Consider the following 69882-nt stretch of genomic DNA (forward strand, 5'->3'; position numbering starts at 1 on the left):
CTGAAAAATATGTTCACTTGAACAATTGTCAAACTGAAAAATTGCACATAAACTGTGCAGCCGTAGATGTTATAAAACAAAAATCGGCTAAACAGGTTTTTTTTTTGCTTGTCTCTCTCCTTGTCCATCTAGTTCAACATGGTTCCGAATAATAAAAACTAGGCTAGGGAGGGGAAAAAACCCTGAGCATCGTTGAAAGAAGAAAACCTTCTCATACAGACCTAAAAAATCCCCGAACCTCATACCCCACCCATACACAGCGGCACCACAGACCACATGAGAATATGCCGGCCTTAGACCTGTGTTTTGGTGTGGAGCAGGACGAGGGGATTTTTTTAAACCTCTGGCCTGAAATTCGCTCCCAGCGGGAGTCGAACTCAGGACAAAAAGGTGCTACTAGATCTCTAACCACTAGAGGCTTAAAGAGAGAAAATTACGTAAAACCACCACATTTGGGACATGTCTAAGAAAACCACATTTTTTTATTTTTTTTAAAATTACCACTACTTTCTCCGTTAGTTGTACTCCCGCGCATTGATTTTGTCTCTGATCGCGTTTTGACACGGAAACTGACAAGTGGGCCCACATGTCAAGTCCACATAGGCTCCACGCTGGCCCATGCCGTCCACGTGTCCGGATCTGACCCCTCGGAGCCGGTTCTCGTAAAAATGATTAACATCCTTCATCTCATAAAAATCACAAGCAGAACCCCACGTCGCTCGCGTCATGCGACTCGGGCGGCGACCCCGTCGCCTCCACCCTCGGCTGGCCACCTCCCTTGTCCACTCCTTTGCCGCTGCCGGTGGTCGCCGCTGGGCAAAGCCCCGCGTGGCGACGGTGACGGCGGGGCCTTTGTTCGTGGCGTCTGCGTCTCCTTCGCAGGGCGGTCCTACGGGTGGCGCGGGCGCGGGTCGCCTGTGCGGGGCGGCATGCGCGGGCTCCGTCCCGCGGGTGTAGCGGCGCAAGGAGAACGCCGACGCGTGGCAGGGCACGGCCGCGTGGTGGCCCGCGAGTGAGCCGCCGCCGGCGATGTGGCTGGCCTGTTCGGGGCCTGGCAAGCCACGGCCATGCTGCCCTTTCCTGGTTCGGTATGGCCAGATCCGATGCGTGGGGCGGTTGCGGCGCCCTAGCCGGTGCCCGACGGTAGCGTTTGGCAGGCTTCGCCGGCGCTCGCTGTGGTGAGGTGGCCTCTGGTTAGACTCGGCTGTTGGCCGCTCCTGTCCACGGTGGGTTTGGTGGCTGTGGGTGAGAACCCAGCATTGACGGGGTCGATGCCGGCGACGACGGCGTCCTCGGACGTCGCTTACTTCTTGAAGGCGTCGTTATGCAGCTCTGCCACATCCCACCCTTCGCAAACGAGGAGCCTTCGAGCCAAAGCTCTGATCCGGTTTTCAGGTTGGGTAACGGCGACGTCCTCGGACGCCGTGTCCTCCTTGGAGGCATTGCCTTTGGAGACCTCGTTTGGCGACGGAGTGTGCGTGCTGTGGTCCTGGCCAGGGAGGGCGACTTCGTGCTACGCAGGCTTGCCGATGCGCGAGCCGCTCCCGTCGGGGCAACCTCTTCTGGCTCCGTTCGTCGAAGAAGGTCCGCTCTGCCTACCTTGTTCTAGCGCAAGGAGCCGATCCCTATTCGGCGTCGTTGGAGCGGAGGAGGTCTTCGTCTTTGCGGTAGCGGCTTTTTATTCGGTTCCTTTGTATGCTCTTTATCAGGATTTGTTCGCACGGCTTTCCTTAAATAAGCTGTGCATTTGTATCGATTTTCGAGTCGGTTTTTCTCATAAACTGGACCAACTCTATTCTTCTAATCGAATCGCGGAGATCTTGCGTCCTCGAGAAAAAGACCAAGACGATGGGACAAAAGAGGGTTCTCGCTATAGATGGGTGGCAAGTAGGGAGGTGGAGTATGCTCACCAGGGCAAAATCGACCAGGTGTCAAGGTGTTTGTAAGAACAAAAAAATTACATGTACACCCTCCGCTTTACAAGAGAATGTTAGCAGCAGTAGCAAAAGAATGGATAAAAAGACATTTGATCGATGGTTCATTCCTTGCGAGCTGACCTGCAACTGCAAACGATTGTGGCAAAGCTCACCTTGCACAGAGTAAAAACACACGGTATCCTAAAAGAAGAAACAATGGATGGCGAGCTTTATTTACCACTCGCCCTGTATAAATGAAAAGAGGTGACACTCCACTGACAGAAAATAAACCACACATTAACTCCTCGAAGAACACAAGGCGGCACCTTTGATAACACCCTGCCGACCTTCGCCGTCACACATTAACTATTCTGCTCACACAAATTCTGCCCTTTTGCTTTTGCCTTTTCCTTCTTCCCCATGCATATACTACTATCCATGTTTGCTTATCTACTTTATGCATTCTTTTTGACTTCTCACTCGATTTGTGTAGCTAGGATAAACACCCAAATTGCTCACAGAACGAGTGCACCGTTAGATGTGCATACGTGTCAGCTGCATCAACATCTAGATGACACCTATTTACATTTACTCTTAATTATACAATCACTCTACAAGGCTTGGGATGAAACAAAGCAAGCAAAGACAGTACTACTAGGAGTAGATGTTTCATGATGCCGAGAGAAGAGACTCCTTGTGAATGACTTGACTTTTTCAATCATTTCGACCTTGGTTCCGCAGGAGCAGTCAGAAAGGTTGAGAAATAGAAACAGTTGGTGCATGCTTCTGGCATTCAAAAATTGCCACAAAACTGCAGTCGCCTCACCTTACCTGGATCCAAATGCAAATATTTCGGGTTCCGACTCCAGGAGAAAGAAATCAAGAAATGGCCAAATCCACATAAAAATAGAATAGCGGATGGGGACAAGAGCGAGTGATTAGTTCCAATGCATGTTTCTGTCCGGACCGGGCCACCTGACCCGCACCGTCCTCTCGGGCCTCGGCTCGGCTCTCGCGGCGCGCTCTGGTATTTCCTTGCAGCCAACCAATAGTTACCTACAGGTACAGGCTACAGCCACCACTACCACTGTCCACTACTCCGAAGGGCGCAGCATCAAGTAACCAGAGCCACCAAAGGCGTGACCCAGTGGGTGAGGAAGGAAGAACTGAAGAACAGCAGGGCGAACGGAGCAGCTAGCGGCCATGGGCGAGGTACGTAACGGCCGGCACCGCGGCTTCATCATGGCCCTTCTTGGTAATATGGTGTCCTCTGCCCAAGAAAGCTGGGATCTTGATGTGGTTTTCTTCGTTGTGCGTGTGTGCAGGAGGAGAAGGGCAAGGAGGCGGCAGCCGAGAAGAGCGAGGAGGCGGAGGAGAAGAAGGAGGAAGGGGCGGGAGCGGAGGAGAAGGGTGAAGAGAAGAAGGAAGATGTGCCGCCGCCGCCGCCGGAGGAGGTGGTCATGCGGGTGTACATGCACTGCCAGGGCTGCGCTCGTAAAGTAAAGAAGATACTCAAAGGATTTGATGGTAATGGAGGGGGAATTTTTTCTCTTTAACTTACCTTATCTTCTCCATGATTTCTATAAGGCTCTGTTCTTGGTACTAGCATGTTTTTTTCCATCGGTGTTTCTCTTAGTTGCACTGCAGTTTCTAGTGTTCAGCGTATGTCTTTGAGACTTCGATGGTTATAGATTGTTTGGAGAGTATGTATTCTCTCCGTTCTTTTGGCCAGTTTGAGCTTTTTTTTTTTGGAGCCAGTTTGAGTTTGGCCCGGGCCATTTGGAATTCTGTTGCTCTATTTTGTTTTCTGGGGGAGGGCTAAATTTTATTGGTTGAGCTCTTGGCTGATCAAACTGTTTACTCATTTGATTTTTTTTTCGGTCCTTCTTTCTACTACTTTTTATTGTAAAGAGTTTGTTAGTGTTTACTAAGTGTATCCATAAAAGTCTTTGAGGTTCAGATTTTCTCTTCAATTTTCGTTTGGACTAGTCTATCTATTTTCCTTTTTGCAGAGTCTATCTTTTCTCCCTTTTGCAAAGTTAGGTACAGAGACCTATATTTCCAGTCAACTAAATGTATGTATTTAAAAGACTAATTTGGAATCCAGTTCACTTGATTAGACCTTCTTTGAGTACACGTTCCTCTCTGTGTTGATGATAGGACAAACACGACTATACATAACTTAAAACGCCAAATCAGATAGATTCATAGGAAATTACAACTTGTAGTATGTCACTCCATACAGCGCACCTTAAAAAAGGTTTTAGATTTCTTTTAAATTGTTGGGTATTAAAATGCTGAGCCATCCAAACCTCGCAGTTTTCAAAATTTGTACAGCTCACAAAGCCAAAGACTCCCTAGACCAATTACGTGCAGTTATTTTAGAGAATTATCTACAGTTTTACAGTTACTTTGTGCAGTCGGTTTTTAGAAATGAATTATTTTCTCATCATTGCTGATCTGATTCAAAACGTGAGAGTTGGCCAAATGAGCTCCAAGTCTAAAAGGTAGTATGATGGAATGCAGGAGTGGAAGATGTTAATGCAGACTCAAAAGCACACAAGGTAGTTGTGAAGGGCAAGAAGGCTGCTGCCGACCCAATGAAGGTGGTGGAGCGTGTGCAGAAGAAGACAGGCCGCAAAGTTGAGCTTCTGTCACCAATGCCGCCACCAAAGGAGGAAAAGAAGGAAGAGGAGAAGAAGGAAGAACCTGAGCCACCAAAACCTGAAGAGATAAAGGAGGTGAATTATTCTCCCCAATGAGTTCTTGATCATAATGTCATTGGCATTGTTATCACCAACCTGGATTGCCTTGCATCGATTTGGTTACATTGTGTATGATTTTTGCTGTATTTGTGATTTGGGGAGTGGGATATTGAATTATTATTTTTGTTCATTTCGGAAGCCCATGGTGATAGCCGTGGTGCTGAAGGTGCATATGCATTGCGAGGCCTGTGCGCAAGTGATCAAGAAGAGAATCCTGAAGATGAAAGGTATACAACTGTAAAATTTTGATCAGAACAAAACATTTTGTTTTCAAATGGTTAATTAATTGTTAGTTCATATCCTAAGGATCAATGTCCAATCAGAGCCCCCCTGAATATTTTGTTTTCTGCAGGAGTGCAATCAGCAGAGCCAGATCTGAAGGCATCACAAGTTACAGTGAAGGGTGTGTTTGAGGTGGCCAAGCTTGCTGATTATGTGCGTAAGCGCACTGGTAAGCATGCCGACATTGTCAAGTCTGAACCAGTTGAATCACCTGAGAATGCCGGTGACAGCAATGACAAGGATGAAGCGAAGGCAGCTGAAGGTGGTGAGGAGAAGAAGGATGAAAGCAAGGAGGAAAAGGATGCCGGTGATGCTGCAGGGGATGAGAAGGCAAAGGAGAAAGAGAAGGATGATACCAATGCCGGCGATGAAGAGAAGGACTATGAGAAAGATCACACAGCCATGTCTGCTGCTAACTTGTATATGCATCACCCAAGATACAGCTACCCCACTGGATACGGTGCTCCTGCTAACGCCTACCCATACGCACCGCAGCTCTTCAGCGACGAGAATCCAAATGCTTGTTCTGTGATGTAAAAAGTTTATAACCATGAGCGCAAAATGTGAGAGTAATAAGAGGAAAATGGTACATCCAAGGTCCCTAGTTTTGGAATAGTGCTGCAAGAACAGCCCTTGACGGGCAGCTTTAAGGAGGACCAAGCTCTTTTGGCTACAAGTTTTCATTTGGGTCTCTTAACTTCTCTCTGGTAATTAAAATGTAAACTCTGGGTTTTGTCTTAGTTCTTCTCTTCATGGACATCATCTTATGAAAGTTAAATGTAGGATTTTACATTGGCTGTCCTTTCTGTACAAATTATATTATATATACTGCTAGTTTTGATATAGCATGTTTCTGCTATGCCATTGTCTTGTATTATCCCTGGCAACAGACTTTGACTAATGCTGCTTTGACTTGTTCGTAGACATTAGTTTTGAGACCTATCGAACTTCAGGGAACAAATGTGAGGGTCATCTCTTCGTGTTTGCACGCTGGGATTGCCAGAACTTATCACACACTTGGTGTTTGTTTCTTCTGTCTCTGGTCTTTGAACCAAAGACGGTGTGCGCTATGCTTTGTTGCCTCCATTGTCTTTGCATAAAACGTGAACAATTATCAGGACAAGGACCAGATCCATGGGATGCGAAATGGAGAAGTTCAAAGAAGCTTGTTGGCTTCAGAGACTGGATAGAGTTTCAGCTAGTCTTTATCTTGTACTTGCTTTCTTTATGCTCTGATTTGTATAGTTGGTTGACCTTTTTTTATACATATATAGTACTTAGGTGATTCACCAACTGTTTTCCTGAAAAAAAAAGTTCAAGTTCAACTGGGTTGTTTAGGACAGCAAAAACACACGCACATCAATGGACATATATTTTTTGAAGGAAAATTTTCTCCAGCCTCTATCGTTCACGCCAAAAAACATTTAGAATCAAGTTTTGTTGTGCCTCACGTTGAATTGATTTTCATCAAAAGATGAGTGCTTCTCATGTGCCCCATGGCCCAGCCCATGGATTCCCTCCCTCTCGCGCGCGAGTTCGCGACAGCCCGGCCGGCGACGACAGCTCCAGCTATAGCTATTAGCTAGCTAGCTGCTCCTCGAGTCACATCTGTCTAGTGGCTACTAGCTGCTGTAAATGGCATCTGATCGAACACCAATCTGTGAGTCGTTGCTGTAAATAACCAGGTATGGGACGAATTTCCACCCAAGATATATGAGCAGGGAAGTAACTGCATACAGGGACTTGACTCTGCCGCGGCAATGCCAATCTTATGTGCCATCAAACTCTCGTGATTCCATTCCTACTCTGCGCTCAATGTGGCTATGGCTCGTCGGTGTTCACCGGCCCCGGCAGAGGACTTAACTCCACACGTTCAAGCATTTATATCTCCTGCCTCCCATTGCCGCCTCTGTAGGGATAACTACGGGCATGTTTCCGTCAGAGAGATCGTACATTTTGCAGCTGTGTGTATTTTGAGACGCACAAGACGGAGCAGTTATTGTATTTTACTCCCTCCGTCCCACATTAACTATCAAAATATTACATGTATCTAAACGCTTTGTAGGCATAGATATAAACATACTTGACAAATTTGAGAAACTTAATATAAGAGGGAAGGAGTATTTATTTTAAAAAATTATAAGTGTTATGCCCTTCATTTACACTCCCGATAACAAAAACCACCCATCCGGTGGAGATAGTATCATTAGTGATGTTATCTGAGATTATGACATATCTTAAAATATTTTCTCTCCCACTTATCGTGGGTTATAACCACCTTTCGGTGCAGAATTTGTGTAGTACTTCTTTTATATGATTGAGCTAAAATCGTATCGTGTTCTTTGGCTTCTTCCACATTACCCTCGGGACCGAGCCGTCCTTTTGTTGGTGAGCATTGAAGGTGTGGAATTGGTGATAGTGCAACTTATTTGTTTGATGCCGGGGGTGGGCTTGAGCGGTTTTTGGGGTTGCTACTCTTGAGTTCTGATGGTATAGCCCTTGTTCATGATCATGTCTTCTCCTGACATAAGTGAACCCATCGACAGCCCCCCTCCCTCTCTCTGCTAGTGGTACCTCGTTTATGGTTACGACACAACCGGTGTTGCAGTTTGCAACCACCTAGATTTAATTAATTTGTTGTTTAGGAGGTTGTTCTTTGTGTTGTGATCTTGTACTCCCTCCGTTCAACAAAAGATGTCTCAAGTTTGTCAAAATCTGAATGTATCTAGACATGACTTAGCGTATAGATGCATTCAAATTTAGTCGAAGTTGCGACATCCTTGGTTGGACAGAGGAAGTATTTGTTTTTTGTGTTTCTTAATGGTACTTGCTTCGGGAATCCCCCCAACCCCTCCCACCCTCGACTTCTAAAAAAAAAGTTGTGACTTCTACATGGACTGATCCTCTAAAACCAAACTCTATAACAAGCTATCCAAATAAGGACACAAACTTTGTTGTAATTCATTACTTTTTGCACCAAATTCTATCAAAGCTCAAAATTGCAACCAGCTGGTCCGAGAGCACCTTGATGCATGATTAAATCTTTTTTCCTGCCAAACACAATATTGTTACATCATAACCAAGTAGACCACAACACCGTTCGAGTCTCCGTCAAACTAAGTGAGGGCAAAAAATTATCAACCGTGAAAGCGAAGAAACCAAAACTCAAGCTACAATAGTCGGAGAAGTAATGTTAAATGCTAGACAAGTAGGATGTTGCTTATTATATATGAAAATTTGTGGGAAAGGTAACTATATTCAATAATCGACAAAGTTACCATGGCCTTTGATCACAACATCAATTTCCTAGGTCTGAAATCAGCATGAGACTGGTCAAGATAAAGCTAAGCTAGGACCGGCCCTATTTTGATATCGGTATCCTTTCATCGGACGACAACTGTCTGGTATCCTTGACTTGATGAGCATATATTGATAGGTTTGGAGAAAAATTCTTTGGCAAACTATGAACTTATTGGCAGTACGTCTCCAATAGAATGGGCATGGTTGTTCAGCATAAAGCAAGCTGTTGACCCTCCTCGCACGTTTCCAGCTTCGGCTCCAGTGGATCTAAGCATTGAAAGAGCATGTAACAAGCACCAAAAATGGCACTTTCTGTGTGGTAATGAGAATCATTTTGAGCTTGGTTGATCCATTTGGATGGGGTTCCCAATAGTGTCTGGATTAATTATGGGGCATGTTATACGCCGAGCATGTCATCACTCAGCAAATTCGTAGAGTAAGAGCAAGTCCAGCAGCTCTCCAATAGCCTCCTTGATAGCTTTTTTAAGGGAGAAAACGCAAAAACGAAGCTCCAGGAGATCCCCTTTCTTCTCCCCGATAAATCGGCACCCCCGATTCCAACCCCCCTTCTCCCTGATAAACGTGATAGAATATGAGAGATCTTTTAGGGGAACTTGTAGTTGGACAATTTTAGAAGAGAATATTTTTAGGGAAGTCCCCCATTTTTGAGATATAAGGGATATTTTAGGAGAACTGCTGGACTTGCCCTAACTCATCGTGTGTGTTCCTTTACTCAGGGTAGCATTCATATTATTTTTTTCTGTATATAAAGATCATCGTTCGGAAATTTATCTATGAGAAGGATGAAATCGACATAGCTGCAATATAAACCTATCCGAAACTTCCACTAGCACGGGAGGTTTTCGTGGATGATCTTATTTTAGACTTGCGAAATTCTCCATAAAAAGCATAAGGAGCATAATTTTTGACTTGTCTCTTTTTCACACCAGAACTTATTTTGCATGGCACTGTATATTTTTTTAACACCAGAAATCATCCTGCATGACATTGTTAAAAAGAAAACTGACATCCTATTCGTGCCCTAAGGCCTGCTCATTTAGCATGTGCAGAATAGAAGTGGATGAATGGGATGCAAGCTCGACCAGGACCAGATTACGATGACCAAATGAAAAACGTACAACTAGTAGACTGGCATATGCATGCACGCATTGTGGCTGTGGCCCTATAACCTGTGTTTGCGTCAACTGTGATGTGTTTGTGCATGGATCGGATGGAAAGAACAGAGACCACAGACCTTTGTGATTCGTGGCCTCGTGGGTGGTGGTGGCCAAAGGCGACAGGGATAGCGACCAATCCGTCCGAAAGTTTTATGTCTGTACAATGCTATTGTCCAGAAAAATTCCTGTAAATATACCGGCGCCTCAGAAAGTGGCTTTGCCGAAGAGTTGACGCACGAGTCACGACCAGGTTTGATTGGGGCAGAAACCGTGAAAGAAAGCCACGGGATCCGAGATCGACCGTGCCAGACTGCCACTCCAGCCCATCGGTCCATCCAATGGCAAAGGCAAGTGGCAATACGGTTCCACACTACGTCCTCTTGTGGAGACCGATGCAAACTGCTCGCCTAATCAGCACGACAGCGAGCAAGAAGAAACGTATGCCAAAAGGGCAGCAGATAGATAGGAGAACTATTGGGCCGGCCTGCTCGGCCCGTCGTGTATCATCTGATCCCCTCCAGATGCCGTAAAATTTCCAAAGATTTAGGGCTGTTTGGATGCTGACCTGGCCAACATGCCTGGCATAATCTCACGCTTGAAGGTGGCCTGAGAAAATGATAATCTAGGCCTGGTCAGGCATGAATAGAAAATCTTGTTTGGTTTGAAATGGTGTGAATTCAATGAATTGTACAGCAGGATCTCAGGCACGTTTGCTGAGAAACAAAGCCAGGCTCAGACGTTCAAATTCGGTGGCCTGAATCAGGCAGTTTCTCAGGTAGCTAAGCAAACGAGTCACGGACAATTCTGAGGTAGACTCCGGGCCAGGCATATTGGCTTCAGGGCAGCAACCAAACAGGCCCGCCCAGCCTGCACGGCTGCTCGAACTAGATTAAAGTCAAATTAAACGACCCGCCGTACAAGCTCATCACAATCTTAGGCACGTGAACCAGAGAGTTCATGGATGGTAAGTGCAAATGGCTCAGATCGATGCCCAAGCACTTAACAAGGTGCATCTGTCTAAGCTCCGTACGACCATGTGCTCATTGCCCCCCGCGTTCTCGAGCGCTCGGTGTTTTCGAAGTGTCACATGGTGAAGGGAACAAAGCAGCTAGCTACGTACGCCATGACAGGGGAGGGAGGGTTTTTACTGGCTCAGCAGTAGTCGGCACCAATGATCTCGGTGGCTGATGAGATAGATGGATGCTCCGAGGACCACGGAGGCACGTACGTATGATTCCGCGTCCGAACGAAATTCGCCTGCAAACTTTTGTCCAGAATTTCACATGTACATGCAGACTCCTCCCGCTACTACCACTACCATGCCGTCGTTCGGAAAAAAATAGTACTGCTAGATTCCTCCATAATCGTTTTGGACGACCTATGTGCTACACGGTTATTTACACGAGCGAGAACTGCAGGGAATATATTATGTTTCCTTGGACAACATACAGGGGTGTTTGGATTGCGTCCTGAGCGTGGTAGCCTGGCCTGAGGGGCAGCCGGACGTGCGCACGCACTTGTTTGCTTGGCGTCCGTCCATGCAGCGGCTGTTTAAGTCAGGCCTCCTAAATTGCTGGCCTGAGCTCACCCTTGTTACCTGCTTGACCAGGCAGCTGTTTTTATCAGGCATTTTAGGCCCATGATACTTGAGCGAACTAAGGTAGATCAGGTTCATGACGTGCGTTTGGTTTTTTGGTTTGGTTGATACGGTTTTTCGGTTAATACAGTTTTTATACTTCGGTTAATATGGTTACATTAAAAATACGGTTATGATATATATCTTCATATTATACTTATAGATATAAGTAGACTTTTTCATAAACTTCATCAAACTCAATTTTTTTGACATGCGACAAAGATAGAACATTTTGAAAATAGGAACGGAGAGGGTACTTATTTATCATTTTAAATATACTTCATTTGTCACCTAGTTCTTAATCTTTCTTCTTAGTTGCCATCGGGCATCGGCTCACCGCTTCCCGGTACCATGTGCCTGTATCCAAGCGCACGAGATCAAAGTAAAAAAAAAGCATTGAAGTACTCCTTCCGTCCCATATTAAATGACTCAAATCTGTATGTATCTATAAAAAAATATCTAAATACATGTAATACTAGCAGAGTGTCCATGCGTTGCTACGGAATAATTTTTCTCCTGCGGGAGATCCGTTTCGTTGTGGGACTGAGGAGGACGGGAGATTGCACTTGTGTCGTGCGGGAGATCGAGAGGATGGACGAAGACGGACGGCTTCAGGACCTGGGGTATTAGGTGGCATATTGTACGTAATTTCAGTGACGTGACGTACCGCGACGCCCGTGCCATCACGACCAACTCTAATTTAATATATTGGTATATATTTTAATTTTTCAATTGGTTCAGTTCAGCACATCGTTTTGGCGTTCTCCCTCCCGTATTCTCCCCGTTACCCAATTTCCCCATACCCGTGGCTTACCTGAAACTCCATGGCTCCCTCTGGCCGCTGGTTCCTCCTCAAGTATCCGCCTCCTCCTCCTCCTCTAGCGGACTCTGCCACCGCCAACTCCTTTCCCACAGACCCGCCTGTCACCGCCTCCTGCTGTGGCTCAGGGTGTGCGTTCGGTTTTTCGATTCGGTTAGTACGGTTTTTCGGTTATACGATTTGTATACTTCAATTAATACGGTTACGTATAAGAATACGGTTCGGTTTCAGTTATAACAATTTAATTTCGGTTCGGTTTCAATTATAACCAAATTAACCAAAGTTGACGCGAATTTTTGGGCAACACATAAATTTTATAGCCATGTTTCAACAGAAAAGCACTTTAATCAACGTACGTGTTCTCATTCTACTACTATACTCCCGAGAGTGCTCAAATCGGCCCAAAACTGATTCTTCCAAATCCATGTGTGCTCAAAATCGGCCCATATTGCCCTGAAGCCGAACCAATAGGCCTGAAAAAATAAAAAATAAAAAAAGCAGCAGAGGGGAATCAAACTCTGGACCTCAGTACACGCAGTTGGTACAAACCACCGAGCTAGTGCATGTTATATGATTCATACTGCACCTATATATTTATATTGTTTCGGTTTTGTTCGGTTTAACAGAAAACCGTTTGGTTTTAACCGAAAAGCCGAACTCCAAACGGTTCAGCATTTTGGAAACCGAAAACCGGGAAAACCGAAATTTCTTTCGGTTGCGGTTATTTTTCCGGTTTTCGGTTCGGTTTTGCACATGGTGAGCTGTGGCCCACGGCGCCGCCGCTTTCTGCAGTGGTCGCTGCCGCAGACTGCTGCTCTTCCCATGGACGCCATCGCCACCGCTGACTCCTCTTCTAGTAACGTTTGGTTTTGAGACGCATTGGTATTTTTTGGCAGGCTAGCTAGCAACGGCCTGCTCGTCGTGCTCGGGACGCGAGACTGGGGCGTAACGGGAGGGGCACCGGAAGGCTCGAATGCAGGAGGCCTTCTTTTTGCACGGATTGACAGCTAAGCGAAACGGGTTTTTTCTCATGCGGGAGTGGCATATCTCTCGTAATTTTGATGAAAAGACCTACCGCGACGTCCGTACAATCACCACAAACTCCAATTTAATATATTGGTATAGATTTGGACACTTAATATGAGACGGAGGAAGTATACGGTACTAAAATAATACGGAGTATCTCATAACGTACGTAACGATAGTTTATTTCAATTGACGAATCCAAGCAAATTTGATTAGTTGTTGAAGTTAGGAAAAAAAATTAATAGTTTGATCGATAATGATAAACCACTGCACATTCGCATTATTTCGGTTCAAGCATTGAGTTCAGATAGTTCAATTATTCCCCTAAAAAAAGAAGAAGTTCAGATCCAATTCCCATGAATTCGGCCGGTTGTCCTAAAAGCGCCGGCGATTTGCTCACCGATGATCAGTTAGGCGACAAACAAATTGTGTGAACGGGCGAATCGCCGGAGCACACGTAGTCGAATTGGTCAGCTAGCCGATAATTACCAGACTACGGGCACATACATGACCAGAGTCTGCTGCCGTGACGAAAGTTGACAATCCATGCATGGCCTAGATTAGACGGACATGCATTCAATTCAACCCTAAAAGATCGCGTGGATGAGCGGAGATGATCTAATCTAAAAGGCTAACAACGATCAAGAGTCCGGCGCCGCCGTGACACGTTTTAACTAGCACAATAACATACACGCAACAAAAAAAAACTACTCCAGCACGATGATACTATGGCCCCTGCCTTAACGGCGTCCCAGAAAGCTTTTCAATTCGTACAGCGTCCAAAACCTTAACGGCGTCCCAGAAAGCTTTTCAATTCGTACAGCGTCCAAAACCTTAACGGCGTTCCAGACAGCTTACCGTCCCGTCCGGCCAGCACCACCAGCATCTTCAGCCATGCATAATGTTGTCCCGCCAACACCATCAGCGGCAGCGGCAGCGCCCGAGCCTGCAGCGCCGTCGTGTGTTTGGACGCGGCAGCAGGACAAACTGCTGGAGCTGCTGGTCTGCCGCATGTACCCGCGATGGGATCTCATCGCCCCGCCCCTCGGCGACAAGACGCCTTGCCAGGCGTGCCAGCGGTACGAATCCATGGTGGCCGAGCTGAGGCGCGTGCTCCAGGCGCCACAGGTGGAGACACCGCCCGGCTGGGATCTGCAAGAAATTGCCCCGACGCTGGCGGCTGGTGGAGAGGCGGGAGTTACCGTGGGGGACGACGTCGGTGCGCCGCCGCCGGCAGATGGAGAGGCGGCCTCGATCCCGGCAACTGATTGTGTCGCGTCGAAGGAGGCAGTTAACCAGAAAACGACTGGAAAGAACCAGAAGAAGAAAGCCGTTCCTCAGAAAAGGAACAAGGCCGTGCCATGGTCTGAAGTCGAGCACAAGTACGTGATTTTTCGTGCTGTGAGATCAATAATTTCTTGTTTCTTCCTAGCTATAGGTCAATCAATTTCGTGGGGATTAACGTTTGACCATACCAGAATGCAGTAGGTCCGTGTTAATTTGCTAACTGTGCTGTCAAAAACAAAAGAAAAAACTGGGCAACACGAAAAAAGGTGCAAAAATCTGAATAAAAAGTACGGAGTACTTAGTACCATAGAAAAGTAAAGACCTCCCCTCCTGTGATTTGGTTGGGAAAAACACTAGTACTGTCAAATTTTATTGCACTGAACCATTACTTTGGTGTAACAAGTTACTCACGGTGCAAAAGACTGAAGTTAGACATTAAGTCAATTTCTGACAAGGTTGGTCCATCGGTCAGACAGCTTGCGCCGTGATGGGTGTTAGGTCCCGATCACGACCTGGACAAGCACGGGCCGGGAGCCGCCGTCACTATAGTTGCCAGTGTTGCTTCGGTATCACCAGCCGGTCAGCTTCCCGACGTCGCTCGGCATCACCATCCCGTCGAACAGGTGCTCCCGCTCCTGCTCACATCGGCGCCGGAACTGGAGACGACGACAACAAGTCGACCGGAGGTGACGAGAGCGAGCTTGTTGTGTCGGGCAAGCTCGTCGAGGTAGGTTTGCTACGGAGCATGTCGACAAACTCCAGAAAGCGGCCCGTGAAAGTGCCGAGTCACACACGGCTATGCCGTTCGTAGATCTTCACGCCCCCAACGCCCGTTCGGCTGTGGCACCACGCCCTTGTACCTCGACTGTGGCAGCTTGTTCCTTTCTTTGCCGGTGGCGACGGCGATGTGAGCTGGCGGCGGAGTCTTCCTCCTCCGAGTCGTGCTCCTCAGCCCCGTCATCCATGTCTGTGCTGGTTGCAGGTGTTGCTTCTTCCCACGCGGCATAGAGGATTCTTCGTCGTTGCTGGTGATGGGGACGGCGACGACAACGTCTTTTCCTTGACGCGTTGCCGCTGCTGGATTTGTCCGCGAGGCAGTTGTGTTGTCCAAGAGGATGAGAGAACAGCAACTGTTGTTGTTCATCGCCTAACGCTCATCACGTCACAATCCGTCTCACTAATGTGTCCGCCTTGTCCGAAAATTAGAATCTTTTGCTCCTTTAGCTCCATCATCGACGGAATTGACAACAATAGCCTCCTTGAAAACTTATTGTCAAAAATGAGCTGACGGAAAACCCAACGGCGCCCACGTGGATCCCCTTACGCCAATTGGGCTGGCGGAAAGGCCTTGTGGCCAAATGAAAAACCCTTTGCCTGTGATCTGCCGTCTCGTGGTTGTCCAACGAAGGTTCCGCCAATGCAGTTAGCCTTAAGGCTTTTCTGCCATTTTAGTTGGCGGAACGTCTTTGTAAGCTTTTCGCCGGGCTACTTTTGTCGTTGAGTTTTAGAGGAGGCCATTTCTATTAATTCTGTTCGGCAAAGGGCCAAAATAGCAACAAAAATTTTTTAGCAAAATTTCCAAAAATAGGCTTAACACCTAAATTCGATTATTTGGGCTGTGAGCAAAAGTGGTGTTTTTGTGCAATAAATTCTTACGGTAATGGATTTTCACAACCTGAGCCACAAAAGTGATGGTTTTGTGCAATTTAGTCAATAGTAAGACATTAGAAAACAAAATAAAATATGTTTATCTAGGAAAAATTCCGTCATGGCACATTTAGCTAAAGTTTCACATATTTAAATGACTTTTCATCATTGTACCCAGGTGTCAGTTTCGATACTGATGAGCTGATTAATGGCAGGTTGTTCTTGGAGGGTATCAGGAAACACGGCACGGGCGGGTGGAAGAGGCTGGCGCGGGAGTTCGTAGTGACGAGGAGCGCGGGCCAGATCGCGAGCCACTACCAGAAGTACAGCATCAGACAGGCGAAGCGCCGGCGGAACGAGTGCAAGCGGCCGAGCATACATGACATCGACCACGACGGCACAACGGGCGCTGCTGCAGATCACGGTAGCAACCAGCAACCTGTTGCTGCTGACGGCGAACCGGAGAGTGGGACGACCGATGATGTGTCTGCAGGGGAAGAGGAAGCTGCAAACTACCGGTGACTCGTATATAAGTGACGAGTTATCTGCACAGGTGAAGATGGCCTTGTGGGCAGCAACGTATATGTGCATAGTATATACATAGGGCAGTGAACTTTGTGGCAAGATGTGTGGATAAGTGTGGTTTACCATCAGATGCAATGTTTTGAAACTACTCCCTCCGATCGAAAATAAGTGTCTCGGATCTAATACAACTTTGTATTAAATTAGTACAAAATCTGAGACACTTATTATGGATCGGAGAGAATAATTTTTTAAGAATTGTGCAGGTTAAATGTGAAAAGAATTCAGAAAACAGGTTTTTTTTTCAAGGCAGAAAACATTTAATGTGTATATGTTTTGGCACGGCACTGTAAGCAGTCGGTCATCGAGACAATGGTTATCCTCCGTTGCTTCAAAGTTTGCAAAGTTTGCTGGTCTGTTGTTTATAAAATACTGAACCAGAGGTTTGGAAAAAATTAGTTGGTTGGATTTCAAATTGGGATGCAACCGGGATCTTGCATAAGTCCTGCTTCTAGTTCAATAGTCAGAAGGCTCAAAATTTGGCTAAAAGATGTACAAACTGAACTATATAAGTGGGACCTAGTCTAGTTCAATCGATGTAATCATCCTTTAAGCATGATTAGACCTCCAGTTTAGCTGGTTCGACTAATTTGTTGTAATTTATACAAAAAAAGAGGTTGGGGGAAATTTTGTCCCGAAACAGAGTTTGGGGTTAAGCCAACTTAGCCGTGAAATCCCACTGAACCCAAATATTTGGCCGATGGAGCAAAATTTAGGGACAATCCCATTCGACAAAATTCCAATGAAATTTTGGACCCTCTCCAGGTGGCCTACATGGTGAAAGAAGATCTCACGCATTGTCGATTGACTTTTGCTGCGACAGTGTGGTTTGTTTCTTTCTCTTTCTCATTCACATCCCTTTCTAGTTGTAATTATCTGAACCTGTCTTTGTTCCCCTCGAAGAAATCGCCTTGTTCCTAAAAATGAAAAGAACTTTGTCCAGATCATTGACTGGTTCGGCGACGCTGCCAGCCTAAAACGAACGTACAGAAGTGCCTGGTGTGGGTACCAATCAAGTTTACGCAATTGTACGTGAGCCTTTCTTTGCCCTCAACAATAGCTTTGGGATTTGGGAAGGCTGTGTGTGTATGAACAGGGAAGATTATTCAGTTGTATGGAAACAAATAATGGCCGCAGGATCCACTTGTGAACTTGGAACTCGCCAAATCAGCAAATATGCACGCAACATGCGTCGAAAGCTTTTGTATCTCCATGTGCTTCTGTTTTATTTTTTATTTTTAAAGCACGCGATGCGCGCGCGTTCATACTTTTACAACTTCAACTGCCACTAATTAAGTAAGAGATACTAATACTATACTCTTTTCCATGCTGGCAGACTCGAATAATACGCTGTCGCCACACTACTAATTCTAACCCTGATCCGACGTTAATTTGTATATATATATGCATCAGATGTTCCCTGATTCCACACTCCCCCCGGCCCTTTCAGTCCCTCTCCCTCTCTCAGTTCCTCTGTGTGCGTCTCTCTCAATCGAAGATATGGATCTTTACATCCTTTTCCATAGCGTGGTGATGCATGTCATCGCTCTAATGGTTGTCTTGGTATACATCCCTCTGTCTATACCCGTGAAGCTGTTCATGTGGGCGTTCGTGAAGCCGTTTACCAAGGAGGACCTCAGAGGGAAGGTCGTGCTCATCACCGGCGCCTCCTCCGGCATAGGCGAGGTACGCTCCTCGCCTCAATATCCCCATCCCATGTTTATCGAAAAAATGTACTCACTCCGTCTCATATTAACCGACTTTCTATTACATGTATCTAAACGTTTTTAGACATAGATACATTCATATTTGAGCAATTTTGAGTCACTTAATATGAGACGAAGGAGTAAGTATCGTGTGCACTTGGTTTAATTAGTACTTGGATAGCTACATGGACATGGATTACAATCTCTTCACCTAACAGTACTATAGCTACTACAGTACTGTATGCTGTTAGCTGTTTTTATGATTATAATTTTTGGAGTAAATTTCACAAAACCACACTTCTTAAGGTTAGAGTTTTATCGGGACACAGTTATCACTAATAGTCTCACTGAACCACAGTTTGGGGGCAGTCTGTCTCACTGAACCCAAATCAGGTTTTTCTGACAGGTGGGGCCCACCTGTCACACTCCACCTCAAGCGGGACAACCCCTTTCGTTGCCATATCAGCTCTCGGACCCGACCCGAGACGGCGATTTAGGTAGAGAAATAACCCTTAACGGGTCCGGATGGGTCTGGAAGCTGACGTGGCAACGAAACGGGTCTGACGTGGCATGTGACAAGTGGGTCTCACCTGTAAAAAAATACCATCAACGGCCTAATCTACCCAATTTAGGTTCTGTGAGACAGCTTGCCCAAAAAAAAGGGATTCTGTAAGACTATTAGTGACAATTGTGGCCTGATGAAACCCTAACCCCAAAAAGTGTGGTTTTGTGAAATTTACTCTAATTTTTGAGTCAAGACCACATGAAACTGTTATTTTCAATTACCGAGCCTTGGAGTGGCCAAAGATTTCTGGTAATCGCATATCTCGGAAGAACTAATTAATATAACTATGCCAAGCTTTCCAGTTTGATTTTGAATGTCCGTAAAAAGAACTTCATCGGCCATGAGACTGATGCGATTGTCCTAGCGGAAGAGTTGACTTGACTCTTGAGTGTGCGATCGAGGATTCAAATCTCACATGCAGCCAATATGCATTATCCTGCGAGGGGACCCATAGAGCCGTTAGAGTATGATTGGAAGCAAACGAAAAGAAGAAAACAGATAACATCGACCTGGCGGGGCTAAAATTCATGACCACGCCACACGTTCGCAAGGCTTGAGTCTCGGCACTCAGCGGTTGCGGGTCAGCACTTCCGCTGAGGTGAGAATTCAACTGAGAAAGCTTGTACGCCGCAAATCGTACAAGCCTGAACCACGAGAGCTATTTTTTATTTTCTTCAACAGAATATATTTCTTAAAAGAATTAAAGATTATTCAAAGAGCGATTTGATTCGATCTGTGTGGTAGCGCTCATTCCACTTACAATCCAATATGTATGTAGTCCACAATCATGCAATCGCTGACTAAGACTAAAACACGATCACGTAAACAAAACATATCTTCTTCTTTCTTTTTTTAAACCCGGTACAAACAGCAAACGCTCTCAACACGCGCGTACATCCTACCCTATCATTTCATATTTAATTTAATTTTTCATATTTAATTTTGTTCAAATGGAAAAATATACTGAAGAAAGAAGATATAGAATATATCTAGATGTGTGTGTCATTTATCTATATTCTATTTTAACGTAATCCTTCTTAAAAAATATCTTTCTTTTTACCTTTTTCTAAGAGTGTTTCATCAATTCATTTTCATTCCATTGTACCCCTCGTCGAACTTTCGTTGAAATTGTCTCAATTCATATGTATGAAATACGTATGTGGAGCGGATCTTTAAAGATTGACAAATTTGTTGATGGGTACGACACCTACCAAAGAATAGCGTCGGTTAAATCCTGTAATAATTTAGGAAAACAGTGGGCTGGTTCCACGACAAGGAACCAAACCACCTGAGTTAGGCTCAGTTTGTTGGATTTGCCCAAAGATCAATCACATGAAGACGCACACGATCAGAAATTTATTTGGCCAAGGGCCCGTATCGTGCCCTCTATTTTTATTTCTCATTAATATCTCACGGCTTGGTTACAAACTATGTGTGTACATGTATATACACACACGCGTACAAGCACAACATCTAACCACACACGGACTAGTATCCTACACGAATACACACTCGGCTAACAAAAACTAGGACTAGGACTCTAATCCTAATCCCATTAGGAGACACACACATGCGCCTAGCTAGACTCAAACTCAAATTATGCTAACACAGTTCACATAAACACATAATGATCATATAAGGAAAACATAACCGATCGGAACTTCATTAAATAAAAGATAGAGCCAAGGAGCTAAGGCATGTCCACAGACATTAGACATTAGGGTTGGAGTGATACTCGCACTAGTCCACGCTTTCAGCCCATGTAATACGGAGTAATAATCAAGCTACAAGCCTGGTTTCGTTTGGTTAACTGAATTAATTAAAAAATGGTATTTAACTTTTAGTTCCTATTCCATAAAAATTGGAGTACTATCCAGTTCTATTTCTATTTGAAGTGTTTGAATGACAATACAGTTGCACACTAAAATTAGCAAAAGTACATTCCAAATTCTGTTCAAGCACACTAATGTATTGATGCATTCCTAAATATAAAAAAATATAAGTGTTATACACATGTACCAAATGATATAGAATTTATTATAACTTATACAACAGTACATGTTATGTCTTACATTAATACAAATTACTACTGATTTTGCTCCTGATTTTATAATAAAAAAACTATTAAATATTTTTTAGAAATGGATTGTGTTTATTTATTATATGATAACATCTGAGGGCTTATGTTGTAATTTGAATACTATTCTATCAATGTTATAAATTCTTTGAATTTATTTTTTAGCCGGCGTATCAAGTGAAAACCTCCATTCCGTGAAAACTTGAAATTTTCAATCTAGTCATAAGCTGTTCGGGAGCAGTAACTCCATATGCCGGAGTACATCTCAAATAAAAGAGAAAAATGAACTCTCATCATAGTTCAAAACGTTTCTGGATCCACCAAAGCTGCTACTGAAGCCGGTAATACTACTTGAACAGGAACTGGCCTACCAGTACGCGCAGAAAGGGGCATGCCTGGCGCTGGTGGCGCGGAGGAAGAAGGCGCTGGAGCGCGTCGCCGAGGCCGCTCGAGAACGCGGCGCGCCGGATGTCCTTGTCATCTTAGCCGATGTCTCCGACGCCGAGGAGTCGAGGCGCGCCGTCGAGGAAACTCTCGCGCATTTCGGCAAACGTATGTACCGCAGCCATCCCCTCCTCCTGTTCCGATTTCCTCGTGTCTTGAACACGCATGAGCATATCACGCTGCGTGTTGTACGGTTGTTGCCTTCATTTGATCATCCGTGTGTGGATCGATGTGCATGCTGCAGTGAACCATCTGGTCGCAAATGCCGGGGTGTGGGCCACCGGCTGCTTTGACGAAGCCACCAACATAACTGCATTCGCCAAGATGATGGTAAAAACCGGGATGCCCGTTGAGCCCCTTCGTCTAAAATTTGATTATGATGTTGTTGTGAGAACCAACGTCAGGGTAACTGATCTTTCGAACATTTCAGGATGTGAATTTCTGGGGCTCTGTCTATCCAACCCACTATGCGCTGCCACACCTCAAGGCCAGCAAGGGAAAACTCATCATAAGCTGCTCTGGAGCAGGAACGGTGGCTACACCAAGAATGAGCTTCTATAATGTGAGCAGAGGAGCATTACCTGACATCACAAAATCAATTTAATTTAATTAGTTCCTCTCCTATTTTGAACTTTCGTTGTTGCTGATGCTCCTTTATTCTGTATGCTCGGCAGGCAACCAAAGCAGCTCAGCTCAGGTTCTACGAAACACTGAGGAGCGAGTTTGGCACGGAAGTGGGAGTCACCATACTCACCCCCGGGTACGTCGAGTCCGAGATTACCCAAGGCAAGGCCATCCAGAAAGATGGCGTTCTCGCCGTCAACGAGGAGACAAGAGATGTAAGTCACAACGGAAAACGGACACAATAATTTAGCCATGTCCAGTAGGGCTCTTTTGCATTCATTCAAATTGCTAGGTTAACAAAGAAGATATGATGTTGGACTTACATGCAGGCACAGGTTGGGATTTTCCCCGTGGGTCGCGTGGAGACGTTCTGTGAGATAGCATTGGACAGCATTCAGAAAGGCGACTGGTACCTGACATGGCCGTCCTTGTACCGGCCAATGGAGCTGATTGCTTGCATTGCCCCTGAGGTCCTCAACTGTATATGCTACCAGCTCTATAACACGAGGAATGGGGGGCGCTCGCTCGCCCAGAGGATCGCTGAGGCAACCGGAGTGAGACAGTTGTACCCTTCGACTCTCCTGAGTCCCGGCATCAAGACAGAATAAATGTCATGGCCAAGACCGTACAGTTGCAACTTAAGCATGGTGGAACATATCAAACAGTACTAGGGCAAATCTTGCGCAATGGCTGGGCATTACAATTCATGTCTATAATTTGAACAATGTTTTATTTTTTTTTGGGAATTGAATACGAAAACTCCTTCGTGAAATACCTTGCATCCAAAACCCCGCTTATAATATGTAGTACTGTTTACTGTGAAAAACACTTGCTTGTATATAATTTGAAATAAAAAGTTTCTTCCACACGACTGTAACATCAGATTATTCTACACGTTACAATCAGGATCGACCAAAATAAATTATGTAGTTTTAACTCATTTTAATCTTGTTTTAGTAATATAACGAATCCTCGTGGCTTGCCTCCAACAAAAAAAAAAGGCCCTTGTGGATTGGGACTTGGAAAGCCTTTTTTCGGCACTTTGACAAAGATGATATACAGAACATTTTTGTTTTCATAGTCACACTTTGTCACAAGCAACTACAAAATTTATCGCGTACCGTGCTCTTTAGCAGCCTATTACACATGTCATTTATATTCTTTTTGCCGAACTTCACCAAAGTTGTAGCGGCCATTTTTCTCTTCACACTTTTTATGGCTTGTACAGTTTTGCAGTTTTCTTTTAGCAAAATCATGTATGAACAAGGTATATCTACAATCATTAGTGGATACTGGAAAATTATAAGGTGTGGCCTTATTTAAGGAGAAAACCATGTATGATGCAAGATCACTATATACTTCATACAGATTGATTTGTGTTCTGGAAGTAAAGTAAAGATAAAAAGTATTGACATAAGTTATATAGACTATATACTACAAATATTGGGTTTCGGGGCAAATTGTAAGTATGGCGGCCATTGTACCTTGCCATGCTGGTGGATCCATCGCTGTCTACAATGTATAATATGTTTTGCTTGTTCTATCACATGATGAGTGAGCGTCACCCCATGAAAATAAGAGGAGTAAGAAAGAGCGAAATCACTCCCTTGCACTTAAGCGTTGCCACAATTGGGTCGGCTTGGCGGGGACTACATGCCCTTCACTTTCCCCTTGTAATTTATCTCTCGATGTGCCTTACCAATCGCTCTGTCTTTCTCTTCCTTACATAGCCAGCGGCGCAGCATACGTCCTTACACATCATGCCCAGCAATGCCTCAAACGAGAAATAGTAGGGTTTGTCACATCACAGTTCTCGTGAACGATGGTGGCGCAAACTGTATCATGCCTCAACGGCATCCCATCTGTTGTGTATCCTATCTTCTACACCGACAACCTCTTTTTCACTAAAGTAAAAATACAATGTTCCAACATTAGCCTATCTATACCTATCTAAAAAATACGGACCGTTCCCTTCACCGTCGTCTGTTAAACTTTCCATAAAATTTGTTGGCCCACAGGATTGCACCAAATCTATCTATACCAAAGTAAAAAATACCCACCGTTCCACCTTTTTTCTCCCTTTTTTCGTCAAGCCCTCGAGACCCACCTCGTCCGCTCGCACGCAAACCACTCTTTCGTGCGCTCCAGACACCGAGCTCCGCCTTCCTGGCGCAGCCCAATAGAAGACCCTTCCTAATCCAACATAAAAAATACTTCTCCTGATGCAGCGAAGAAAACCCAATTAAAAGCCCAAAGGTATCTCTTCACACCTTCGACCTTGCTCTGCCGCTTTGCTAATGCTCGTTATCTGTAGGTGCAGCGGCAGATTGATTCTTACAAAAAATATGGTCTAGCATGCGGTGCCTCCTTCCATCTGAGAGCCGGCGGCGCTGGCCTGCGGGCTCCATCTTGTCATACACCGTTTAATTCCAGAGAAAACAGGAGAACATGTTCGTTCTCTCAGCTCTCATCCCTCGGCGTGTTGATCTGGGCCAACGGAAGCCGCTACGACAACGCGCGCTAAGGCGGTTTAGCATCTGTTTAATTTCACAAAAAACAAGGAAACATGTTCGTCCTCTCTGCCCTCATCCCCGGTGTGTTGATCTGGGCCAACGGGAGCCGTTACGACAACGCACGCTAAGATGGTTCAGCCGTGATTATGAGGGATTATTGAGGAGGGGAAAAGGAAGGGAAGGGTAGTGGGATACGGTTCAGAGAACCTGAACGGGTTGCGGGTCGAGGAGGCGTCGTCGAGGGTGGAGATTGCGGCAGCCGGCGCGCGCGTGTGTGCTGCTCTTGGGGAAGCTGGCCCAAGAGGGAGAACGGGTGTGGCCCAAGACGAAAAAAAATAGAAGACCCAAAAGTGGCTTTCCTAGACCGTTGCAACGCACGGGCATTCTGCTAGTGTCAAAAAAACTTCAAAAATTTCAATTGGTCTTAAATTAACTGAGTAACAAGAACAGGGGAGCACGCGTAGTTTTTTTTAGAGGAACGGGGAAGCTTTATTGAATTAAAATTTGAGGAATGCAGATATGGTCCGGCGGATCAAACCACCAAGTATGTCTCCCTACGTCTAAATAGGTAGCTGATTTAGCTAACAAGTCAGCCTCCCTATTACCTTCCCGACGTTCATGGCCGAAGATGGCCTCCTGAACAAGACTCCGTTTCACTTCAATCTCACATAGAACTACGCCATAGTGCCCTTTAAAATTCTTTTCATTTAAATCCTTCACAACTCCCAAACAATCAGTAGCCACACTGATCTTTCGCAGGTTCAAATCAGCAGCCAACGAAAGAGCTTCGCTACAGGCAAGTGCTTCCAGTGTAGCTGCATCAGTTAAACCTGCAAAAACCACCACTGAAGCACCTCGATATACGCCATCAGAACCTCTGCAAATCGCTGCAACTGCACCCTTGTTCTCAGTCTTTGCAACAGCACCATCCACATTTATCTTGGCATAGTCTGGGGGAGGAATCCAGCGCAAAGGCACAGATCCTGGGCCACGAACAGCCCCCCGAGTTGGCACAGCTCCCACTTGCAGGTCTCCCAAGTATCTGATGACAAAATTATAAGTAGAGAGCGGACTTTGAAAAACATCTTCATGAATAGCTTTGCGGCGAGCCCACCAGATCGCCCACAGAGTAACAAGGACCTTAATAAACATTTCTTGCTTCATCGATTTGCTCAGCGTGAATAGCCAGTTCTTCGGATCGTTCGTTTCATCGCCCACCAAAGGAACCACCACATCATCCTCCATCAGAGACCAAACACTGCGAGCCATATTACATTCTAGAAGAGCATGGCACCAAGAATCAGTCGCGGCACTGCAGATTGAGCAAACAGCCGAGGTGGCCATCTGCCGCCTATGTGGCTCCTCTCCGGTCGGGATCGACGAGCGAGCCAACCGACAGGCAAAGACACGTAGCTTTGAAGGAACTTTGACACTCCACAATCTCTTCCAGTCCTTCTCTAGTTCATCAGAATTCGAGCTCTCGGGACGCCTCTCCAGGTAGTCTCACGCCTCTTCTTAATCTCCATGATCATTCGGTAAGCTGAACGAACCGAAAAACGGCCGCTCTTATCATAGTGCCACGCATAAAAATCCTCCTGCTGAACATGGCTGATGGGAATGTTCTGAATTACCTCCACATCCATTGGAAGTAGATGCTCTTCCAGTTGTGCCGCATTCCAGCACCTTGTTGCTTCGCTGATTAATTCCGAAACAAGACGCGGGGGGTTCAGGGACCGAGGGCACACCGGCCGCAACTTGAAATTCCTTGGTATCCAATTATCGTCCCATATATGTGTGGACTTACCATCCCCAATCCGCTTAACTAGGCCCAATTTCAGCATATCCCGTCCTTCAATAAGAGCCCTCCAAATCTGTGATGGATGAGATCCCGGCACAGCCTGTAATACGTGGGTATCCGGATAATACCGAGCCTTGAGCACGCGAGCGCTCAAAGACGCAGGTTCCTCCAGAATTCGCCAAACCTGCCTCGCAAGAAGAGACAAGTTAAAAATCTCAATATCCCTGAATCCTAATCCACCCTTATATTTTGGCATCGTCATCAGATCCCATGACACCCATGACGTCTTTCGTTCGCCCTTCTTACTCTCCCACCAAAACTTTCGGACGAGGGACGTGATATGTTGGCACAGTCCCCTGGGCAGCTTGAAACAAGACATAGAATACGTCGGCAACGCCTGCACCACCGATTTAATGAGAATTTACTTGCCACCTGATGAAAGAGATTGCTCCATCCATCCCTGCAGCTTCTTCCAAACCCGGTCCTTTAGATAACTGAACGCCCCATTCATACTCCTGCCAACATCCGAAGGAAGTCCCAAGTATTTTTCTTTTAAGGTCTCATGCTGCACATCAAGCAGCAACTTAATGTTGCCCCTTCTACTCTCTGGGCAGCCTTTTGCAAAAAAGATGGACGATTTATCTCGGTTAATTTGTTGACCGGAGGCATCACAGTAAGCTTGCAGAGTGTCTCGCATCGTGACTGACGCTGAATCTGTCACCTTAAAAAACAGAATACAATCATCGGCAAAAAGAGGTGATTCACACTCGGAGCCAAGGTGGCCGCCTGAACGCCTGCCATCCCCTCAACACCACGCGCATGCTGCAGCAGACAAGATAATCCCTCCGCTGCCAACAAAAACAGGTATGGAGAGATCGGGTTCCCTGACGCAGGCCCCTGGATGGTTTAAATTCCCTAGTATGTGCTCCATTAAAGAGCACAGAGAAGGTAACTGTCGAGACACATCTCATCACTGAAGTCACCCAACGTCGTGAGAAACCCAGCTTTATCATGATGGTTTCCAGGTAATTCCACTCCACCCTGTCATAAGCCTTCTTCATTTCTAACTTCAAAGCACAGTGAGCATTGGACTTGCTTTTGTTGCTCTTCATAAAATGAAGACATTCGTATGCCGTGATCACATTATCCGTAATTAGACGCCCCGGGACAAAGGCTGATTGCTCTTCAGAAATAACATCCGGTAGAATCTGCTTTAACCGGTTAGCAAGCACTTTGGATGCAATCTTATACACCACATTGCACAAGCTAATAGGACGGTATTGAGACAGAGATGTTGGGTTAACTACCTTAGGGATTAAGACAATGAACGTTTTATTTATCTCCACCAGTGACTCATCTCCATTGAGCAAGCGAAGCACTATAGCGATAACATCCTTCCCGCATAGCTCCCAATGACGCTGAAAAAAATGTGCAGGATAACCATCCAGCCCTGGCGCTTTGGTTGGAAACATTTGGAACAATGCCAACTTCACTTCTTTCTCCTCAAAAGGTGCATTAAGCATAGCATTCATAGGACCCGTAACTTTACAAGGGATGTGTGATAGCACTTCCTCAATCCCAAGGGACGTGTGATAGCATTCATACGAGCTCCTCAGAAGCATAAAGATTATCATAAAAATCTATAGCCATTTGTTCCAGCTCCGCGGGGTCCTCACAAACTGACCCATCTTCACGGACAAGTCGAGTAATCCGATTAATCTTCTTCCTCGTACTTGCCTTTTGATGAAATAAACGGATATTCCTATCGCCCTCGGCAAGCATTGCACTCGCGCCCGTTGACGCCACATCACCTCCTCCCGGAATCCCAATTCCATAATACGGTGCTCAACCTTTACCTCCTCATAAGAAGGCCCAACACGACCTGGGTCTGAACGCAGCTGTTTCAGCTTGCTGCGCAAAGTGCGAAGCTCAGCCCTGACATCCCCGAACGATCTGGAACTCCATGCATGCAATGCCCGAGCAGTTCCAGTTAGCTTTCCAGCCAAGTCTCCAACAGACCGACACTCACCACCCTCCCAAGACCGATCAAGCACCTCTTTAAATTCTTCATGTCGTTCCCACATAACCCCATACCGGAAAGGCTTATGAATAGCTATCCGTTGGTTGTTTGCCTCCATCTGGTTCAGCAATAAAATAGGTGAGTGATCAGATTTCACAGCTGTGAGATGGCGCACAGAAGCCAAAGGAAAAAGATCACACCAGCCACCTGAAGCAAGAGCACGGTCCAGGCGAACACGGCAATACTGCCCTTGTTGTATTCTCCTCTCAAAAGTCCAATCCAAACCTATGTAGCCCAAGTCACAGAGTCCACATGCATCAACCACCTCCCGAAAGCTTTCTATCTGCGCCATGTCCCGTTCATTAGGACCGAACTGCTCTTCCCTTCGTAACACCTCATTGAAATCTCCGATGCACAACCAAGGCAAATCACAATCGGCTCGCAAAAACCTCATCATATCACACCGTACCACACCGTGAGCTGCACGGCGCCTTCTCGCCCTATCGTACCTCCATATCAATATGATATTTGGAAAAATTGCGCAAGATTAAATTCTCCGTACTTCTCCAGAAAGCACACAAGCCACACCACTGCTATCAACACCAAAAGCATGATCAAAACCAAGCGACCTCGCCAAACCTTCCACACGGTTCTTGGCAATTTGAGTTTCTACAACACCAAGTATCTTCGGCGCACACTCCCGCGCGAGATCGCGCAACTCATGAACTGTTGCTGGATCGCCTAGCCCGCGACAAAGCCAAACCAAAGTACTCATTGGGAACACCTCAGCGGTAACAGAAACCGAACTAAATCGGTAGCCAAAAACCTTGGCAGTAGACACGCAACAAGATGAAAACCCTAGATGGATAACCAGAGCAGAACTTGTCGAGTACGAGTACACTCACCGCCACGGATTGGCGGGAGTAGGTGGACTCACCGCCGGGAATCGGCGGGAGTAGGTGGCATTGCCGCTACGAGCGCCTTACATCGCCGGCCGCCGGCGTCTTGAAAATTAGTACTTCTGTAACGTGCTGCGTTATTTGTAGTTTTGAAGGAACCATTTTTTCCGCGCCTACGGGCTACGGCCCATTCCATTTGCATCCATAGCCCACAGAAAACCAAGTACGTCTGCAGCACCCGTTTCGGATATTCGTCCATCTACAAGCGAGATATTCGCGTCCCTGGCGGCCTGGTGGGCCAAGCCCGTTTATACAACCCTGGAAAGTAGTGGCTAGGGTTTATAAGGCAGCGCTCCTCCCGTCCTGCGCCGCCGCTTCCTCATCTCATCTCATTCCTCTCAACCCTCTCGGATCGGGAGGTGGAAGCGAGACCCCTAGGTGAGACCCGCCCGCCCTTCCCTCTCATCCTCCTTCCTCGCTTTGTTTGCTTCCTGGAACTCGTCGATCTAGATGCGTGCTAGTTCTATTTCTTCCTATCGTGGGGAATTGCTCGGTTGACTTGTTTATGGTTTGTGTTGGAATCTGTTCTTGTGTGTTCAGTTTTACGGTTTGTGTTGATGCGGTTAGAACACTGGCCTGATTCGCTTGAAGTGTTTCAGATGCTCGTTCATCGTTTTCGTTAGTTCAAGCTATATGATTCCATTTGGTGGACGGGATGTACTCTCCCTTAAACTGTTTACTCGTTTGCGACGTAGATCTATTGTTTCTCCGTTCGTAATAAGCTGTTTAAGCGTAGACTTGTCTTCTCCAGTTCGGTTGTCTACTTTTTGGCCGTGAAATTTCGCTCGTTAGTGCATCTGGAATGGATATGACTAAATTCGTTTGATAGACATGTTCCTTTTTTTTTTACTCTTTTGAGGTAGATGTTATATTCCTCCAGAGGTATCTGGTTCACTAGAATGGTCAACGTGTATGGTCCTGTTAGTGTCTGCTTGCTTGCCTTAGGCCCTGATTGGAAGCCTGTTATTTGGGCAAAAACCGGTGTAAATCCGTCCTCGCTGAAAACACCGATTGGATGGTCGTATTGGGCAGGCAGTTTTCTGTCGTTTCGGCCGATCCAACCGTAAAACAAAACACCCCACCTGACCTCCGTTTTTCTTAACGAGAGTTTATTTCGTATCCACATATTTGCGCGTGTAACTAAATTCGGGTGGAAGATTTTGCCAAGCTTCCACATATTCATTTTATGGAATACTTGACGTATATTTGTGAATTTATAGACGATTTTTGTTTAGTCCTTCTGATCGCCTTCTTTTTTTAGACATAGAAGTGATTGCTGCAGGACTGTTAAGGTTCTCGTTTCAGAATAAGCTGTTTAAGCGTAGACTTGTCTTCTCCAGTTCGGTTGTCTACTTTTTGGCCGTGAAATTTCGCTCGTTAGTGCATCTGGAATGGATATGACTAAATTCGCTAGATAGACATGTTCCTTTTTTTACTCTTTTGAGGTAGATGTTATATTCCTCCAGAGGTATGTGGTTCACTAGAATGGTCAACGTGTAGTGTCTGCTTGCTTGCCTTAATGTTTCCTCCACATATTCATTTTATGGAATACTTCAAGTATATTTGTGAATTTATAGACGATTTTAGCTTGGTCCTTCTGATCGCTTTCTTTTTTTTACACATCGAAGTGAGTGCTGCAGGACTGTCCAGATTCTCGTTTCAGAATAATCTCTTCCTGAGTTATCCTCTTAGCTTCCATATCGTTATATATAATACGAATTGACGTACCTTTGTTTTTCTACCAAATGGAATGCTGTTCTGCACACCGTCGCCTAAATGCCTTAAATTAACCTTGCCCGTTTCCAGGCTCATGCTTCACCTACACACAATTTTGCCATTTATTCATGCAACTTTGCAAAAGGTTTTTTGTTGCATGTGTGATTAATATTTAACATTTCGAACCTAGTTGTGCTACTTAGTTTGTTTGCTGTAGGTGAATAAACTTGGATGAATAAAACACCTTACTTGGTCAACCATACATCCTTGCTTGGCCAGGTAGCGGGCTAATTATATTAAGTTAGTTTCTATTAACGTAATCTTATGTAGACTATCGGGAAAACCTAATTAATTTTTCTTTCTCTTGTCTTTTAGTTTATGAAGTGCCTTGAATATTGCTGTGGCTGCCCTCTTTGTCCATCTGAGATAACAAGTTTCCTGCGCATGATTTTAGTAGTTCTTACTTTGTACTGTTTATAATTTACACATCATATTTCCTTTTTACTCAATTTCATGGTGGGGTATTATGAAAATTAGTGTGTTATTGGACATGCTGGGTTTAAACTTCTATGCTTATAGTGATATTTTTCTGTTTAGTTCTTCACAGTTGTTTTTTGGTTGCATTGTAACCTGGTTGCTTTTCTCCGTACAGGAACTTCTCTTTGTTGCCTGATATTCAGAAACAGTCAAGATGGTGAAGTTTACAGCAGAAGAGCTTCGCCGGATTATGGACAAGAAGAACAACATCCGCAACATGTCTGTTATTGCTCATGTGGACCATGGTACGTCCCAGAACAGTGATCTCTTTGACCATTGATGTTGTTTAACTTGTACATAATAATAATGCTACACTGTTAATTCTGAAAATTGTTTCTTTTTCGTTAGTTTGGTTAATTTGGTTTTTGCAACATTGTCCATGCACTATTGTTTTGTAATGATTGGATTCATCTCTACAAAGAGCAATCGTTCTGATTGGGTGATATGGATTTGATTGCTACATCTTATATTATGTTTGATGTTTGTTTTGATAAAGTAAATTGCAGTTTATGCTTTTTTGTTCTATTCAGAGGACCAATAATTCTAGTGGTCAATATCTAGCCTCTTTTTTCACTGATGTTATTTGTTGTGATTATATTTTTATAACTTCATATTAACATGGTTGTACATGTGAAATTCTGATATTTTGTCCCAGTAGATTCAATGCTTTCCTCAATTCTTTATTTCGTTATCTACATGTATCAGACTTATGTTATTTTCAACTTGTCATTGTCCTCTACTTAGTCCTTAAGATGCAGTACTATTTGCTCCTATCTGTTTGACATGCTGATATTTTCAGTTATTGATGCCTATATACTAATTCTGTTATTGTTGCCTATAAAATTGAGTTTAAATCTGTTACTTTGTATTTTGTTCAATGCTCAAGCCTTGCTGTTCTAACTTGTTATGTATTATTTCCAGGCAAATCTACGCTTACGGATTCCCTTGTGGCAGCTGCTGGGATTATTGCCCAGGAAGTTGCTGGTGATGTTCGCATGACTGATACCCGTGCAGATGAAGCAGAGCGTGGTATTACGATCAAATCCACTGGTATCTCTCTTTTCTACGAGATGACTGATGAGTCACTCCAGATGTACAAGGGTGAGAGGGATGGGAATGAATACCTGATCAACCTTATTGATTCACCTGGACACGTTGATTTTTCTTCGGAGGTCACAGCCGCCCTTCGTATCACTGATGGTGCTTTGGTGGTGGTTGACTGTATTGAGGGTGTCTGTGTGCAGACTGAAACTGTGCTCCGCCAAGCTCTTGGTGAGAGGATTAGACCTGTCCTTACTGTGAACAAGATGGACAGGTGCTTCCTTGAGCTTCAAGTTGAAGGTGAGGAAGCCTATCAGACTTTCTCCCGTGTCATTGAAAATGCCAATGTCATCATGGCAACGTATGAAGACAAGCTCCTTGGTGATGTCCAAGTGTACCCAGAAAAGGGGACCGTGGCTTTCTCAGCTGGTTTGCATGGCTGGGCTTTCACTCTCACAAATTTTGCTAAGATGTATGCCTCCAAGTTTGGAGTTGATGAATCAAAGATGATGGAGAGGCTGTGGGGTGAGAACTTCTTTGACCCAACCACAAAGAAATGGACCACCAAGAACACTGGCTCGGCTACTTGTAAGAGAGGTTTTGTTCAGTTCTGCTATGAGCCAATCAAGCAAATCATCAACACCTGCATGAATGATCAGAAGGACAAGTTGTGGCCTATGTTGAAGAAGCTTGGTGTGACCATGAAGAATGATGAGAAGGACCTAATGGGCAAGGCTCTCATGAAGCGTGTCATGCAAACTTGGCTGCCAGCCAGTCGTGCTCTGCTTGAGATGATGGTGTTTCATCTTCCCTCCCCCTCAAAGGCACAGAGGTATCGTGTGGAGAACTTGTATGAGGGACCTCTTGATGATGTATATGCAACCGCTATTAGAAACTGTGACCCCGAAGGTCCTCTTATGCTGTATGTTTCTAAGATGATTCCAGCATCTGACAAGGGAAGATTCTTTGCCTTTGGTCGTGTCTTCGCCGGGAGGGTTGCAACTGGCATGAAGGTCCGTATCATGGGTCCCAACTATGTTCCTGGTCAGAAGAAGGATCTGTATGTGAAGAGTGTCCAGCGTACTGTTATCTGGATGGGAAAGAAACAAGAGTCTGTTGAGGATGTTCCATGCGGTAACACTGTTGCTTTGGTTGGTCTTGACCAGTTCATCACAAAGAATGCGACCCTCACAAATGAGAAGGAAACTGATGCTTGCCCAATCAGAGCAATGAAGTTCTCTGTGTCTCCTGTTGTGCGTGTTGCTGTTCAGTGCAAGGTGGCCTCTGATCTTCCTAAGCTTGTTGAAGGTTTGAAGCGTCTGGCCAAGTCTGATCCTATGGTTCTCTGTACCATTGAAGAGTCTGGCGAGCATATCATTGCTGGAGCTGGAGAGCTTCATCTTGAAATTTGCTTGAAGGATCTGCAGGATGACTTCATGGGTGGTGCTGAAATCATTGTTTCCCCTCCTGTTGTCTCCTTCCGTGAGACTGTTCTTGAGAAGTCCAGCCGTACTGTTATGAGCAAGTCCCCCAATAAACATAACCGTCTTTACATGGAAGCTCGGCCGTTGGAAGAGGGACTAGCTGAGGCCATTGATGATGGCCGCATAGGCCCACGTGATGATCCTAAGGTGCGCTCCAAGATCCTATCCGAGGAGTTTGGTTGGGACAAGGATCTTGCCAAGAAGATTTGGTGCTTTGGACCTGAGACCACTGGCCCGAACATGGTTGTTGATATGTGTAAGGGAGTACAGTATCTTAATGAAATCAAGGACTCTGTTGTGGCTGGCTTCCAGTGGGCATCAAAAGAAGGTGCATTGGCTGAGGAGAACATGCGAGGAATTTGCTTTGAGGTCTGTGATGTTGTGCTCCACACTGATGCCATTCACAGAGGCGGTGGGCAGGTTATCCCTACGGCCAGGAGGGTCATTTATGCTTCTCAGCTCACTGCTAAGCCAAGGCTGCTGGAGCCTGTCTACCTGGTGGAGATCCAGGCCCCGGAGAACGCACTTGGTGGTATTTATGGTGTTCTGAATCAGAAGAGAGGGCATGTGTTCGAGGAGATGCAGAGGCCTGGTACCCCACTTTACAACATCAAGGCTTACCTCCCTGTTATCGAGTCCTTTGGGTTTTCAAGCACACTAAGGGCTGCAACATCCGGTCAGGCATTCCCTCAGTGTGTGTTTGACCACTGGGATATCATGTCTTCCGATCCCTTGGAGGCCGGCACCCAGTCTGCCACCCTTGTCACGGAGATCCGCAAGAGGAAGGGGCTCAAGGAACAAATGACTCCTCTATCTGAATTTGAGGACAAGCTCTAAGAATTTTGGTGCTGTTTTATCCTGCTATTAAGAGAATTTGTATCTTTTGGTACTCTTATTTCCTTGAGTTGTCTAATGCCTGTCAAACGATCATATTACTGTCTGGCATGTTGTACCACCGTATGGTTAAGTCGTAGTGTTTTCTGATTATGCCTTCATTTTCTCGTGGGTCTTCAGAGTTTCAGTTCACTGTTTGTGCTTCTACTGCATGTTGGCCGTTTTGCTCTTTAGCTACGGAGTATATTTCTGTTTCTGCCCTCTATTTGGTGCTTTGCCAAGAAGAGATGTGTATGTTTTGTTTCTTTGTTCACTTGCTTGGGGTGTGAACATGTTTTAGAGGCCGGTGCTGAGTTGCTTAATAACCTGCACGCATTACTGCGGTTTCTTTTTCCTTTTCATTGCGTGCCGTTATCTCTTACTCCCCCCGATCCGTATATCAAATTTGTATCTATCTATGTTTAAAAAACGTCTGGATACATGTAATATTTCAACTAGTAGTTCCGGTTAGTTCCGGTCGGAGTGAGTAACATATTTTAAGAATGGCATTGCGTCCCGTTGCAATTCTTTATTGCTTGTGAAAAAAAAAATTCTAGCCGAATGTTGCAATAGCATGCTGGCATTGCATTAAGTTGTCAAATCTTTTTATTTTTACCATGCAGAAAATTAAAAACCCAAAAATGAGCAGGTGCGCCGTTCTCACAAGTTGTCTAACAAATCTTGACCTAATAAATCTATTTAACCTAATGTCATAGAGTTTTCTATCTCAGATATATAGGTGCAGGTGGAGCACATTCGAATTACATTTGATATGGGTTTCGAGAGGGATCGCACCTCTTGACCGGCGGATCTAACTGAGGCTCATTCCTGCTGGGCCGAACATCAGTAGAAGCTGGTGGACTGGAAGACGAGTAAACGGTTGCATAGCTTGCCGTAAGGGCTGCTGTCGGGTTCATTTCCAAAAGAGGCTTCCGATGTCAAGCACACATTCTTTCGACTAATTCCTATCGGCTGTATGGATAAAAGATCATCAAAGGATAGCCTTCATCCTGATTGAAGGGCTCGGTTTCTGATCACTTGGGAGTGGCTTATTTATCTCGATATTGCTTATCTTGTTTTCAATGTAGACATTGAATGTCCTACCCGGCCGCAGCTCTCTCCCGACAACCTCGCTGTCCCTTCTCTTCTCTCTTCTCTCTCTCTCTCTCTCTCTCGTCTGTTTGTGCTGCAGACCCGGCGGCCGGCGGCCCCTTCCCGCCTCCTCCCAGCAGGTAGCGGCGCCTCCCTTCCCGTCCTCCGGCCGACGCACGTGTAAGAGGCTGCAACGCCTCCACTGCCCTCCTCCAGTCCAGACGACGTAGGTGCAGAGGTATCGAATCCTCCGATCCACTCCCTCCTCAGACCGGCGCAGGTACAGGACGATGCGTCCCCTCCCCGCTTCCTCACCTCTTCACCCGACCTCTCTATCTCTCTCTCTGCAGCGCGCGTGTGCGAGATTAGGAAAACGACAGGCGACCTGCACCCTGATCTACAAGTTGGGAAGCAGTGGATCTGAAGTTGCATTCCGTATGAGACTATGTAATAATGTGTACATAACAGTATAAAAGCTGTATAGAATAGCACTAGTTGGTTATGCGCTTGGCCGCGCTGGTGAATTTTTTTTAATCCAAAGAATGACAGAGCTCAAAACTTTTAGCCCACGGAACGGGCGGAGTTACGGAAAGAATGAAACTTTGTTTCCACCTTCGCCCGGAAAGAAGACGCCGGGGCATTTCGTCTGGGCAGACGCATCCCACCGCGACAAACATGCTGATAGGACGCTAGATTCCGTGTACCCGGGTTCCCGTGCGATGCACAAAGGCACGCTAGAGCAAAGGAGCAGCACAGGTCGTCGGCGGGGTCCTATTTGTGTCGTGCCCCACGGACCGGAGAGCGTGGAGAGCAACGACTGTCGTCCAAGCAGCTGCCGCCCATCTAGCGTGCGTTCCCCGCCTAGGAGGACCACCCATGACACTACGTGACATCCGCAAAGTGACACGCATACGAAAGTACATCCCCAGAGCAGTCTATATAAAAAGGTCGAACAACTAGCATACGTGCATTACCATTCTACCAGCCGTCGTGCCAACAGCCGCCCTCACCATCGCACACCAGCTGGGAAAATCGACAGTAACATCATGGACTTTGCGGCGCCGGGTAAGTGTCAACCTCACCGTCTTTTAACTGCACCCACTTGCCGGACCAACATTTTCCACCCACTTCACCGTCAGCCGAAAAGCTGACACAGCCTATTTGCCTGCAGTCTCGGTGATTGTGTGCGTGCCGCGACAGATTGTCTTGACGGAAGCAACGAATCAGCAAGGCATGGCCGCCGCCGCATACCAGACAGTGGAAGCCAGGGGCGGCTACACCTCCACGGTCCGGATGGAGCTGCCGACAAGGTGCCATCTAGAATGCACTGAGAGCATCACCGCAAATGGACGAATGTCTGCCACCACCATTGCAGCAGAGGAAGACGCCGCTAACTCCATGATCTACGTGCTAAGGAAGAATCTAAAGATCCAGTTCAACGACGCGAATCTACATCGTTTCATCCACTGCCATCGCAAACATAGGATGGTTCGAGCAACCCTGGGGACCATGATCGAGAAGCACATCGATGCGGCAAAGAAGGCCAGGTTGATGGAGGAAGGCTGGCGAGAGGCTCTTGCGGACCTGAAGGGCGTGCATGACGCTTGCACAGGGCTACCCTCGCACGACGGAAACCCGCTCGATACCCCCGAGATCCATAAGGATCACGTGGATGTCGCGTGCGTTCCCTGAGCACACGAGCGCTTCGACTAAGACACCGCAAAGCTCTCCGCGGCGCGTCCAGATGGTAGCCCCTAAGTTGTGCCCGGTTTTGCACCAACAAGGTTACCCGGCTGCATCTCTGCTGTGTTTCCTAAAAAAAACAAGGTTACCAGGGCACCGTAGGCCTGGATGTCTTTTTGTTGTTGCTGTCACCCGAAAGATCGCGCTGTTTGATGTGTCTTGAGCCAAGTGTATGTCACATGCATGTATCTAAGCATCAATCTGAGCAAATATGACCAGCAAGTCCTCGCGCTTTTGCGTGCTTCCTCGGTATGTCATAACGAAAAAGCCGACAACCCGTTGCCTCGGTAAAATGTAATAAACCAAAGGGTCTATCGCGTTGATACAGACGGGTCGCGACCGTTGTCCAACGCTCCAACACATAACGCATTTTACCGACACCTACCGCAATGTACCTGCTTCGGCAGTAAATGCGTACATCGAAGCAGATGATTTTTTTGTTATCTATCCTCGTTTGGACAACCCACCCACGCAGGAACACACACCCACCGTTCCAAGCGCAAGAAATGCGCAGATGCCGTTTTTCAGTGTTTTTTCCGGGCATTTCTCCCAACCCGTGCAAGCGTTGATTGTATTGCCTGTACTGAGTATCCGAATAAAGGACATGCCGCTCCATTTACGTTTTTTTGCCAAGCCATGCGAAATACCAGAATATCTGATTATCCCGTTTAACGCGCGATTGAGATCTAGCGTGCGAGGGCCCAACTTGGCTGCGTGCGCAGGCAAGCTTTCTCTACGGGTAGTTTCTACAGACCATGCCCCGCGTGTGTTTGGTCCCGGCACCAAACAACATGTTCGGGACAACGGCCATGCCTGCCTCCGTGGTCACGATAATTTTGCCCCAACGGGTGGGGCGCGACCACAATGACGACAGTGAGGCCGCGAAAAATAAAATCGATAGCACGCAACACGACCTCCGCAGAGCGCGTGGCTGGCCTGTACGACGCTGTCCAGCCACCATTCGGTCAATCGTCATCATTCCTGCACAGCGCGAAACAACTCGAGACTCCTAGCGAAAGAACCTGCCAATTGTGCGGTGCACGAGGAAAAGGGTCTACCTGAGCAGCCAAATGGCGCTCCGTGTCCCTTTTAACCCCGAGAAGCCTCACCAGAGCTCACGCCACCGTTCCTTTTGGTTTGAGGGAGGGCGCGCGCCGGTACACACAGAACGTGTGGCTGCCTTCCCGCCACCAAGCGTTCTTTGTCTGCGACGTATTGGTAGGAGGGCCACGGACCTGGCGCATACGTGCCTGACTCTTGCCATCACCATGTTAAAGTTGTTCTGTAGAATACTCAGCCGATTGATCTCCTTGGCAAAAATCGACTGGTGCATCTCCTCAAAAGCCTCTAGCGCCGCCATTCTCCTTACACATTTTTGGAGGTCGCCGTAGTTCACATCATCAACATACACATCCTTTGCGTTGCGTAAGTAACATATCGCGTCCTCCGCCGCACTGTCGACAACGCTGAATTTTTCCGGCAGCATGTCGCCGAAGAAAGATCTTGCAAGCAGAGAATAGGGCGGCACATTCATTTCTATACACCCTCTGTACCACCCGCCTGGCTCCTCTACGGTGGACATCGACGAAACAGACAGACGCAATGAACTACAAACGTGATGTAAGATCATCTGCTTGGGGAGATAAACCGTTTGCTTCGCCTGAAAAACAGAACCCACGGAAACATCACATATACATCACAACATGTAATGCACGGTGAGGTCAAGGGAGAGAGATACACACGCCAGACATGAGGCCATCCGAATTCTCCTCGGGATCCACCCTTCGATGCCTCGGAAAACCACCCTGGGCAGTAGCGCCCCGCGAGACGGGCCTCCCACTGCCCATTACCGAGGCCGCGTGAAGGCATTTAACACACGACTACACAACCGCGTCGATCCACGCAACCGCAGCACGCCAATCATATGCGTGGAATCACGCAATAACACAGGCCTCCTCATATGCCACCACTTATATCCGTACCGCGGACGGCTCCCTAGCTTGCAAGATCCCCTACAAACGCTAACGCACCTGCCCGGAAAACACCAACCACCCCCACCGCTCGGCGAACTCCGGCAGCCATCAACATAACTCGCAAGCTCGTGATCACATCGGCACCGCTCAACGACGCCCAACGCGCGGAGTTACGAAGCCAAGCAGAAGAAGCACTCGCGCCGCCGCAACAGCTCTGCACCAACGCATCCGACGCGCCTTCCACGGCGACCGGCACCCAGGTCCGCCACCACATAAGCGACAACGCGTCACGACGAACGACGGTGGAGGTACCTCAGCGGACGCCTCCAAACCAGCGTCGGGCGAAGAAGTGATGGAAGTCACGCAAGCACACAACGCGCAGCCCCCGGAGCAAGACCGTGCTCTCCAGCGAGTTCTCAGGCTGTCAGCTGACATGCTCGATTGAAAGATCCGCATGGTCGACTAGAGTGGGCAGGATGAATAGTTGACTAACAAATTTTATTTTTTATTTTTCTTTCTTGAAAGATAAAAACACTTAAATTCTCTAAAGTGAATGCAACCTTAATATCAAGTGCAATAGCCAAAGCAACAATATCACAATTAAAACTGCAAGATTGTAAAGGCCCTAGGCCCCTAGCAGCGGAGGTGGCACCCATGCATGCCACCAGCTCACCAGGAAGAGTTGCGTGCCTCCCCGTTGGACACTTGTAGCCCATGTACCGTGGCACGTGTGGCATCCCCTTGTGTATAAAAGGAGGACCCATGCCAACGGTCAAAGGTTTTTTTTTAGAGGGCTGACGGGTCAGACAGTTGGAGAGGTTAGTCAGTTGGTCAGTTAGTTGGTTCGGACGAAACTCGCTCGATAGATGCTTACTAGCTCCAGTAGGCAGCTAACAGAGAGTGGTGAGGAGCGCCTAGCCACTGAGAGAAAGCCCGAGAACTTGCCCGGCAACCTGTAAACATTTGATCCGTAATCAATATCAGCTCAGACAGGCAGGACGTAGGGTTTTACACCTCCGAGTGGCCCGAACCTGGGTAAAAAACGTGCGTGCGTCTGTTCTTGGACCAGCGCGTACCCCTAGCACACGGGGCCTCATCGGCCGTGCCGGCGATCATCTGGTCTCCACCCCAGACGCTCTACCGAACCTAAAAGGGGACGTGGCCGCACGCCCCTGGTGTCGGAGCACCAAGCGACGACATCTGGCGCGCCAGGTAGGGGGCGCGGGAGTGGACAGCGCCGAAGATCGCCGGCAGCGAAAGTTCCCATCGGCATCGGCCTCACTCTTCTTCGTCGACGAGCCTTGTCACCATGCCCCCCAAGCGGGCTGGTGATTCACGCATAGACCCGCGTGAGGCCCCAATGGCGCATACGCGGTCGCACGACGTGCGACCCGAGTCGGGAGCTCAAGAGAATCCTGAGCCCTCGAGGGTGCAGCAAACGCAGCTGCCTCCACCGCCTCCCTGACCGTCGACCGACAATCGGCCGAGGGGACAGGCTGCCCCCGCGCCGGGGGCAGTCGGGCGAGCATGCATGGCGTCGCCCGGGCCAGCCAACGGGTGGAGTCGTGACCCGAGGATGCCCCGCGGCAGCGGCACCCGGAGCACGCCGCGTCACGGGCGACCCCTGGAGGTTCGCACCCTGCGCACCCCGAGGCGTCCGTGGCCAGGGCGGGAAGCAGCCGTTCAGGAAATCGGTTGCCCCCTTTGCGAACCCCGGCTGAAGCCATCGTCGCCGCGCGCGGCATGGTGCGGTACGAGCCGCAGCAGGGCACGCCGGCGCACGAGACGTGGGGCGAGGAGTTGGAAGCGCTTCTCGCCCTGGCCGCCCAACAGCCGTAAGGCGAGGGCGCCCCGGTAGGCTCTGGCCACAGGCCGAACTCAGAGCGCGAAGGCGCGCCGCCCGCCTCGCGACAGGGGGAGAACCCTCCCCCTCCTCAGCGGGGCCTGATAGACGGGGGCCCGGAGGGGTCCTCAAATTCGTCGCCCACCGTCCCAGGGGGCGATGCGCGTGGCATCTTGAATGCCCGACAACAGGAGGATCTGCGCCGGCGCCTGGAGCGCCGGCGCAGGCGCGAGGTGGAGCGCCGAGGACAAGAAGACGCTCCCCTGGGCCCAGAAGACGGTTGCACCGCGTTTGCGCGCGAGTTGCGGCGGGTGGTGTGGCCCCATAAGTTCCAAGCGCCTGCGCTCGGTATGTACGATGGGACCGCTAACCCAAAGATTTTCTCCTGACCTATACGCTGGGCATGCATGCCATCGGCGCCGACGACAAGGTCAGGGCGAACTGGTTCCCGATGGTTCTGAAGGGATCAGCGCGAACCTGGTTGCTTAACCTGCCCACCGGATCTGTCGCCACCTGGGCAGACCTGCGCGAGCAGTTCGTGAGCGTGTTCCAGGGCGGCTATAAGCGCCCGAGAACCATGGCGGAGCTGCACACCATCGTGCAAAAACCGGGAGAGACGTTGCGGGCCTTCGTCAACCGCTTCTCCAATCTCTCCTATTCTATCCCGGAGGCGGAGGTGGCCATCATCATCAACACCTTCGCCATCAACGTCCGCGATCCCAAGAGGCGTGAGAAGCTGAGCACGCATCGGATCCGGACGACGCAGGACTTGTACGCCTTGGCACACTAGTGCGCCATGGCCGAGGAGGGGCGCCTAGCGCCCGAGCTGGCAGCCCAGGCTGCCGCGAGCCCTGGCGAGGGCTCGCAGAAGAAGGGTTCCCGTAAGCGCAGCGGGAAGCAAGTCCTCGCTGCGGACTCGGGGGTCCTGCTGCGAGGCCCACGAAGAAGGCCTCGCCGGGGGGAGAGTCTGGCGGAAGCAGGGCGATGTGGCCCGCTACCCTATCCACAACAACTCCACCCACAATGCAAGCAACGGAGGGAGCAGCGCCACGAGGAGCGCCGCGCCGCCGGCGCTTGCTTCAATTGTGGCGACATCGGACATCTCTCCCGAGATTGCCCGAACGACCCCAGAGCGGGTCCGAGGCCAGCCGGCGGTGGTGCTGGCAGGGTTGAACCCCAAGGAGGCGCAGCCAGCCCCTCGCTGTGCGGGAACGCCCTCCTCAGGGGTGTGACAGGGCGCGCGCCGAGGAGCGGCGCGAGTCCGACTATTCCGGCGGCGACGAGCCAGGCTTCCAGGAGCCTCGTGGCGTCGCCTGCATCCATGGGGGAGTTTACGCTCTCCCATCCCACGCCGCGGTGAAGCGCCTCACCCGTGACGTGTGCACGCTGTTGCCGGATGCGGGGCCGCAACAGCCGCTGAGGTGGTCGCACGTGCCGATCACCTTCAACGCCGACGACCACCCGGTGCGACAATTGGGTTCCGAGGTAATATCCTTCGTTGTCTCGCCGATCATTAGCAATATGACGGTGACAAAGGTGCTGGTGGACAACGGAGTGGGGCTTAACCCCCTGTCTGCCAGGCTGGTGGAAAAGCTCCAGCTGCCGATGGAGCAGCTGAAGCCCACCGAACCGTTCCGGGGGGTGAACCCCGGGATCATGCACCCGCTGGGACGCATCATGCTGCCGGTCACCTTCGGGTCCCGAGAAGCATTCAGGACCGAGCACATAGTGTTCGACGTGGCGCATACCCCGTTGCCCTACAACGGGATCCTTGGTCAGCCGGCGCTGATCAAGTTTATGGCGGCTACGCATCGCGCCTACGGCGTGATGAAGATGCCGTCCGTCTACGGAGTCCTCTCCATCGGGTGCGATCTCAAAGACGCTGCTTGGTGCGTTGACGAGGTCGTCCGGGCCGCTGCTGCAGCTGACGCCGACGACGAAGGTGTTCTCGAGGACGACGCCTTGCCGGGTGATGCCCCGGCAACGAAGAAGGCCCGCGCCACCCCGCAAGGCGCAGGCTCGGGTTCGCGTCCCGGCAAGGGGCGAGGGCTCCGGGAGGAGGCCGCCAAAGTGAAGAAGCTGCCCCTCCAAGCCAGCGACAAGGAGCGCACCGTTACCGTCGGTGCGAACCTGACCGCCGAATAGGAAAGCGCCCTCGTCACCTTCCTCCGGGAAAATGCCGACGTGTTCGCCTGGGAACCGTCGGACCTTCCCGGAGTCCCCAGGGAGGTGATTGAGCATCGGCTCGCGGTGCGCCCGGACGCGCACCCCGTCAAGCAGAAGATCCGGCGGCAGGCACAAGAGCGGAAAGATTTCATCAAGCAAGAGGTGGGCAAGCTCAGGGCTGCCGGGGCGATCAGGGAAGTTTTGTACCCCACTTGGCTGGCTAACCCTGTAGTAGTGCCCAAAGCAGGGAATAAGCTTCGCATGTGCATAGATTTTACCGATCTTAATCGTGCATGCCCCAAGGATCTCTTCCCTGTACCCCGGATCGACCAGATAGTTGATTCTACCGCTGGTTGTGACCTGCTGAGTTTTCTGGATGCTTTCTCCGGCTACCATCAAATCAAGATGGCGGTCGAGGATGAGGAAAAGACAGCGTTTATCATCCCGGTTGGCTGCTACTGCTATACATGCATGCCTTTCGGGTTGAAGAACGGGGGCTTCACATTCCAGCGCGCCCTGCGAGAATGTTTGGAGCCCCAGCTAGGCCGCAACGCGGAGGCCTACATGGATGACATCGTCATCAAATCGAAGCGTAGGGACTCGCTGATTGATGACCTGTGGGAGACATTTGACAACCTCCGCAAGATCAAGCTCAGGCTGAACCCTGATAAGTGCACCTTCGGTGTCAACTCCGGGCAGCTTCTAGGTTTCTTGGTTTCACACCGGGGGATACAGGCCAAGCCGACCAAAATAGAAGCCATCGAGAAGATGGAGCCCCCCCGCAAGGTGAAAGATGTCCAGCGACTCAACGGTTGCGTTGCCGCGCTTGGACGCTTCATCTCCAGGTTGGGCGAGCGTGCCCTGCCTTTCTTCCGGGTAATGAAGAAGAAGGGTCCAGTCGACTGGACTGCCGAGGCCGAGGCGGCGCTCCAGGAACTCAAGCGATACTTGAGGTCACCGCCCATCCTCGTCGCCCCCAAGTTGGGCGAGCCGTTGCTACTCTACTTAGCAGCGACTGACCAGGTGGTCAGCTCGGTGCTGGTTGCCGAGAGGGAGGAAGACGTCCCGGGGATTGGGGCTGCGGGGTAGGGGGCTGAGCAGCCTCCGGCAACCACCTCAAACCCAGGGACCACCCTAGAGCCGGCAACCCCGGCGCCTCGGAAGCGGTTGGTGCAGCGACCGGTGTACTTCGTCAGTACGGTGTTGCGCGACGCGCGGACAAGATACCCGCAAGTACAGAAGCTCCTTCTGGGGATTCTCCTTGCGTCCCGCAAGTTGCGCAACTACTTCCAGGCACACTGCGTCACGGTGGTGTCCGGGTTCTGCCTCGAGAGGACCCTCACCAACCGTGAAGCCACCGGGAGGGTGGCCGAGTGGAGGATGGAGCTGTCGGAGTTTGACCTTCACTTCGCCAACTCCAAAAGCATCAAGAGCACGGCCCTGGCGGACTTCATCGCGGAGTGGACGTCCACGGGCGTAGAAGAAAGTGAGTCGGAGACCGGCCTTCCCGGCAAGCTGGACGAGGACCACTGGGTCCTCTACTTCGACGGTGCGTTCAGTCTCCAGGGAGCGGGGGCTGGGGTCGTCATCGAATCACCCACAGGGGACCAGCTGCGGTTCGCCGTCCAACTCGACTTCGCTAACTCCACCAACAACACGGCGGAGTACGAAGGCCTGCTTGCCGGGTTGCGGGCAACGATCGCCCTCGACATTAAGCGCCTGGTTGTTCGCGGTGATTCCCAGCTTGTGATCAACTAGGTGAACAAGGACTACGATTGCCCTCAAATGGCGCTGTACGTAGAAGAGGTCCGCAAGCTAGAACGGAAGTTCAAGGGTTTGCGCTTCGAACACGTCAAGCGAAAGGACAACTTCGCTGCTGATGAGCTGGCCAAGATGGCAGCAGAGCGCCGGAAGCCTCCGGCAGGGGTGTTCTGTCAGAAGCAACTAGCTCCTTCAGTCACCCCCCTGCCGGCTGCCGGGGACGCCCCTCCGGCAACCGAGGGAACCCCTGCAGCAGCAGGGGTCCATGCCGCTGATATGGCGGCATGCGTTAGCAGAGAAATTCCTCCCTGGGCGGAAGAGATCGCCCGCTATTTGAAAGGAGAGGCTCTCCCGGAGGATGACGTCGCCGCAGAGCGCGTAGCGCGGCAAGCCAAGATGTACACTGTGATAGACGACAGCGTCTACCGCAAGCGTGCGAATGGTGTCAAACTCGTCTGCGTGTCGCAGGAAGAAGGGTGTGCGCTGTTGGAAGACATACATCGAGGCACATGTTCACATCATGTGGCCTCCCGGGCTTCGGCGGCAAAGTTTTCCGGCATGGCTTCTACTGGCCCACGGCCCTGGCCGACGCAGAGCGGCTGGTGAGGACGTGCGAAGCGTGCCAATTCCACTCAAAGAAGAGCAACCAACCAGCCCCAGGCCCTGCATGTCATCCCGTCCTCATGGCCGTTCGCGGTCTGGGGACTGGACATCGTCGGCAAGCTACCAAGGGCGGTTGGTGGTTACGAATACTTGTTTGTGGCCGTCGACAAGTTCTCCAAATGGGTGGAGGTGGAACCAGTGCGCAAGGTGACCGCCCAGGCGGCCATCAAGTTCTTTAAGGGCATTGTGTGCCGGTTTGGTGTTCCTAGCGGCATCATCACCGACAACGGCACGCAATTCACGAGCGCGGCGTTTCACGCCTACTGCGAAGACATGGGCACTAAGCTGCGTTTCGCGTCCGTCGCTCACCCGAGGAGCAACGGGGAGGCGGAGCGAGCCAACGCAGAGGTTCTGCGGGGGCTCAAGACAAGAACCTTTGACAAGCTCAAAGGCCACGGGAAGCATTGGGTCGAAGAACTCCAGCCCGTGCTGTGGTCCATCCGGACCACACCTAGTCGGGCAACAGGCGAAACTCCTTTCGCCCTTGTCTATGGGGCTGAAGCGGTGCTGCCCCTCGAGCTCAAATACGGATCTCCCCGAGTACGCGCGTACGGCGACACCAGCCAACACGAGCAAAGGGTCGACGATCTAAAGTTCATCGAAGAGCTTCGATGCCGGGCTGCTGTGCGAGCCGCGTGCTACTAGCAGGGACTCCGTCGTTATCACGACAGACGAGTCCGTCCCCAGGGGCTCGAGAACGGAGACCTTGTCCTGCGCCGGATGCAAGGAACGAAGGGCGGGAACAAGTTGACTCCGAAATGGGAGGGCCCCTTCCGGGTAGTGCAGGTGACCAGGCCGGGGGCTGTCCACCTGGAAACCGAAGACGGCTTGCCGGTGCACAATAGCTGGAATATTGAACACTTGCGCAAGTTCTACCCGTGAAGTGGTGGAGCCCGAACCTCAGGTGATGCCTCCGATGCATACCTCTCGAACTAGTGTAACCGGGCAGCCCCCGTGTGTAAACCGCTAGTTAATTGTGAATAAAGATAAGTGTTTCCCCCCTAAGCTTTGTTTTTGCTTTGTTCATTCGCGTGTTTTCCCCCTCTTGCCTCTTGCTTTAAGTGCACAAAGGTGTCTTTCCCTACTTGGTTGTGAGCAAGGAGCTGCCGTGGCCCTGAAACGAAAACCCGTTGCCGGATCCTTCCGGCACTAGACATGCCGTTGGCGGGCTTCCCGCAACGTGCATCACTGGACATGCCGTTGGTGGGCTCCCGCAGCCTGCACCGCGGAGTTGCTCCGCCTGGGGAAGGAAATGCTCACATCCAAGTTTGGCATTGACCCTTTTGTGCCGGGGGCTGGGAAGCAGGAGAGATTTATCTGATTTACCTGTGATTTATCTGATTTACTTGTGTTACTTGTTTTCGTAAGTTTCGAAAAAAATTTAGCACCTCGGATCTGGTAAGAGTCTAACCTGCAGGAAAGGGAGGAATCTTGTACACTGTGGTGCCCGTGAGCTGGCCACGGGTCGCACCATACACCGGTGCCTTGTGGCGAGGGAGGACCGCAACACAAGGGGTTCACCGCACGCCGAGGCTTCTGAGTTGACGGCTGGCCGCCACGTGTGCCGCGGTTACCCGGTAAGCATGGCGGCGGAAACTGCGCCGCGTTCGAGGAAAAGGCGCCACGGTGCCGTGCGGATCCGTCGCGCGCGGTGGCAAGCCTCCCTCCCGCGTCTATAAAAGGCGCGCCCCAACCATGGAATTGCTCAGAGCGAAGCCGGGTTCGGGGCCGTGAAAGCAGGTGGTGCGACGGAGGCGCGGAGGCGGTGCTTCCCGCCGGCGCCTAGCGCCGGCGGGTGCACCGCCATCGCGCCCCTGCCGCATCACCCCATCGAGCCCACCCCGAGGGGCGCCGCAGAGGCGCGGTGGTAGTGCGTGCCATCGGCGTCCCGCGCCGACAGGTGCACTGCCGTTGTGCCCCAGCTGCGCTTCCTCAAAGGGGCGGTTCCGGGGCGAGGGTCGTCGCAGAGGCACTGTGGTGGTGCATCCCGTCAGCGTCCGGCGCCGACGGGGTGCATTGCCACAGTGCCCTTGTCGCCCCCCTCCGTAGGACACCTCCGCAAGGAGCAGGGTCGGCCGCGGAGACTTTATGGTAGTGCGTGCCATCCGTGCCTTGTGCCAGCGGGTGCACTATCACAGAGACGCGGCCGCATTCCCTTTGAGAGAGCCTTTTTCGGGCGCGGGTCGTTGCGAGGACGCTATGATGGTGCCGGTGCCGGCGCTCGTCGCTCGTTCCGGCCCATCACCGCGTCGTTGCCGCGGCCCTCGAGCAGTTTAGCTCCCGGGTAACAAGGGTCGTCGCATCCCTTGGGACGAGTCCCCTAGAGAAAACCAAGGTCTCCCCAGTTGCGGGGGCTGTCGCTGGAAGGCTATAACTTCCTCGTCACCCGTACCCGCCATTCGAGGTGTGGCAAAGCCAGCGCCGAGGACGTTATAGCCGTCTCGCGGCTGCTCCCGAAGCGGAGTCCTCCTAAGCCAGGGTTCGTCCCTGAAGGCCAGGGTCCGCCCCTGAGGGCGAGGATTGCCGCATGAGCGTGGTGGTAGCATCGTCGTCGGCGGTTGCCGCCGGCGGCGATCCTGCCCCCGCGTTCCGGTCGCATCCTTCCGAGATTGTTTCCCCTGAACAGGTACCCCGGATGGTTTCCTGCCGAGGTAGCACCCCGTCTGCACTCTACCGCAGAGCATCGCGGAACATTGGACCAAACGGAAAAGCTAAGTATCTGAACATGAACGCTGAATTCGCTAAGAGCTGAACGAAACTGAGCACTGCCCGCTGGGTGCGGCCCCGGATCCCGCGCGTAGCCGGAGTGTTAGAAGGGAGTGCGCTCCCCGTGTGGCTCCCGGGTCCGCCCCGGGAGGACACGGCTTGGAGTGGTTACCCCGCAAGTGGAGTGAATCCCCGCTACCGCTTGGCCCCAGGTCGGCACTGCGGGTCCGTCCCGGGTCCCTGGTCTGGTCAAGGGTGAGGCGTGCGCGAGTCCCCCCGCAACACAAGGCAAGACACGCACAGGCTAAGGGAACCACCCCGCGAGGCGGCCTCGGGAATAAAAGACAAAAATCGAGCAAACTAACAAGCTTGATTGACTAGGTGTCGAGTGGTTACATGGACTAATCAAAAGGTCATTCTCCAAACGGCGCTAAGCGGCATACTTGCAGGAAAAGTAAACGAGAAGGAGGTACAGGGGAAGCAACGAGTATAGCTGGGGGCTGCGGCAGCTAGCTGTCGCCGTCTTCGACCGGGGGGTCGACGGGGGGTTCAGGCTCCGGCTTCATCTGCATTCGCTCGACGACCTCGTCGATGAACTCGCGCACTGCTTGGGTGTGCGTGGGCTCGTCCTTGCTGTCGGACCAAGCGTCCAGTAGGGACTCGAAGGGAAATTCCGGGTCCCGGAGGTGAATCCGCGGGAGGATTGTCCCGGCAACCTCCCGGGCGCAGTTGGCGACTTCGTTGGCGCCGTACTGGGCGATCCAGACGTCGAGCGCCGCGAGCTTCCCCAACAAGTCGGAGAAGAAGGGGATCAGCGTCGTGACATCCGTGCCGTTCACCTCCGCCGCCTGCAGCTCAAACTTGGGCAGCAGGTCGCGCAGCGACTCGGCGATCTTCGCCAACTTCTGCGTCTCGAGCTGCCGCTGCCCGATCAGCGTGCTGTGATGGAGTCGGGCGTCTTGCGCGGCCTTTTTGGCCTTGCTGACGCGGCCCTCCAGCTTTGCAAGCTCTAAAGCCTGGGTCGCGTTGGCCTCGCCGGCCTTGGCGAGCTCTTCCCGGATGGCGGCCAACTCGTCCTCAAGCTCGGCCGCTTTGCCTTTGACCGAGTTGAGCTCGGCCTCGTGCTGAGTCACCGCTCTCGCCGCGCCCTCGGCGGCCTTGACCTGCACCTCCAGCAGGACGCGGAGGCCTTCGATTTTGCCGCGGTAGTTGGCGATCAGCTCGCTCTTCTCGTCCAGCCGCGCCTGGGCCGTCACGAGCACCTCGGCATGCTCCTTCCAGGAAGCTTCCAGGGTTGCCGCCATTGCGTCGAGCCTGCCTTGGAGCTCCGTGCGCTGGACCTCCAGTTGCCGACGGAGCTCGGTCTCCGGGACTACCGGCTCCTGAGCAGCCTCCAGGGCTTGCCGGGCCAGCCGCGCCTCCTCTTCGGCGAGGCGCGCCTCCTCGCGTAGCCGGGAGAGTTTGCGCCGCTCTCTCTCGACGGCCTACCGCACCTCGCCGAGTTGATTCTTGGCGGCGGTGTGGCGCTCCCTCACCTCGTTGTAGGAGGTGACGAAGGCGAACTGCTGGTACCGGACGGCGTCCAGGAACCGGTGCCCCCGCTCGAAGACGCTCGGATCCCAGGTAAGAGGATTCCAAGCGACCCCGGCGAGGGTGCCGAGGTCGGTGCCGGGGAGGGCCTCCGAGGATGATGAAGCCCCAGCTGCCGAAGTGGAGCTGGGTCGCGGGGTCGCCCACTTGCTCCCACGGGTCTTGCCGTCCTTCCCCGACAACTTCCCCCGCGCCCAGGCTCCGGGACATCAGGGTTGGAGAGGGCTCCCTGCTTCCGCAGGGGGTCGTCCCCTGCTGGATGGCGGGTGAGCCCGAGCCGGCCACATCCGCGGATTCGGGCGCGTCACCGGGTGCCGCGGCGGCGGCGGTCCCCACTGCTGCCGCTGTATCCGTCGCGGCGGGGGCGGACACGGGAGCCGTTTCCGACTCCACCTCCGCCCCCGCGGTCCCAACGACCGAGTAGGGGTCGACCGCGGCCGCGACTGTTTCGGGCGCGGGCGCGCTTGTGCCTTGAACCGTGGAAAAGAATAAGGTTCGGCGATGGTTGGTGCTATCGAAGGCGAATAAGGGCGACCGGGGCGGTTACCTTGTGCGGCCGTCGGGCTTGCCGGTGCAGCCTCCCCTACCTCGCCTGCGCCATCGGAAGCGTCCAAGGGTCTTGCCGCGGGCGAGTTGCCACTCGCTGCAGAAAGAGAAGGTATGGTTGTGAATTTGGCTAGCAGGAATTGCAGTTGCAGAGAATCAACGAAGACATACCTGGTGCCGGCTCTGTCTCCGCTTGGGCTGGGTCGCCAAGGGACGCGCCAGCGCCGACGCTGGCCCCCGAGGCAGCGGGATCGATGGCACCGCCAGCGTCAGCGCGCGTCCTCTTGCTTGCCGAGCCGGGCGGGGAATCGCTGCTCGCCCTCTTGCTAGCGCTCGCCGGCGAGGAGGACTTCGAAGGGTTGCGCCGGAGCGCGAAGCCCTGGAAGACACCCCGAGCGGGCGGCGCCGTGGGCGCCCGCGGGGTCATCGTGACCCGGAGAGCTTCGGGTGTCGATGGCGATGCCGCCGTGACGCCGGGCAGCAAGCTCTCGGAGGCCCCCGCTACCGGAGCGAAGGCCGTCGCCGGCGCACCGGAGAACCCCGTAGGTGCTGGAGTTGCCGGGGTACCGGCGGGCACCCAGGGACCAATTCCTGCCGTGGAGCTGGCGGCGGCCCATGCCTTGGCGGCGGCCGCGCCGAGGCACTCGCGGCCCCTGTTGCCGCGGATGCCGTCGTGGTACCTACGGGCGCCCGAGTAGCGGCGGCCGCCGCCAGGTTGGGGGCCGTTGCCGGGGCAGACATCGTTGTTGAGGAAGTGGCTGCGGCCGCCGTGAACGCCCTCGACCTTCTCAGGATCAGGGGCGCGCTATCGCTGCTTTCCTCGTCGTCGTCCTCCACGGCGACGACTTCCGGGGACGCAGCCACCTGGCCCGCCTCGTCGTCCAGCGACCGGAGGGAGGGCCAGCTGGGCTCGGACCCGCCCTCGCTCTCCTCGAGCACCTGCTTCCTGCGGGGTGCTTGCGGGGGAGCGTGCGGGATCCGGGTGGGGGTGTCGTCCATCAGCCCCCACTCGTTGCAGGGCGGGAAGGCGCCGACGATGTCGCTGAGCGCCTTGACGCCGGCATGGAGAGCGGAGACCCCCGGCGGGAACTGTATCGACTGGAAGACCTCGCCGGAGATCCCTTCACCCACGTCTTGAGGGACTCCAAGTCCATGCCGTCCGCCTGGAGGCGTGTCCTGTCCCCGAAGCCCGTGTACATCCACGCGGGCCGGGAACGCAGCTGCAGCGGGGCTATGCGCCGATGGACGAAGGTGCGCGCCACGACGACATCTGTGAGCCCCGCTAGCCGCAACGCCTTGATCTTTTCCACGATGGGGAGGAGGTCGGCGTCGCGGTGGTACCTGTCCTGCCAGCCGATCTGGGGTACCGGCAGCCCCGTCGGCGGTTGGATGAACTCCTGGGGGTCCTCCACTCGGACCCAGCACCAGTCGCTCCGCCACTCTTTTTCGATCTTCTTCCCCGACCGAACGATGAACTCCGACTTCATCTGGTCGCGGGCGCGGAAAACCACCCCCGACGACATCGCCTCCGCGTTGTCGATGCGCGGGTAAAAGTAATGGCGGAAGAGCCCCACCGATGGCATCACCCCCACGAACGCCTCGCAGAGGAACTGGAAGGTGGCGTAGTGTTTTACACCTTCGGGTGGCCCGAACCTGGGTAAAAAACGTGCGTGCGTCTGTTCTTGGACCAGCGCGTACCCCTAGCACTTTGCCTCGCCGGCCCCGTGGGGCCTCATCGGCCGTGCCGGCGATCATCTGGTCTCCACCCCAGACGCCCCTACCGAACCTAAAAGGGGGACGTGGCCGCACGCCCCCGGTGTCGGAGCACCAAGCGACGACATCTGGCGTGCCAGGTAGGGGGCGCGGGAGTGGACAGCGTCGGAGATCGCCGGCAACGGAAGTTCCCATCGGCATCGGCCTCACTCTTCTTCGTCGACGAGCCTTGTCACCATATCCCCTAAGCGGGCTGGTGATTCACGCATAGACCCGCGTGAGGCCCCAGCGGCGCACACGCGGTTGCACGACGTGCGACCCGAGCGGGAGCTCAAGAGAATCCCGAGCCCTCGAGGGAGCAGCAAACGCAGCTGCCTCCACCGCCTCCCCGACCGTCGACGGACAATCGGCCGAGGGGACCGGCTGCCCCCGCGCCGGGGGCAGTCGGGCGATCACGCATGGTGTCGCCCGGGCCAGCCAACGGGTGGAGTCGCGACCCGTGGATGCCCGCGGCAGCTGCACCCGGAGCACGCCGCGTCACGGGCGACCCCTGGAGGTTCGCACCCTGCGCACCCGGAGGCGTCCGGGGCCAGGGCGGGAAGCAGCCGTTCAGGAAATCGGTTGCCCCCTGTGCGAACCCCGGCTGAAGCCATCATCGCCGCGCGCGTCATGGTGCGATACGAGCCGCAGCAGGGCACGCCGGCGCACGAGACGTGGGGCGAGGAGTTGGAAGCGCTTCTCGCCCTGGCCGCCCAACAGCCGCAAGGCGGGGGCGCCCTGGTAGCTCCGGCCACGGGCCGAACTCAGAGCGCGAAGGCGCGCCGCCCGCCTCGCGACAGGGGGAGAAGCCTCCCCCTCCTCAGCGGGGCCTGGTAGACGGGTGCCCGGAGGGGTCCTCGAATTCGTCGCCCACCGTCCCGGGGGGCGATGCATGTGGCATCTTGAATGCCCGACAACAGGAGGATCTGCGCCGGCGCTTGGAGTGCCGGCGCAGGCGCGAGGTGGAGCGCCGGCACCCACTGGGACAAGAAGACGCTCCCCTGGGCCCAGAAGACGGCGGCACCGCGTTCGCGCGCGAGTTGCGGCGGGTGGTGTGGCCCCGTAAGTTCCGAGCGCCTGCGCTCGGTACGTACGACGTGACCGCTAACCCCAAAGATTTTCTCCTGACCTATACGCTGGGCATGCATGCCATCGACGCCGACGACAAGGTCAGGGCGAATTGGTTCCCGATGGTCCTGAAGGGATCAGCGCGAACCTGGTTGCTTAACCTACCCGCTGGATCCGTCGCCACCTGGGCAGACCTGCACGAGCAGTTCGTGAGCGCGTTCCAGGGCGGTTATAAGCGCCCGGGAACCATGGCGGAGCTGCACACCATCGTGCATTAACCTGAAGAGTTCGCGCCGTTCTTTCTCCACGGCCTCCCGCACCTCGCCGAGTTGATTCTGGGCGGCGGTGTGGTGCCCCCTCACCTCGTTGAAGGAGGTGACGAAGGCCAATTGCTGGTCCCGGACGGCGTCTAGGAACCGGTGCCCTCGCTCAAAGACGCTCGGATCCCAGGTAAGGGGGTTCCAAGCGACCCCGGCGAGGGTGCCGAGGTCGGTACCCGGGCGAGCCCCCGAGAATGATGAAGCTCCTGCTGTCGAAGTGGGGCTAGGCGCGGGGTCGCGGACTTGCTCTCGGGGGTCTTGCCGTTCTTCCCCGGCAACTTCCCCCGCGCCCGCGCTATGGGACCCCGGGGCTGGAGAAGGCTCCCTGCCTCCGGCGGGGGTTGCCTCCTTTTGGACGACAGGTGAGCCCGTGCCGACCACGTCCGCAGCTTCGGGCACGTCGCAAGGTGCCGTCACGGCAGCGGCGGTGTCCTCTGCTGCCGCTGTGTCCGTCACAGCGGGGCCGGACGTGAGAGCCGGTTCCGCCTCCACCTCCGCCCCCGCGGCCTCGACGACCGAGTCGGGGTTGACCACGGCCACGCTCGTTCCTGGCATGGGTGCACTTGTGCCTGCAACAATGAGAAGCATGAGAACCGGCGAAGGATGGCGCCTTCAAAGGCGGACAAGAGCGACCAGGGCGGTTACCTTGTGTGGCCGTCGGGCTTGCCGGGGGACCCTCCCCTGCCTCGCCTGCGCCTGCGGGAGAGTCCAAGAGGCTTGCTGCGGGCGAGCTGCCGCTCACTGCAGAAAAAGAAGGTATGTTCATGAGTTTGGCTAACAAAAATTGCAGTTGCAGAGAATTAGCGAAGACATACCCGGTGCCGGCCCTGCCTCCGATGTGGCTGGGTCGCCAAGGGACGCGCCCGCGCCACTGCTGACCCCCGCGGCAGTGGCGTCGGCGCGCGTCCTCTTGCTTGGCATGCTGGGCGGGGAATCGCACCTCGCCCTCTTGCTGGCACCCGCCGGCGAGGACGACTTTGGGGGGTTGCGCCAGAGTGCGAAGCCCCGAATGACCCCCCGAGCGGGCGGCACCGTGGGCGCCCGCGGAGTCGCCGCAACCCGGAGAACTCCGGGTGTCGTCGGCAAGACCGCCGTGGCGCCGGGAGCCAAACTCGCAGAGGCCCCCGCTACCGGGGCGAAGGCCCTTGCCGGGGCGCCGGTGACCCCCGCAGTCGCGGGTGCCGCCGGGGTGCCAGCGGGCACCCCGGGACCGGTTCCCGCAGCGGTGCTGGCGGCCGCCGCCGAGGCCCCCGCGGCCCCTGTCAAGGTACCGACGGGCGCCCCCGAAGCGGCGGCCGCCGCCAGGGTGGTTGCAGCCGTTGAGGAGATTGCTGCAGCCGCTGCGAACGCCCTCGATCTTCTCACGATCAAGGGAGCGCTGTCGCTGCTTTTCTCGTTGTCGTCCTCCACGGCGATGACTTCCGGGGACGCGCCCACCTGGCCCGCCTCGTCGTCCAGCGACCGAAGGGAGAGCCAGCTGGGCTCGGACCCGCCCTCGCTCTCCTCGACCACCTGCTTCCCGCGGGATGCTTGCGGGGGAGCGTGCGGGACCCGGGTGGGGGTGTCGTCCATCAGCCCCCACTCGTTGCAGGGCGGGAAGGCGCCGACGATTTCGCTGAGCGCCTTGACGCCGGCTTCGAGAGCCGAAACCCCCGGCGGGAACTCCGTTGATTAGAAGAGCTCGTCGGAGATCCCCCTCACCCATGTCCTGAGGGCCTCCAAGTCCATGCCGTCCGCCTGGAGGCGTGTCCTGTCCTCGGAACCCGTGTACATCCACGCGGGCCGGGAGCGTAGCTGCAGCGGGGCTATGCGCCGATGGACGAAGGTGCGCCACGTCGACATCGGTGAGCCCCGCTAGCCGCAGCGCCTTGATCTTCTCCACGATGGGGAGGAGGTCGGCGTCGCGGTGGTACCTGTCCGGCGAGCCGTTCTGGGGTACCGGCAACTCCGTCGGTGACTAGATGAACTCCTGGGGGTCCTCCACCAGGACCAAGCACCTGTCGCCCCGCCACTCTTTTTCAATCTTTTTAGCCGACCGGACGATGAACTCGGACTTCATCTGGTCGCGGGCGCGGAAGACCACCCCTGACGACATCGCCTTCGCGTTGTTGATCCGCGGGTAGAAGTAGTGGCGGAAGAGCCCCACCGACGGCATCACCCCCACGAACGCCTCGCAGAGGAACTGGAAGGTGGCGAGGAGGAACAACGAGGTGGGGTGGAGCTGCGCCACCCGCAACTGATAAGACTCCATCACTGCGTGGAGGAACAGAGAGAAGGGCGGCACCATGCCGCAGAGGAGGAAGCGCGCGAACACCCAGAAATCGTTGTCCTGGTGCTCGACGCCCGCCGGGAATATTTGCGTCTCCCCGTGCTCGTTAAAGCTGGAGGCGACGGCGAGCCGGAGCTTCCCCAGCGCCTCGCTGTTATAGCCGGGGTGGAAGAAGGCGACTGTGACGCGCATCTCCCGCCTGTTCTGGTCCTTGGCGGCGGCCGCTTTGATTGCCGCCTCGGTCTTGCTTGCCGTGGGCTTCTTCGCGGTTTGGACCTCCTTCCCCTTCCTAGTGGTGGGGCCCGCCATGGAAAGCGAGGGCGGAAGCTGGCAGGAGCACAGGGATACGAGATGTGGAAGAGGATGGAGGCGAAAGGGCAAAGTGTTGTTTCCCTTTTGGCAACAGTAGAGGCTTTATGACGCCCGGCCGTTTGGTAACGGCCGGTTCCGTACCCTACGGGTGCGCGGGGATACCTAATCACTGGGAGTAATGCGCGGAGTGGCCTTAACTACCCTATTTAGGGGGGGAGTTAGGGAGTACACGGGACAGCAAAGGGAGCGTCCACTGCTCTGCTTGTAACGGCGCCGTACACGGGGCAGTGAAGGGACGCGGGCCCGCGACTGATCGGGGCCCACGCGTCGGTTAAGGGCGTAGCCCGGCAACCGACTAGGGGGAGACCCTTCCGGGAACAGGTGATGCCGGCCCACGCCCGGGGGCTACTGTCGCACCAGTGGCACCCGGGGTACCACGGCTGCACGACGCGCGGGCCCCTCTCCCGAGTTCCTGGGAAGGTCTCATCCCGGGGAGCGTCTATGAGCTGCCCGGCAAGCTACCAGCCCGAAAGGAGCTAGCGCGGCTTCGGGGGATATTCCCGCTTGGGCACCTCCCGGGAAGCTGCTTCCCGGGAGGGGTTTCCCGGGTGCGTTTGGCCGGGTGTTTCCCGGGGTCGACTTGTTGGGACTGGGGGTTCCCGGGCGCGTGCCCCCGCCTCGGGTCGTGGGGCCCAGTGGAAAGCGCCGCGCGGGCGCGTGGCAGTTGCGGGACGCGCGGTCCCACCGAGGCAAGGAGTAAGGCGTACGGCTCAGTAAGCGAGCTGACCGACGGTTAGTTACCCGTCGGATCCAAGGAACAGTGGTTGTCTAATCCTACCCTAGGGTCTTAGGCCCCTAGCAGCGGAGGTGGCACCCATGTTGGAGATATGCCCTAGAGGTAATCATGTGATGATGTTATTTCCTATGTATTCATGAGTTATTGTTATTATCCTTGAACATCATCACTGATATGTATCAATAAATACGTGATTTGTTTGTGAGACTATGTATTCTATGATGTTGTTCTAATAGTCCCTGGTCATTGAGGTTATGCGGACACAGAACCTAGACTAGTAATTTGAATCAGTATGATGACTATGTTTCACAAGTCATAGGGCAAGGTGTTGCCGACTGATAGCATGAACTCGACAATGAGATTGTTGAGTCGGACAGACCCGCACTGAGACACAACGAGATGATTGTCATTTGTTAGTCTCAAGTACGATGTATATGCCAGTCCTAGACCTGAGGTCATCGCATGAGCTTGGGATGTGAATTGGCCTACTTAGGAGTTGCCAAACGCTACTCCGTAACTGGGTGGTTATAAAGGTAGCTTTCGGGTTTGCTGAGAAGCATGCTGCGAGTCATGGTTGATCAAGATGGGATTTGCCCCTCCTGTTCAGAGAGATATCTCTGGGCCCTCTCGAGTGATCAGATTCGGAAAGCATGGCCATGCGACTTGGGTTAAGTGTTAACCCGTTCGGAAATTTGTATCACAGGAACGAGAAGAGAGTCGAGCTATCCACAAGGATGACAAGCACTCGCCTTGAGCTCAACACACATATCGTGAGGCAAAAGGAATGTTGCATATGACACATTGTATGGTTCGTCAATATACCTTGTGGTTACTCGGGAGTTGGCACGTGCTGCTAGGTGCCGCTACCAACTATCGACTTGAGTCGGTGCCAGTGGACAAGTAAGGTGTTGCTCGGGCCCGCAGTCCGAGCTCGTAGTCGTGTCCGACTGACCGCGAACCTGAAGGGTCACACGCTTAAGGGGTGGGAACCGAGTTGGATCGGATCCAACTCGTATCGGGCTTAGACTCCTAATGGCCTCAAGTGTTGAGCCCACTAGGGACGTCTATATAAGCGGAGGAGACCAACCCGTCTAGGGTTACACCAGTACAGACGCGAGTTAGACTCGGCTGTCACACCTCCACGCCCAAAGCCTTGCGATCGGATCTAGCAGTCCGTCGCACGGAGTTCCTCTCTGTACGTGTGGATACCTCGGAGGCGCTGCACCTGCGGCGCTTGGACGAACTGTTCGTGGGATCGGCGAGGAGGAGCAGGCTGTTCGACTACTCGGCATCGACGCGCTACATCGACTCTACTTCCGCTACGGGTCTGCGCGTCTAGTGGTAATCTCGTGATCCATTATCTACAGCATTGGTCTGGGCGGAACCAGTAGAAATTTATTTTGTGCTAGCGTAGCATACCACGTTCCCCAACAACCCATGCACGCCACCAGCACGCTGCCCCGCAAGCATCCCGCGGGAAGCAGGTGCTCGAGGAGAGCGAGGGCGGGTCCGAGCCCAGCTGGCCGTCCCTCCGGTCGCTGGACGACGAGGCAGGCCAGGTGGCTGCGTCCCCGGAAGTCGTCGCCGTGGAGGACGATGACGAGGAAAGCAGCGACAGCGCGCCCTGGATCGTGAGAAGATCGAGGGCGTTCGGAGCGGCCGCAGCCATCTCCTCAACGATGACGTTCGCCCCGGCAGCGACCAACAACCTGGCGGCCGCCGCCGCTTCTGGGGCGCCCGTCGGTACCTCGACGTTATCCGCGGCAACAGGGTAACTACTCCAAGCCGTGCCCCTCCAGGACGGACCCGCGAAGCCACACGGGGAGCGTACTCCCCCCGCAAGCATCCCTTTTAACACTCCGGCTATGCGCGGGATCTGGGGCCGCACCCAGCGAGACAGTGCTCAGTTTCGTTCAGCTCTTAGCGAATTCAGCGTTCATGTTCAGACACTTAGCTTTTCCGTTCGGTCCAATGCCTCGTGACGCTCGGTGGTAGAGTGGAGACGGGGCACTGCCTTGGTAGGAACCCACCATTGGTACCTGTCCAAGGGAAACGATCTCTGAGGGATGCGGCAGGAGCGCGGGGGCAGGATCGCCGCCCGCGGCAACCGCCGCCGACGATGCTACCACCACGCTCACGCGGCAACCCTCGCCTTCAGGGATGGGCCCTGGCTTTCAGGGAGGAACCCTGGCCTTCAGGGAGGAGCCCTGGCTTAGGAGGACTCCACCCCGGGAGCAGCCGCAAGACGGCTATAACGTCCTCGCCGCCAGCTGCGCCCCACCCCGAACGGCGGGCACGGGTGGCGAGGAAGTTATAGCCTCCCAACGACAGCCCCCGCAGCTGGGGAGACCTGGTTTTTTCTGGGGAACTCGTCCCAAGGGATGTGACAGCCCTTGTTGCCCAGGGGCAAAACTGTCCGAAGGCCGCGGCAGGGACGCGATGATGGGCCGGAGCGGGTGACGAGCGCCGGCACCGGCGCCATCACAGCGTCCCCGCAACGACCCGCGCTCGAAAAAGGCTGTCTCAAAGGGAATGCGGCCGGGTCTCTATGATAGTGCACCCGTCGGAACGAGGCACGGAGGGCATGCACTACCATAGAGTCTCCGCGGCAGCCCCTGCTCCTTGCGGAGGCGTCCTATGGAGGGTGGCGACAAGGGCATTGCGGCAATGCACCCCGTCAGCGCCGGACGCTGATGGGATGCACCACCACAGTGCCTCTGCGGCGACCCTCGCCCAGGAGCCACCCACTTGAGGGAGCGCGGCAGGGGCACAACGGCAGTGCACCCGTCAAAGCAGGACGCCGATGGCATGCACTACCATCGTGCCTCTGTGGCGTCCCTTGGGGCGGGCTCGATGGGGTGATGCAGCAGGGGCGCGATGGCGGCGCACCCGCCCGCGCTAGGCGCCGGCGGGAAGCACCAGCCCCGCGCCTCCGTGGCACCACCCGACTTACCAGCCCCGAACCTGGCTTCGCTCTCAGCCATTCCATGGTTGGGGCGCGCCTTTTATAGGCGCGGGAGGGGGATTTGCCACCGCGCGCGACGGACCCGCGCAGCACCCGTGGCGCCCTTCCTTCGAACGCGGCCCTGTCAACTCAAAAGCCTCGGAGTGCGGTGAGCCCCTTGTGTTGCGGTCCTCCCGCACCACAAGGAACCGGTATATGGTGCGACCCGTGGGCAGTTCACGGGCACCACAGTGTACAAGATTCCACCCTTTCTTGCAGGTTAGACTCTTACCAGGCCTGAGGTGCTGCAAATTTTTTCAAAACTTACGAAAATAAGCAACACAGACAAATCCCTCCTGCCTCCCAGCCCCCGGGCACAAAGGGGTCGATGCCAAACTTGGATGTGAGCATTTCCTTTCCCAGGCACAGAGACTGTGCGGTGGTGGCTGCGGGGGGCCGGGCAACTGCACGCCCAGTGAGTGATGCACGTTGCGGGAAGCCTGCCAACGGCACGTCCAGTGATGCACGTTGCGGGGAGCCCGCTAACGGCACGTCCAGTGATGCACGTTGCGGGGAGCCCGCCAACGGCATGTTCCGTGATGCACGTTAATAGCATGTCAAGTGATGCACGTTGCAGGGAGCCCGCCAACGACATGTCCCGTGCCGGAACGTTCCGGCAACGGGTTTACGTTTCGGGGCCACAACAGCCCCCTGCTAACAACCAAGTATGGGAAGACACCTTTGTGCACTTAAAGAAGGAGACAGAAGAGGGAAAAACATGCGAATAAACAAGGCAAATCTAAAGCTCGCATAGCAGCCCGGCATCGAAGCTCTTCGATGAAGTTTAGATCGTCGACCCTTTGCTCGTGTTGGCTGGTGTCGCCGTACGCGCGTACTCGGGGAGATCCGTACTTGAGCTCGAGGGGCAGCACCGCTTCTGCCCCGTAGACAAGGGCGAAAAGAGTTTCGCCCGTTGCCCGACTAGGTGTGGTCCGGATGGACCACAGCACGGGCTGGAGTTCTTCGATCCAGTGCTTCCCGTGGCCTTTGAGCTTGTCAAAGGTTCTCATCTTGAGCCCCCGCAGTACCTCTGCGTTGGCTCGCTCCGCCCGTCTGTTACTCCTCGGGTGAGCAACGGACACGAAGCGCAGCTTAGTGCCCATGTCTTCGCAGTAGGCTTGAAACGCCGCGCTCGTGAATTGCGTGCCATTGTCGGTGATAATGCTGTTAGGGACACCAAACGGGCACACAATGCCCTTGAAGAACTTGATGGCCGCCTGGGCGGTCACCTTCCGCACTGGTTCCACCTCCACCCACTTGGAGAACTTGTCCATGACCACGAATAAATATTCGTAACCGCCGACCACCCTCGGTAGCTTGCCGACGATGTTCAGCCCCCAGACCGCGAACGGCCATGAGGACGGGATGACATGCAGGGCCTGCGCCGGTTGGTTGTTCTTCTTTGAGTGGAACTGGCACGCCTCGCACGTCTTCACAAGTCGCTCCGCATCGGCCAGGGCCGTGGGCCAGTAGAAGCAATGCCGAAACGCCTTGCCGGCTAGAGCCTGGGAGGCCACATGGTGTGAACATGTGCCTCGATGTATGTCTTCCAACAGTGAGCACCCTTTTTCCTGCGGCACTCAGATGAGTTTGACACCGTTCGCACGCCTGCGGTAGATGTTACCATCTACCACAATGTACATCTTGGCTTGCCGCGCTACACGCTCCGCGGCGACGTCATCTTCCGGGAGAGCCTCCCGTTTCAAATAGCGGGCGATTTCTTCCGCCCAGGGGGCAATCAGGCTCTCGTATTCCGCCGTGCTGTTGGTGAAGTTAGCGAAGTCGAGTTGAACAGCAAACCTCAACTAGTCCCCTATTGGTGACTCGATGACGACCCCAGCGCCTGCTCCTTGAAGACTGAACGCATCGTCGAAGTAGAGGACCCAGTGGTCCTCGTCCAACTTGCCGGGCAGGCAGGTCTCCGGCTCACTTTCTTCTACGCCCGTGGACGTCCATTCCGTGACAAAGTCCGCCAGGGCCGTGCTCTTAATGCTTTTGGAGTTGGCGAAGTGGAGGTCGAACTCCGACAACTCCATCCTCCATTCGGCCACCCTCCCGGGGGCTTCACGGTTGGTGAGGGCTCGCTCGAGGCAGAACCCAGACACCACCGTGACGCGGTGCGCCTGGAAGTAGTGGCGCAGCTTGCGGGACGCAAGGAGAATGCCCAGAAGGAGCTTCTGTACTTGCGGGTACCTTGTCCGCGCGTCGCGCCGCACGTACTAACGAAGTACACCGGGTGCTGCACCAACCGCGTCCGCGGTGCCGAGGTTGCCGGCTCGGGGGCGGTTCCGGGTCTGAGGCGGTTGCTGGGGGCTGCCCCGCCCCCTGCCCCGCAGCCCCAGTCCCCGGGACGTCTTCCTCCCTCTCGGCAATCAGCACCGAGCTGACCACCTGGTCAGTCGCCGCTAAGTAGAGTTCAGCGGCTCGCCCGGCTTGGGGGTGACGAGGATGGGCGGCGACCTCAGGTACTGCTTGAGTTCTTAGAACGCCGCCTCGGCCTTGGGAGTCCAGTCGACTGGACTCTTCTTCTTCATCACCCTGAAGAAAGACAAGGCACGCTTGCCCAGCCTGGAGATGAAACGTCCCAGCGCGGCAACACAGCCGTTGAGGTGCCGGACATCTTTCACCATGTGGGGGGCCTCCATCTTCTCGATGGCTTCTACTTTGGTCGGGTTGGCCTGTGTCCCCCCGTGTGAAACCAAGAAACCCAGAAGCTGCCCGGACTTGACACCGAAGGTGCCCTTAGCAGGGCTCAGCTTGAGCTTGATCCTGCGGAGGTTGTCGAACGTCTCCCGTAGGTCATCAACCAGCGAGTCCCCACGCTTCGTCCATGTAGGCCTCCGCGTTGCGGCCTAGCTGGGGCCCCAAACATTCGCGCAGGGCGCGCAGGAATGTGGAGCCCGCGTTCTTCAACCTGAAGGGCATGCATGTATAGCAATAGCAGCCAACCGGGTGATAAACGCTGTCTTTTCCTCATCCTCGACCGCCATCTTGATTTGATGGTAGCCGGAGAAAGCATTCAGAAAACTCAGCAAGTCACAACCAGCGGTAGAATCAACTATTTGGTCGATACGGGGTATAGGCAAGGGATCCTTGGGGCATGCACGATTGAGATCGGTAAAATCTACGCACATGCGAAGCTTATTCCCTGCTTTAGGCACTATTACAGGGTTAGCCAGCCAAGTGGGGTACAAAATTTCCCTGATTGCCCCGGCAGCCTTGAGCTTGCCCACCTCTTGCTTGATGAAATCTTTCCGCTCTTGTGCTTGCCACCGGATCTTCTGCTTGACGGGGTGCGCATCCGGGCGCACCGCGAGCCGATGCTCAATCACCTCCCTGGGACTCTGGGAAGGTCCGACGGTTACCAGGCGAACACGTCGGCATTATCCCGGAGGAAGGTGACGAGGGCGCTTTCCTATTCGGCGGCCAGGTTCACACCGATAGTAACGGTGAGCTCCCTGTCGCCGGCTTGGAGGGACAGCTTCTTCACTTTGGCGGCCTCCTCCCGGAGCTCTGCCCCTTCCCGGGGCACGAGCTCGAGCCTGCGCCTCTTCCGGCAAGCCCTTGTGGGGTAGCGCGGGCCTTCTTCGTTGCCGGGGCACCGCCTGGCAAGCCGTCGTCCTTGACAGCATCCTCGTCGCCGGCGTCAGCTGCAGCAGCGGCCCGGACGACCACGCCAACACGCCAAGCCGCGTCTTTGAGGTTGCACCTGATGGAGAGGACTCCATAGAAGGACAGCATCTTCATCACGCCATAGACGCAATGCGTAGCCGCCATAAACTTGATTAGCGCTAGCCGACCAAGGATCCCGTTGTAGGGCAACGGGGTATGCGCCACGTCGGACACTATGTGCTCGGTCCTGAACGCTTCCCGAGACCCGAAGGTGACCGGCAGCGTGATGCGTCCCAACGGGCGCACGATCCCGGGGTTCACCCCCCGGAACGGTTCGGTGGGCTTCAGCTGCTCCATCGGCAGCTGGAGCTTTTCCACCAGCCTGGCGGACAGGAGGTTAAGCCCCGCTCCGTTATCCACTAGCACCTTGGTCACCGTCATATTGCTAATGATCAGCGAGACGACGAAGGGTATTACCACGGAACCCAACTGTCGCGCTGGGTGATCGTCGGCGCTGAAGGTCACGTGCGACCACCTCAGCGGCTGTTGCGGCTCTGCATCCGGCAACAGCGCGCACACGTCGCGGGTGAGGCGCTTCACCGTGGCGTGGGATGGGAGCGCGTAAGATCCCCCAAGGATGCAGGCGACGCCACGAGGCTCCTGGAAGCCCGGTTCGTCGCCGCCGGTGTAGTCGGACTCGCGCTGCTCCTCAGCGCGCGTCCTGTCGCGTCCCCGAGGAGGGCGTTCACCCCAAGCGCGGGGTTGGCCGTGTCCCCCTTGGGGTTCACCCCTGCCGGCGCCACCGCCGGCCGGCCTCGGACCCGCTCTGGGGTCGTTCGGGCAATCTCGGGAGAGATGCCCGATGTCGCCACAATTGAAGCAGGTGCCGACGGCGCGGCGCTCCTCGTGGCGCTGCTCCCACCACTGCTTGATCCCCTGCAAAACGCGGCAATTCTGCGCGTTGTGGGTGGAGTTGCTGTGGATGGGGCAGCGGGGCGCGTCGCCCGGCTTCCCGCCAGACTCTCCACCCGGCGAGGCCTTCTTCGTGGGCCTCGCGGCGGGAGCCCCCGAGTCCGCAGCGCGGACTTGGTTCCCGCTGCACTTGCGGGAACCCTTCTTCTTCGGGCCCTCGCCAGGGCTCGCGGCAGCCTGGGCTGCCAGCTCGGGTGCTAGGCGTACAAGTCCTGCGTCGTCCGGATCCGATGCGTGCTCAGCTTCTCGTGCATCTTGGGTTCGCGGACATTGATGGCGAAGGTGTTGATAATGGCAGCCGCCTCCGCCTCCGGGATGGAATAGGAGAGGTTGGAGAAGCGGTTGACGAAGGCCCGCAGTTGTCGTCGCTGGGTGCTCCGACACCGGGGGCGTGCGGCCACATACCCCCTTTTAGGTTCGGTAGGGGCGTTTGGGGCGGAGACCCGGTGATCACCGGCACGGCCGATGAGGCCCTACGGGGCCGGTGAGACAAAGTGCTAAGGGTGCGCGCTGGTCCAAGAACAGGTGCACACACGTTTTTTACCAAGGTTCGGGCCACCCGGAGGTGTAAAACCCTACGTCATGCCTGTCTGAGCTGATATTGATTACGGATGAAATGTTTACGGGTTGCCGGGCAAGCTCCCGGGCTATCTCTCAGTGGCTAGGCACCCCTGAAGCGACCGCCCCCTTACAAGGGTTCGATCTCTGTGCTTTAGTGCTAGTCCCTGGATCGACTCACTAGCACACACAGTTTCAAGATGTAATATCATAGAACAAAGGTCTCAATATTACAACGTATCATCCAGAATTTAAAAGATACTTACAACTCGCATAACCTCACGGGTTAGCTGGAAATAAAACAACTGTTTAGCAATGGAAAACGGAAGATACAAGGGCACATCAACACCACGAAGAGAGCGTGTTGGAATGTAAGTCCGTAACCCAAACATGCAGAACGTACATCTTACTCGTCGTCGGTGCTTCCTGCATCATTAAACGATGCAGCCACTAGGGTCAATACATTGAATGTATTGACAAGATTCACTAGGAGTTATAATAGAACGTACCAAGTATATGCAGTATTTGGCAAAGTGGAGTTCAGGCTGTTTGCGTGGAAGCAGAACATAAATTACCCTACTACAAAAGAATGTTATAGTAATGTTAACTAATGGACACGGGGTAGACACACCGATGCTCCTATTAACCTAGAGTACATTGAAGTGGATTCTTCAAGTACCCCTACCCTGTTCAAACCATTCATTTTATTTAAGAAATTGGAATGAGTGAAACTTTCCTTACAGCTCCATATCTAGTCGCTCAAAATGTCCGTTGCCGGGGACACGGCTAAGTACTTAGTTTTAACGCTCTCAACAGTTTGTACACATTCCCCACAAGAAACCGACGTGTTAATCCCTTGCTGACCTCAGGTTAGAGTAGCAACGGCATCGATTACGAGATTTTCAGAGGTAATTCCCTAAACCACGAGAGAATCACGCTCCCCCTACACAGCTACCTCAGTACAATTCCTCGGGTCTAGGTTCATACAACTTACTCTTGTCTCGTCAGAGCCCATATAGCATTGTGGTTGTGCGGCCATGCGGGAATATCCCCCGAAGCCGCGCTAGCCCCTTTCGGGCTGGTAGCTTGCCGGGGAGCTCATAGACGCTGCCCGGGATGAGACCTTCCCAGGAACCCGAGAGAGGGGCCCGCGCATCGCGCAGCGGTGGTACCCCGGGTGCCACTGGTTTGGAAATTGTTGGGAGTAGGTGGAAGGTGCCTCTTCTTCTTGAGTTACTTGGAAGCATGCTCCATAAACTCCACATCATCCAAAAGAGGAGCCTTGGTTAGAATCAACTTCATGATGAACGGGAAAAAAAGAGGCACTCTCCGTGAGAGAATCGCCGCATGAAGCTCATAAGACTCCTGTCGGTGCATTAAATGCACTGCGCCCGCCGTCTCGTCCTGTCTTCACTGTTCTTGCGGGCCCCGCCTGCATGCGCAAGCGTGGGTTGCTGGGGTGCCCCTTCCCGGCTAGCGCACCTGCTAGTTGCCGGGAGGCGTTCCTTCAGCTTCCCGGGACCGGGGTTCCTGGGAGCTTCTTGTACTTGGCCCTTAGCTTCACCTTCACCAAGGGTCGTCTCCTCGAGGCAGGCTTTCCGGACTCATCGCTTCCCGGGAGGTCTTCTTGACAGGACTTCATCACTGGCGACCAACGTGTCCCGTATCAGTGGGACCCCGTGGGCCACTGGTACGACAGTAGCCCCCGGGCGTGGGCCGGCAACCTTGAAGCTTCCGGCAAGTGCTATCCTCGGTCGTTTGCCGGGCTACGCCCTACCCGATGTGTGGGTCCCAAGGGGGAACCCCCCTGACACCCGGCCTCGCGGGCCGCATTTATAGTTCCACTCCTCTGAGCGAAATGGTCGGGCGCACGATTTCGTGCCTTATCCCCCTTAATCACCAGAGGGTTAAGGCCATGTCGTGCACCCCTCTCTTAATCCCCGATTCTTTAGGGCACTTTATAACCGATCGTGGGGGTGTCCGTTGTAGCCCGCCACCCCGATAAATACCCAAGGCCGACCGCGGGCACTCCCCATTGCCTCTTGCTTCTGCCATTGCCTCCTCCCAAGCTCTCCGCGCCCCCTACTCCGACCAGACCACCTCTCCACCTCCGCCGATGTCTTCCAAGGGCCAGAACCATCCCAAGGGGAGCACCAGCAAGGGGGAAAAGCGCGAAAAGGCCAGTAAGACCGAGCTGTCGGACAGGGGCCGGAAGGATGAGGAAATGCGGGCTAAGTTCGCCTTCTCCCCCCCCCCCCCGGGTACAACGGCGAGGGGGTCGACAAGCTGGTTTTGGCGCTGGCCACCAAGCACAACGAGTACGGGCCGACGCGGATTCTCCTCGTTGATGCGGAGTGCAACGGACGGTACTTCCGGATCTTCGGGAGGTTCATCCTTGCCGGGTTCGTGCCGCCGCACTTCTACTTCCTTTCAACCATCATGGAGACCTATGGGCTCATCATGGCGCAGCTTCACCCCACGTCGTTCTTCACACTGGCTGTCTTGCAACACCTCTGTGAAGCGTTCGTGGGGATGATGCCGTCGGTGGCGTTATTCTGCCACTACTACTACCCGAGGGTGGAGTGTTCCGATTCCGTGACAAGATCAAGTCGGAGTTCATCGAGTTGGGGAAGAAAAAGATCGAGCACGAGTGGCGCCGCGACTGGTGCTGGGCGCGCACCGACGAGCTCCAGGAGTTCCACGAGGAGCCCCTCGGGCCTCCGACGGGCTCTGACGACTGGAAGCTCCGCGACCAGAACGACGAGGAGCTGGCCCCAATCTGCGTGAAGATCAAAGCGCTCCGTGAGGCTGGGCTCACGGACACGGATGTGGCCCGCCACTTCATCGGGAGGCGCGTGGCTCCCCTGTAGCGGCGCTCACATCCAGCGTGGATGTCGGAGCACGGTCTCCAGCACCGGGGATGCTGAGCACCCACTTTTTGGTTCGGTGGAGGGCGAGGTGATCGCTCTGGCAATCGCCGACGTGGCTATCGACACGAAGGGTTGACACGAGAGTTTACCCAGGTTCGGGTCACCCGGAGGTGTAATACCCTACGTCCTGCTTCGAAGTTGTATTCCTTAGTATGAGTGTTACAGGTTGCCGAGGAGTTCCCAGGCTTTTCTACTCGTCCCTCTAAGGGCTTAGCTACTTGGGTGAATGCTGAACTGGTCGGAACCGAACTGAACTGAGGTCGAACCCTTTGACCGGTGACATCGGTCCTCCTTTTATAGATAAGGGGATACCACAGGTACCTATGCATGCAGTGTGACACGTTTCCCAGACGCATGTCACAGCCACATGAAATACATCTTTGCTCATCCATGCTGGACGCCATGCAGCGCCCGGTCCACTGTACAAGGTAGGAAAAATAGTTCGTAGGGTAGTCGCCCTAGCTTTGTTAAGCAAGACTATGCCTGCTGATAAGACTCCTGTCGGTGCATTAAATGCACTGCGCCCGCCGTCTTATCCTGTCTTCACGATTCTGCAGGCCCCGCCTGCATGCCCGAGCGTGGGTTGCTGGGGTGCCCCTTCCCGGCTAGCGCACCTGCTAGTTGCCGGGAGGCATTCCTTCAGCTTCCCGGGACCGGGGTTTCCGGTGGCTTCTTGTACTCGGCCCTTGGCTTCACCTTCACCAAGGGTCGTCTCCTCGAGGCAGGCTTCCAGGACTCATCGCTTCCCGGGAGTCCTTCCTGATGGGGCTTCGTCACTGGCGACCCACTCGTCCCGTATCAGTGGGACCCCGTGGGCCACTGGTACGACAGTAGCCCCGAGGCGTGGGCCGTCAGCCTTGATGCTTCCGGCAAGTGCTATCCTCGGTCGTTTGCCGGGCTACGCCCTACCCGACGCGTGGGTCCCAAGGGGGAACTCCCCTGGCACCCGGCCTCGCGGGCCGCATTTATAGTTCCGCTCCTCCGAACGAAATGGACGGGCGCATGATTTCGTGCCTTATCCCCCTTAATCAGCAGAGAGTTAAGGCCATGTCGCGCACCCCCTTTCTTAATCTCCGATTCTTTAGGGCTCTTTACTGCCGATCGTGGGGGTGTCCGTTGCGGCCTGCTAGCCCCGATAAATACCCAAGGCCGGCGGCGGGCACTCCCCATTGCCTCTTGCTTCCGCCATTGCCTCCTCCCAAGCTCTCCGCGCCCCATCTTCAACCAAACAACCTCTCCACCTCCGCTGATGTCTTCCAAGGGCCAGAACCGTCCCAAGGGGGGCACCAGCAAGGGGGAAAAGTGCGAGAAGGCCAGTAAGAAGGAGCTGTTCGACAGGGCCCGGAAGGATGAGGAAATGCGGGCTAAGTTCGCCTTCTTCCCCCCCCCCCCCCCGGATACAACGACGAG

The 69882-nt window shown here is 53.1% G+C and overlaps 4 protein-coding genes across 4 annotated transcripts; all 4 read left to right on the forward strand.

Annotated features, from left to right (window-relative positions):
• The first annotated feature begins 2960 nt into the window (after positions 1-2960).
• Positions 2961-5806, forward strand: LOC100829420 (heavy metal-associated isoprenylated plant protein 7). Its single transcript, XM_003574974.4, has 5 exons — positions 2961-3128; positions 3242-3443; positions 4443-4657; positions 4821-4908; positions 5034-5806. Exons 1-5 carry the CDS (start codon positions 3120-3122, stop codon positions 5498-5500), a joined length of 981 nt encoding a protein of 326 aa, XP_003575022.1. The 5' UTR covers positions 2961-3119; the 3' UTR covers positions 5501-5806.
• Positions 5807-13549: 7743 nt separating this feature from the next.
• On the forward strand, positions 13550-16476 carry LOC104584268 (transcription factor MYBS1). The gene is made up of 2 exons (XM_010238495.2): positions 13550-14305; positions 16073-16476. The coding sequence occupies exons 1-2, from the start codon at positions 13818-13820 to the stop codon at positions 16377-16379; spliced, it is 795 nt and encodes a 264-aa protein (XP_010236797.1). The 5' UTR covers positions 13550-13817; the 3' UTR covers positions 16380-16476.
• A 1384-nt stretch (positions 16477-17860) lies between these two features.
• LOC100829729 (11-beta-hydroxysteroid dehydrogenase 1B) lies at positions 17861-22726 on the forward strand. Its single transcript, XM_003574975.4, has 6 exons — positions 17861-18125; positions 21147-21339; positions 21476-21561; positions 21662-21793; positions 21906-22070; positions 22185-22726. The coding sequence occupies exons 1-6, from the start codon at positions 17940-17942 to the stop codon at positions 22461-22463; spliced, it is 1041 nt and encodes a 346-aa protein (XP_003575023.1). The 5' UTR covers positions 17861-17939; the 3' UTR covers positions 22464-22726.
• A 6637-nt stretch (positions 22727-29363) lies between these two features.
• On the forward strand, positions 29364-34964 carry LOC100828009 (elongation factor 2). Its single transcript, XM_003574968.4, has 3 exons — positions 29364-29523; positions 31514-31643; positions 32320-34964. The coding sequence occupies exons 2-3, from the start codon at positions 31553-31555 to the stop codon at positions 34758-34760; spliced, it is 2532 nt and encodes an 843-aa protein (XP_003575016.2). The 5' UTR covers positions 29364-29523; positions 31514-31552; the 3' UTR covers positions 34761-34964.
• The last annotated feature ends 34918 nt before the right edge of the window (positions 34965-69882 follow it).

The sequence above is a fragment of the Brachypodium distachyon genome, chromosome 3, assembly GCF_000005505.3.
Source record: "Brachypodium distachyon strain Bd21 chromosome 3, Brachypodium_distachyon_v3.0, whole genome shotgun sequence".
In the NCBI taxonomy this organism is placed as follows: Eukaryota; Viridiplantae; Streptophyta; class Magnoliopsida; order Poales; family Poaceae; genus Brachypodium; species Brachypodium distachyon.

What these genes read in the sequence shown, in the direction of transcription:
- LOC100829420 (XM_003574974.4), top strand. An exon ending in GATACTCAAAGGATTTGATG is followed by an intron (nt 3,444 to 4,442) that starts GTAATGGAGGGG and finishes GATGGAATGCAG; the next exon opens with GAGTGGAAGATGTTAATGCA. An exon ending in GAGAATCCTGAAGATGAAAG is followed by an intron (nt 4,909 to 5,033) that starts GTATACAACTGT and finishes TGTTTTCTGCAG; the next exon opens with GAGTGCAATCAGCAGAGCCA.
- LOC104584268 (XM_010238495.2), top strand. Translation starts at nt 13,818, where the DNA reads ATGCATAATGTTGTCCCGCCAACACCATCAGCGGCAGCGGCAGCGCCC. An exon ending in TGGTCTGAAGTCGAGCACAA is followed by an intron (nt 14,306 to 16,072) that starts GTACGTGATTTT and finishes GATTAATGGCAG; the next exon opens with GTTGTTCTTGGAGGGTATCA.
- LOC100829729 (XM_003574975.4), top strand. Translation starts at nt 17,940, where the DNA reads ATGGATCTTTACATCCTTTTCCATAGCGTGGTGATGCATGTCATCGCT. An exon ending in CAAGAATGAGCTTCTATAAT is followed by an intron (nt 21,794 to 21,905) that starts GTGAGCAGAGGA and finishes TATGCTCGGCAG; the next exon opens with GCAACCAAAGCAGCTCAGCT. An exon ending in TCAACGAGGAGACAAGAGAT is followed by an intron (nt 22,071 to 22,184) that starts GTAAGTCACAAC and finishes ACTTACATGCAG; the next exon opens with GCACAGGTTGGGATTTTCCC.
- LOC100828009 (XM_003574968.4), top strand. Translation starts at nt 31,553, where the DNA reads ATGGTGAAGTTTACAGCAGAAGAGCTTCGCCGGATTATGGACAAGAAG. An exon ending in TATTGCTCATGTGGACCATG is followed by an intron (nt 31,644 to 32,319) that starts GTACGTCCCAGA and finishes TATTATTTCCAG; the next exon opens with GCAAATCTACGCTTACGGAT.